Here is a 71,071-nt window from a genome sequence, read left to right as displayed (position 1 = left end):
AATCAGTGCCCAGACACTGGATGTGAAAATAATGGAGCCCACGGCACTGCGGCACAGCAGGTTAAAGCCATGGCCTGAAGCTCTGGCATCCCATAGGGTGCCGGTTCAAGTCTCAGCTGCTCCTCTTTTGATGCCGTTCTGCTATGGCCTAGGATAGCAATAGAAGATGGCCCAAGTCTCTGGGCCCCTGCACCAAGTGTGAGACCCAGAAAATCTCCTGGCTCTTGGTTTCGGATCCACGCAGCACCGCTGTTGCGGCCATTTAGGGAGTGAACCAGCAGATGGAAGACCTCTCTCTGTCTCTACCTTTCTCTGTAACTCTTTCAAATAAATGAAATAAATCTTAAAAAAAGAGCCCAGTTTTAGCAGGTTGTTTTGTACTGTGGTGAATACTTATTTCTAATAAATATAATTTAGATAATTTCCGTAAAAGTTAACATTTTACATTTTTCAAAATATTTATTTATTCACTTGCAAGTCTGAGCATTGGAGAGAGGCAATGATGCGGGGGTGTCTGTAAGTGGTCTCTCCACAAATGGCTGTAACAGTGAGGACTTGGCCAAGCAGACCCCAGAGCCAGAACTACCCCTGGTCTCCCCTGTGGGGCAGGAATCCACGAACTTAGGGCATTTCCTGCTGCCTCCCAGGGTGTGCATTAGCAGGAAATGGGATCAGAAGTGGAGCAGTGGGGATTCAAACCAGTCTCTGGTATAGGCTGCTGGCATTGCAAGTGGCAGCCTTACCCACTGTGCCATGATGCCAGCCTTCCCTCCTCTCCGGATTTCTTTCTTTCTTTCTTTCTTTCTTTCTTTCTTTCTTTCTTTCTTTCTTTCTTTCTTTCTTTCTTTCTTTCTTCTCTCTCTCTCTCTCTCTCTCTCTCTCTCTCTCTCTCTTTCTTTCTTTCTTTCTTTCTTTCTTTCTTTCTTTCTTTCTTTCTAAAGACAAATTTACAGTGAGAGGCAGAGAAAGAGAGAGGTCTCCCATCCTCTGGTTCACTCTCCAAGTGGCTGCAATCCTCAGAGCTGTGCTGATCTGAAGCCAGGAGCCAGGAGCTTTTCCGGATCTCCCAATGGGTGTAATGCCCAAGGTCTTGGGCCATCTTCTACTGCTATCCCCAGCCATAGAGGAGTGCTGGATCAGAAGAGGAGCAGGCGGGACTAGAAACAGTGCCTATATGGGAAGCCAGCGCATCAGGCAAGTGCATTAACACTCTGTGCCAAAGCTCCGCCCCCTTCTCTGGATTTCTTAAGAAAGTGTGGACATTTCTGGACAGGGGAGGGAGGAAGTGCTTCTCAGACCTCTGGTGACTCCTTGAAGCTCGCACTTCTGGCTTCCTCCTGCATCCTTGACTCAGAACTCTGGTTGCAGGTGGGAGAGCCCACATGTGTGATCTCTCATCTAAGCACCTGCCTTCTCCTTCTGAGTCCTGGTCTCTCTTTGGCAGTCGCTTGTTCTGAGGATGTTTACTCTGAGTCAGTACAGAGGTGAGTGTGGGCAGAAGTCTCATCTCTCAGAGACCATCTCCCTGGTGCAGTGGTCTGCCATGAGGGGACAATGTGAGGGCATCAGAGGAAAAGCAAGAAATGACAATGACCTCAGTTTTAAGGTGTAACTAAGTATTCCCTAGAAAATGGACTTTCTCCTGAAGAATCGCAACATAACCATGAATACATTACACCAGCAGGTCGTTCAGTTCACCAAACGTTTTTGCAATTGTCCCTCAGTGACTTTAGGATGTTGCGTCTCCTGGTAGAAACATGTGCACAGCAGGTAAACGTGTGCAGCCCTGGTCTGAGCTGGGGCAGTGGAGACACAGCCCCTGGGCTGAGTTCTGAGCTGCCCTGGGCCCTTCAGCTGGGCACAGCCCTGCCCCGCCCCTGCTCATTTGCATGTCCCCAGAGCACCGCCCACCTCTCTGGGCATTTAGGAGCAGGCTGCTCCCACCCCATGCAGGAGGCAGTGCCAGGCAGGACCCAGCATGGACACGAGGGCCCCCACTCAGCTGCTGGGGCTCCTGCTGCTCTGGCTCCCAGGTAAGGAAGGCCAGCAGCAGGAACGGCTTCGGGCAGTGTGGCCAGGGCTGCCCGTCTCTGCAGGAGCGTCCTCTTAGAACGTGAGGATGAGTGTGGTCTCTGTGTTTCTGTTTCCCTCCTCAGGTGCCAGATGTGCCGACGTCGTGATGACCCAGACTCCATCCTCCGTGTCTGCAGCTGTGGGAGGCACAGTCACCATCAAGTGCCAGGCCAGTCAGAGCATTGGTAGTAGCTTAGCCTGGTATCAGCAGAAACCAGGGCAGCGTCCCAAGCTCCTGATCTATTATGCATCCACTCTGGCATCTGGGGTCCCATCGCGGTTCAGCGGCAGTGGATCTGGGACAGAGTTCACTCTCACCATCAGTGGCGTGCAGTGTGACGATGCTGCCACTTACTACTGTCAGCAGACTTATAGTTATAGTAATGGTGATACCATAGTGTTCCAAGCCATTTGGGAGGTGAACCAGTGGAAGGAAGACCTTTCTCTCTCTCTCTCTCTCTCTCAATGTCTAACTCTATCCATCAAATAATTTTTTTTTTTACTTGCAATATCTTGTTTTCTCTTTTGCGCAGAGAATCCCAACTGATGCTCCAGCCTAAATACTTGTAAAGAGTAATTGCTTTTCTCTAAAGCAAGTAGGGTCATGGTCGTGTCAGTACTACAGCTGCAAGAGGGAGCCTCAGAGGAGTCAGCCTGGCCCCTTCCACCCGACCCTGCAGGACCTTCAAGCATGGCTGCTCTGAGAATCACTCTCAGCAGATGGGGCCCAGGACAAGCAGCGGGGGCAGCCCAGCCTCACACTTCTGCTTTCCTGGGGGGATTTTGTTAGGTCTTGGAACACTGTGGTACTAACTAATATGCCTTGACAGTAGTAAGTGGCAGCATCGGCACACTCCAGGTCGCTGATGGTGAGAGTGAACTCTGTCCCAGATCCACTGCCGCTGAACCGCGATGGGACCCCAGAGGCCAGTTTGGATGCTTCATAGATCAGGAGCTTGGGAGGCTGCCCTGGTTTCTGCTGATACCAGGATAAGTAGCTGTAAATGCTCTGACTGGCCTGGCACTTGATGGTGACTGTGCCTCCCACAGGTTCAGACACGGAGGATGGAGTCTGGGTCATCTCGAATGCACACCTGGCACCTGAGGAGGGAAACAGAAACACAGAGACCACACTCATCCTCACGTTCTAAGAGGACGCTCCTGCAGAGACGGGCAGCCCTGGTCACACTGCCCGAGGCCGTTCCTGCTGCTGGCCTTCCTTACCTGGGAGCCAGAGCAGCAGGAGCCCCAGCAGCTGAGTGGGGGCCCTCGTGTCCATGCTGGGTCCTGCCTGGCACTGCCTCCTGCATGGGGCGGGAGCAGCCTGCTCCTAAATGCCCAGAGAGGTGGGCGGTGCTCTGGGGACATGCAAATGAGCAGGGGCGGGGCAGGGCTGTGCCCAGCTGAAGGGCCCAGGGCAGCTCAGAACTCAGCCCAGGGGCTGTGTCTCCACTGCCCCAGCTCAGACCAGGGCTGCACAAGTTTACCTGCAGTGCACGTGTTTCTACTAGCAAATGTCAAACCCAAAAGTCCCTGAGGGACATTTGTCAACACTTTAAGTGAACTGGAGGCCAAGATGGTGTAATGTATTCATGGTTATGTTGGCATCTGTAGGAGAAAGTCCATTTTTCTGGAGAGTGTGTGGTAACATCCTAGAATTAGCAACCTCACTTGCTCATCATTCAACTTTGGGTAACCCTCCCTGCCTGCTGAGATGCAGTCAGATAGAATTCTATCCAACCCCTCAGCACCTGCACACAGGTGCAGTGCCACCAGGTGTCCACAGCAGACCCAGGTTGCACAGGTCTCCTACAGAGAATGTCTCTCTGGGGTCTCAGCAGAGAGAGGACCAGTGTGGGTAGAGGTCCACGCTCTCCTCACGGCTCAGCCCGGCTTTGCTGCTGCTGCTCCACCTGTGACAGGGGCTGCAGGGCTTGCACAGCCCAGAACCTGGAGAAGCTGAGCAGCTCCTCAGTGTGGTTCTGGTGGACGTCACTGAGGTGCAGGGAGGCTTCCCCTGTCTTGTATTCCTTAATGGCCTTGGTGTGACATAAAAGAGCCATGAATTGAAAACATGGCGATGGCTATGATTTATAAAAATGACTGTGCTTGGATCCTGCCACACACTGGGAGTCCTACATGGAGTCCTGTGCTCTGGACTGTGGCCTGACCCTGCCTCAGCTGGCAGGGTCATCCGGGAAACTACCAGCATATGGAGGATTCTCCCTCTCTTTCTCTTTCTCTCTCTCTTAGTCTCTCTCACTTTGCCTCTCACCAATGCTCAGTCTTTCAAGTAAATAACTAAATAAGTATTTTGAAAAATGGGAAATATTACATTTAAGAAAATAAATGGGGGTCACATGTGCAATCGTGTCAGTTTTCAATCTGTGCTGCAATAATTCTTCATTTAATCCAAAATCAAATAGAACATTCTCATCGAATTGCACCATAGCAGCTTCATTGTTGGTACATAATGGCACACAAGGAATAGTATCATAATCTCTTATGCATGGAACAATTTGAACAAGTCGAACAAAGACCTGTATATCATAGATCTTTCATTTAGTGGGCTAAGAAGATGAGAAACAAACCTATGACGTTCCAACTGTGCTCCCACTGTGCTCGGTGTGATGTGCCTCCCATGGAGCAGGGCCAGTGCTCAGGACAATGGGGCTGTGGGTGTGCAGGTGCACGTGTGCCTCCTTCTGTCTCCACCTAGACAGGGGCAGAGGCAGAGGCAGAGGAGAGGGAATGGATCGGGCAACTCCACATCTGTGTTTCCTGAAAAATAAACTCATTGTACTCTCGGTGATGATCGGGTAGACAAACTGTCCTGACAAAAGCTTTTAAATATTCTCCTGTCCCTGTAGCATGACGTCAGTGAGCACACAGGTCAGAGGCAATCAGTGCCCAGACACTGGAGAGAAAAAAAAATGGAGCCCAGTTGAATGTACATTAGCAGGAAATAGGATCAGAAGTGGAGCAGTCGGGATTGAAACCAGTCTCTGATGTGGGCTGCTGGCATTGCACATGACAGCCTTATCCACTGTGCCATGATGCCAGTCTACCCTCCTCCCTAGCTTTTCTTAGAAATACAGTGAAGGTTTCAGGAAGAGGGGAGAGGGAAGTTATTTTCTTGATGTTCCTCAGACCTATGGTGACATCTTGAAAGTTTCACTCATTGTTTCCTCTTGCGTCCTTGACTCAGAACTCTGTCTGCAGATGGGAGAGAGTTTATTGGGGGAAACCCCACAGATGAGAGGGTAGAGTGAAGAAGGAAAAGGGAGTGAAGAGACAGAGAGCGAGACAGACAGAGACAGAGATCAGGAGATGGAGAGAAAGAGATGCGTCAGGAACAGGTCCTTTTAAACTTTGCCAGGGGTCAGTTAGGGAAGTAGGAGCAAGAATTCCCATTAGGATGGGGGTGTGGCTGACACCGGTGGTTGGACCATGTGACCACCTTGCTTCCAGTAATGGGGTAGGGGGGAGGCTACAGCCTAGGATGATGTCAGGGTGTAGATTGTGCCATAGACTGCGTCATTTTGCCATATAGCTAATTTTCTCCCCTTTTGTTTTTTATAAAGCAAGAGTTGTATCAGATTACATTAGTCCCAAAAGTCCAGGAGAGGTAGAGGGATGGTGATCTGTCTTTAGAGCTACTTCCTGCTGCCAGGACAGTCAGAGCATTGGTAGTAGCTTAGCCTGGTACTAGCGGAAACCAGGGCAGCCTCCCAAGCTCCTGATCTATGGTGCATCCAATCTGGCATCTGGGGTCCCATCACGGTTCAGCGGCAGTGGATCTGGGACACAGTTCACTCTTACCATCAGCAGAGTGCAGTGTGACGATGCTGCCACTTACTACTGTCAAAGCTATTATTATAGTGGTAGTGCTGGTACCACAGTGTCCCAAGCCCTAACAAAACCCCCCCAGGAAAGCAGAAGTGTGAGGCTGGCTGCCCCAGCTGCTCCTCCTGGGCCCCATCTGCTGAGAGTGATTCTCAGAACAGCCAGGCTTGAAGGTCCTGCAGGGTCGGGTGGAAGGGGCCAGGGTGACTCCTCTGAGGCTCCCTCCTTCCTCCTCCTTGGAAGCAGCAGCACAGACATGACCATGTCCCTACTGTTTTAAGCAGGGCAATATTCTTTCTGAGTGTTCTAATCTAGAGCATCATTTGAGATTCACAGAGAAAAGAGAAACCTTTATAGATATTACAAGGAAAAATATTTTAAATACTGGTAATTAGAAAATTTTATAAAGGATACCAATTTCAAACATACAGTTTTTGTTTTTTTTTTATATACACACTTTTTTAAAAAAGATTTATTTGCTTTTTGAAACCCTGCGCTTTACACACACATGCACACACACACACAGTGTGACAGGGTGTCTTTAAGTTTAAGGTTTCCCCATGGGACGTAGCCTGCCCGAGTGGTTGTAGGTTATCTTGGTGGTTTCAGAGCAGGGACTGTTCCTCTGAGGGAAACAAGTTATAGACATCAGGCTGCTCCTCCAGCTGTAACCGGCATATTTCTGGCTTCTGTATGTCTGCTTGCTTGATAATGGTCAAGGCCACCAAATGTAGTTTCTGCCTTTAAACCCCCAGCACTGCTACTCGGGGCTGTGTTCTCTGGACTTGCTCTGTGACAGGGCAGTGGCCAGCTGGCTAATAAAGACTCCTAATTTGACTTCAAAGGTCTCGCTGTGTTTTCATCAGTGTGCTCCACAACATTAGTGACACAGAGAGAGTTCTCGTCCATCTGCTGGTTCACTCCTCAATGGCTGCACCTGCTGAGGCTGTGCCTGGCAGAGCTGGGACATGGAACTTCTTTCAGGTCTCCTACATGGGTGCCAGGGTGCTTTCCCAGGGCATTAACAGGGAGCTCGTTTGGAAGTGCAGCAGCAGGACTCCACCGGTGCCCATGTGGATGCTGGCGCTGCATGTGGCGGCTTCACCCACTGCACAAGGCCTGCCCATGGTATCCACAGTTGTGAGAGCATAATGCCACTTCCTACCTTGTCCTCCCTTCTGCCTCACTCCCAACCCTCTCCTCTTCTGTTTCATTTAAGTTCTACTCTGACATACTTTCACTTTATAATCACCAGTTTCACCCTCCACTAAACAAAGAATTCAACACGGAGTAGCAGCAAAACCACTGTTCCTCAAGAGTCTAGTCAAGGTGTGAGTCTCTTCTCCCAATCCCTCTGTCACTACCAGACCTGAGGTGCACTGGTGTCCCCTGGCGGTTAGAGGTGGAATCGCGTCTGCTTTCAATCCCTGCTTGAGCAGTTCTTCATTCAATCCAAATCAACTAGAAAATTATCATCTTTTGGAACGAACAATAGCTTAATTGTTTGCACACAGTAGCTCACAACTAACAGTATCACAATCTCCTAGGCAACGAATAACTAAAAAATCGAACAGAGCCCTTCATCTCATAGATCTTTCATTTTAGCGGGCAGGGCAGATAAGAAACAAATATCACCTGCTCCCCCTCTGGGCCATGGGAGAGGCCTCCCCTGCAGCACTGCCATTGCTCAGGGCAGGTGGGCATTGTGTGTCCTGGTCCACTTAGTGCATCCTCCTGTGTTGGGGCAGAAGCAGAGGGAAAGGATCAGGCAGTTCAACTTTTGTGTTTCCTGAAAAAGTAAATTGTACTCTGAGTAACGGTCAGATGGAAACTTTGTCCTTTGATTGGGGAAGAAGATTTTTCAGTTTCTCAAATTGCTGAGGCATGAAACCAGCCAACACACAGGTCAGTGGAAGTATCAGTTACCAGACACTGCAGATAAAAAAGAGGAACCCAGTTTAGCAAGGGTGTCTTGTCCTGTGGTTAATATTTATTTCTAGTGAAGATAATTTTCTTAAGTGTTAACCTTTTCCATTTTTGATATATTTATTCATTTACTGAAAAGACTGAGCATCAGTGAGAGGCAAAGACAGAGAGAGAGAGAGAGAGAGAGAGAGGGAGAGAGAGAGAGAGATCTCCCATGTGCTCATCCTTCCCCAGATGGGGCTGCACAAGGCCAAGCCCAGAGCCGAGAACTCCACCTTGGACTCCCGGTGTGTGGCAGGGATCCGTGTACAGCTGTTCCCCTCAAAGTCTGTTCTATCTATTGCTCTTTTACGTCACACCAAGGCCATTAGGGGATAAGAGAAAGCAGAAGCTGCCCTGGCCCCAGTGACGTCCACCAGGACCACACTGAGGAGCTGCTCAGCTTCTCCAGGTTCTGGGCTGTGCAAGCCCTGCAGCCCCTGTCACAGGTGGAGCAGCAGCAGCAAAGCTGGGCTGAGCCGTGAGGAGAGTGTGGACCTCTACACGCACTGGTCCTCTCTCTGCTGAGACCCCAGAGAGACATTCTCTGTAGGAGACCTGTGCAACCTGGGTCTGATTGGACACCTGGTGGCACTGCACCTGTGTGCAGGTGCTGAGGGATTGGAGAGAACTCTCCTAACTGATTGTGCATCTTAGCAGGCAAGGGGGATTACCCGTAGTCCCATGGTGAGCAGGTGCGGGTGCTGGGATTTGGGTTCAGGTCTCCATAATTTTGAACCTACTCATTCCACATGGCCGAGTTCATTCCAATGGCTGAGACCAGAGTATAAATAACACAGGAGATAGCCCAGGATGGGGTGACACACAGCTCCTCACTGTCTCTGCCTCACTCCACGGGGACACAAATCTGCCATCAGTCCCTCCTGGGTGGCAGCTGTGTTCCCGACTGCCATTCTCTCAGAGCCTCCTCAACCCCAGGGGACTGCATGTCAGTGAGGGGCAGGGCCTCCTCTGCATCCCAGACTCTTTCCTCTCCTCCTCCATCCCTTCTCATCCCTCCACTCAGTCCTACCTCTCATGTCCCTGCAACACAAATTTCTCCCCTCTGTGTGGACACAGATCAACAAAGCGAAGCCTCCTCTCCACTCTTGTCCTTTGATAGCTAACACTGCGGATGTCACATACCTACACTGACAGGAGGTCATCAAGATACTTACCCAACAGATTCTCTCTCAGAGGCACTGTGTGCTCGCTCAGCTTACAGTCAGCTGTTCTCTGTGTGCTGTAGAATGGACCCCACGTGAGAACACAGTGCCATTGGGAGGATATCAGAGCCCAGCCACTCACTCAAAAAGGGAAAAGACACTGACTTCACCTTCCAAGGTGTGACCAGGTATTCTCTAGAGAAAGGACTTTCTCCTACAGATCCCAACCTAACCGTGAATAGATTATACCATCAGTCGTTCAGTCCACTTAAAGTGTTGGCAAATGTCCCTCAGTGTCTTTGGGATGTGTTATCTTCCAGTAGAAGCACACTCACTGCAGGTACACTTGTGCAACTAAGGTCTGAGCTGGGGCAGTGGAGACACAGCCCCTGAGTTGAGTTCTGAGCTGCCCTGGGCCCTTCAGCTGGGCACAGCCCTGCCCCGCCCCTGCTCATTTGCATGTCCCCAGAGCACCGCCCACCTCTCTGGGCATTTAGGAGCAGGGTGCTCCCACCCCATGCAGGAGGCAGTGCCAGGCAGGACCCAGCATGGACACGAGGGCCCCCACTCAGCTGCTGGGGCTCCTGCTGCTCTGGCTCCCAGGTAAGGAAGGCCAGCAGCAGGAACGGCTTCGGGCAGTGTGGCCAGGGCTGCCCGTCTCTGCAGGAGAGTCCTCTTAGAACGTGAGGATGAGTGTGGTCTCTGTGTTTCTGTTTCCCTTCTCAGGTGCCAGATGTGCCCTTGTGATGACCCAGACTCCAGCCTCCGTGGAGGCAGCTGTGGGAGGCACAGTCACCATCAATTGCCAGGCCAGTCAGAGCATTAGCAACCTCTTAGCCTGGTATCAGCAGAAACCAGGGCAGCGTCCCAAGCTCCTGATCTATTATGCATCCAATCTGGCATCTGGGGTCTCATCAAGGTTCAAAGGCAGTGGATCTGGGACAGAGTACACTCTCACCATCAGCGGCGTGCAGTGTGCCGATGCTGCCACTTACTACTGTCAAGGCTATTATTATAGTAGTAGTGCTGATACCACAGTGTTCCAAGCCCTAACAAAAACCCCCCAGGACAGCAGAAGTGTGAGGCTGGGCTGCCCCAGCTGCTCCTCCTGGGCCCCATCTGCTGAGAGTGATTCTCAGAGCAGCCAGGCTTGAAGGTCCTGCAGGGTCGGGTGGAAGGGGCCAGGCTGACTCCTCTGAGGTTCCCTCCTTTCCTCCTCCTTGGTGGCAGTCTCAGACTCAGTAATGGCTCTAATATATTAAGGAGAGCAATTATTTTACTGGGGTCTTTGAGTGTATAGTGTCATTTGAGATTCATAGAGTAAAAGAGAAAATATTATATGTATGGCAAGCAAAAATAGTTTAAATCAGGGTGAGTGGAGTCTTCCATGCCCTCCATGTCCTGGGAGAACGGCTGTCAGAGAAGGAGATCGTGGACACAGAGACTCTCAGATTCTCCTAGAGGCCAAGCAGCTCTGGGGCAGAAGGCACAGGTGCTGCCCGCGTGTCCTCAGCCCTGTGCAGGAAGCCCTGGAGTGGGGGTGCTGGTGCTCTCTCTGCCTGCAGCACTCACAGGGGTTCTCCCCCGCCCCACTGTTCCTGGCTCTGCCTGCATGAGCTGATTGACAGATGAGAATTCTGATTGTCTTGTGGTCAACTATTTTATGGTTTGTCTTGAGTGCAAAAGTGCCCAAATATGCCATCTTGATCCAACCCAGGTCTCTACATCTCTCTGTGTTTTCTCTCCACGTGGCAATATTCCCTCTATAGAGGAGGCCCTGGCTTCCACAGCAGGACCAGAGGCACAACCAGGATGGTGTGAGATGCACCGTTCACTGCACCCCTGCTTCAGTCCATGTTGACCCACACCTGTCATGCAGCTCCTTCTGCAGTTTGGCCACCAAACACAGTTCTCTCACAGGCATTTCACACCGCAGTTGACGTTGTTTCAGATTCTGGGAAGGTAAGAGAAGTCATGTTTCCTCCCCTTCCTCATCTCCTCAGTCCCTTCTCATCCTGGGTCAGTGCTGCCCCTCACAGTCACCGTGTTCTAATCCCTACCCCTGGTATGGAAGCAGATACACAGATCCTAAGCTCTTCTTCTCTTAGGTTCCTGCTTGGGAGCCCCCTACCGTCACATACCGAGACTGAAGAGAGATCATCCAAGTGTTTCACCCAGCAGAGTTGTATCTAAGAGGAATGCTGTGCCAATTCCCCTCACAATAAACTGCTGTTTGCCTCTTGTCAAGACACCCAATGGGAGCAAAGTGAACACTTTGGGATGTCAGAGCAGGACCAGGGAGGAGGTGAAAGGCGTTATCTTCCTTGGTGTTTGCTTGGTGCATTGTTGCTGTAATGAATTGTTCCATTCTCTTTGGCTCAGACAGCTCCAGGTGTATTCTTGAGGTCAGGAGCTCAGCGCTCTCCTGGAAGAAGCCCTGGAGGCAACAGGGTTGTGCTGGAAACCACAGGGCATGGGATTCCATTCCAGGTTTGTCCAGTGTCAGGATGGCCACATTTCCTGCTCTGTGGCCCATTCCCCCTTTCACTCCACGGCCTGTTTCCCTGTCACAGCCTTTGGATCCTGCCCCTCCCCCAACTTCAGGACCACTGTGATAGTATCGCTCCCACAAGGTCCTTCTGCGTCATCTCCCCATCACAGTCCTTAATCATCCAACCTGCCCAGCTCCTTAGATGACAGACCTGGCGAGCAGGCAGTAGGCTGCGGATGGCTTCTGTGTTGGAGATGATTTGCATCCCATCTTACACTCTTACCATCTCTGCCACTGTCTCCCTTGAGACAGAATTAGAGCTGATAGGGCAGATCTCGGAGCAACAGAGTTGGAGGAGATCTAGACCGAGGTGCAGTGACATTGACCTGTGTGTGGGAGGGGGCAGGGAATTTTAATGCCGCCTCTAAGTGGACTTCATGGAGCACAGCCGCTTGGCAGAGTTTGATAAATGCGGTGTGGTTTTAGAACTCAGAATTTGATGAGCGCCCTAGCAAAGAGTGGCTGTTCTCCAGGCTCGTTCCTATTGTTGTGAGATGGGACGCAAAGTTCAGTAGGTTATTTTCCTTGGTTGCTTTAGAGCAAGGCCTGTTCCTCATAAACTTCAATGTTAGTTTGTAGCTGGCCCATTTCTAGTTTCTGTATCTCTGCTTGCTTGATAATGGCCAAGGCCACTAGACTGTGGTTTCTCCTGTCTCCTCTCGGCTGCAGACTTGGAATAGCTCAGGAGCCGTCAAAGTTACAAAAAAAACCTGGCTAATTAGCTAACTGCTTCTCCCTTCTGTACACCTGCTTTCTGCTCACACAAGCTCACACACAGGTTCAAATGTCTCATAAAAAGTGGGTTCTGCCTTTGAAAAGCCCCCACCGCCGCAACTCAGGGCTGTCTTCTCCGGACTTGCTCTGTAACGGGGCCGTTGCCAGCCTGCTCATAAAGACTCTTGATTTGAGTTCAAAATCTCTCTGTGTCTTAATCCATGCGCCCCACTACATTGTAACCAGTTGGATGATGCTCAGTGTGTTGTGTAAGCTTCATTTTGGGCATGTCTATTCTTCTGCTTTGCTCATTAACACAGACCCAGTGCCTAGAGACTGGAACTTGGTGTATAGTAGTAGACAGGAAATATTTGTCAAATGAGTAAGTGATTGCACACATTTACATGTGTTTGCACAGTTTAACTGAGACAGGACAATTGCTGTCCCTACAACAAAGCCCCCGAGAGTTTCGGAGTCGTGAATTCATCAGCTTCTTGGAGCCTCCACAGTGAAGATCTCCCAGGCAGCTGCACTCCAGATGTGCAGAGCTCTCTCCCTGACTCGTAGTCAGCTCCCTGTAGGAGTGGCCGGCAGCCTTCAGTTGGATAAAACTTACATCTCCCAGGGTCTCTGCTCCTTCCTCTTTTCTTACCCAGGAGCTAGTTCTGTATTCTAAGGACACATTGGTTTGGTTTCATCCACCATGTCACAGGATCCATGAAGAGATGCATGGCTCTGTGGCTTCCTTTGCTTTGTCTTCCATAGTATTTTCTCTCTCTCTTTCTCTCTCTTTCTCTCTCTTTCTCTCTCTTTCTCTCTTTCTTTCTTTCTTTCTTTCTTTCTTTCTTTCTTTCTTTCTTTCTCTCTCTCTTTCTCTCTTTCTCTCTTTCTCTCTTTCTCTCTTTCTCTCTTTCTCTTTCTTTCTTTCTTTCTTTCTTTCTTTCTTTCTTTCTTTCTTTCTTTCTTTCTTTCTTTCTTTCTTTCTTTCTTTCTTTCTTTCTTTCTTTCTTTCTTTCTTTCTTTCTTTCTTCTAGTTATTTGAGAGGGAGAGTTACAGACAGAGAGAGGGATAGACAGAGATAATAAAGTTTTCCATCTGCTGGATCAGCTCCCTAATGTTCCCAATGGCCAATGCCTGACTGATCCGAAGCCAGGAGCCAGGTGTTTCTTCTTTGTCTCCCATGTAGGTGAAGGGACCCAAGTGCTTGGGCCCTCTTCCACTGCTTTCTCAGATCATAGCAGAGAGCTGGAATGGAAGAAGAGCAGCCAGGGTACAAATCAGTGTCCAGATGGGATGCCGGTCCTGTAGGCAGAGGATTAATGAACTTCACCATAGTGCCTTCCCCTCAACTGACCCTTACTCATCAGCTACAATTTGTAACCCTAGATGCCTTGTCACAGAATCCAGGGGATTGTGAGCAGTTAATTTAGATACTTAATTCAACCTCCTGGATACTTCAGAAAGTGCATGGAGAGAATGAGGAGAGAAGCTTGTTTTTCTGCAAGAAATGTTGAAACCATGCATAATTTTTCATAATACGGATTTTTCCTGTCTTTTGAAGACCGCTTGTGAATGTGGCATCAGTACACAGAAGGTGTGAGTGCTGCTGGGTAGAATAAGGACGGTGCATGCACACCGCTGTCTCTCAGAGTCTCTGATCTCTGTGTGGACCCCGCTCCTCTGGGACAAGCGAAGCAGCCTCGTGTCACCCACAGCTGCCCTCTGTGGTTTCTCTGCACAAACCCATCTCGGAGCACGAGGCCCCGCACACTGGTCAATCCCTCTTGTCACTGTCTGTAGGGCTGTCTCTTTGTGCTTAAAAAAATTCAAATTGCTTTTAAAGCTGTTTATGCGACAACTAATTTGGAGGTGAGGGCAGTGAAAATGGCAGACAAGTAGGTGGGAGAGGAGAAGCCCGAGAGCCAAAGTGAGCTGGAACTGCTGGAGTTACAGAGGGGGAAGTTCCAGGCGCAGCACTGGGAAGCCATCAGCTGAGAGGACGCTGAGCCCTCCCAACAAGCCTACAGAGATCTGCAGGTCTGCATTGGCCACAGGTGGGCAGACGTCCAAGACAGCATCAGCCACATGTGCCAGCTGGGTCAATAAGCTGCAGAGACTGCTGCACCTCTGGCTGCAAACGCCCTCTCAGTAGCAGGGCTTGTAATGGAGATGAAGATGGGGAACCGGAGCAGAGGCCTCCAGGAGCCAAGGTGAGGATAAGGAGTACTGGAAGGATTCGCCAGCATCAGCCAACACATCCCTGCAGGAGGGAAAGCACGGGTTTTCTGAGGAGCAGAGGCTCTGGGAGCCAGATATCAAACCTCATCCTGGAAATGGCCGTGACCAAGACAACTGAATGACGCGTTTTGTAACTGGGGTTGGGTGTGGGGTGGGCGTCAAGTTGAAAGGAACAGGTTCCCTTTTTGAAGAATGGTATAAGGCAGTCTCTGAAGCTGTTTTGTTTTCTTCTTTTTCATATTTTTTAAAGGGTGTCAAAAGGGAACAATTTCCCTTTTGAAAGAATGGTATTGTTGTACCAGCTCGTCAGCTGAAATAGAGTATTACAATACCAGTGACAGTCACACAGGAATTTTATTGAAAATGAGAAGCAACTGAGAGACACATGAGAGGCAAGGTAACCGATCAGGACCGGCCACTAATTGGGACCAACACTCCTTACCAGAGTGCGGCCCCCACCAGCGGCTTACACAGCTTTTTATAGTATTCTGTCCACCAGGGCTCACAATTTCAAACCGGACCCCTGGAATGCAGTGAACAATAAAAAGGATAACCAGAATATGGTTGTAAGATAACAGTTATCAATAACAAACTCAGGAACAGACCCAAGATATGGTTGTAAGATAACAGTGAGGGACACATTTCAGTCAACCTAGTTCCTGGGAATTTGGGCCCACATAGTTGCATAAGATGCACCCTTAGCCGTTAGCAAGCAAAGCTAATATGTGCAGAAGCAAGAGATCTGCAATAGGCTTTTAGCCACACTCACTGCATTTGGATTCTGATTCTACAATATAAGGCTGTCTTTGGAACCACTTTTTAATTTTTTTTAAGATTGAGTGTTACACTGTAGGAGTTGGAGTCCCTAGCTTGCTAAATGCTGGTTTCTCACTCTGGCTTGCTTGCTTGACAGCTGTAAGGCCATGACAGGCCTCATTCTGGACTGGGAAGGAGGCAGGCCGGGTCCTTGAGAACAAAGAAAGTAAGCTCCTCTGGGATTTATGGCCCAATGCTTCCCGCCAGTTCCTCCCTGTGCCATCTCCTTTGTGTGGCGTTCCCACCACATAATGTATGAACCAATGGACATGTTAGTTCCCAATACCTTGCCATATAGAGAATAAGAAGGTAACCTATGTGAGATGATGTGCACCCTTGTAAGTGTGAGGCTACAAAAACCTCTTTTATGCAAACGACAGGGCCTTTTGCCTGTGCACTGCCGAAGGCTGTGTGCGGATTGGGGGTCCCAGACGGCTGGTAACAAATAAACCTCTTCGTTTGCATCTTCGACTGTGCCTTGTGCATTGATTGGGAAATTTGGACACTACAACACTAACAAATGAGAGCTTGAAATTCGAGGTCATTTTTGTCTATACACAGATTTCAGATATTTGCTGAGTTTGTAGCTTTGTGTGATCAGTTTGCAAAGGTAAGAGATAATATAGAAGTCAGAATGGCACCTGTTAAAGAATTGCAGATCTTTAGACATTACTGTTAGCACATCCAGAGGGAAGCGCAACTTTATTGTCTCTTTAGAGCTGTGAGTAGTTAACTCTCCTAACTCCCTCCTTCCCTGGACTGACAGCCAACCAGAGCAGCTTTCTACAGAGAAGGGGGTATTGTACTGAGAAAAAGAGTTACTATTGACTGAATCTAAATTGAGATAAAATGAAATACAGCCTTTTCTATATGGGCATTTGTTGGGTTTGAAGTCACCATAAACTCAGTGTTGTATTGCTGTCAGTGGATACCACAGCTTAGCTCTTTTAAAAAAACAAAATTTTAGGTAAACTATGGAGTATTTGAAATAGCCTACTTCCCTTAAGGGGTCTTGTCTTCCTTAATTTGTCTTCCAAGACAACCGTTTGCTACCAAGTGAATCAGTATTTCCAATGTGCTTCTCTTGGTTTTTGTTTCGTAGCTAGTTCTTGTAGGCATTTCTACCGGAACTTGAGGCAAATCAGAAGGAAGTTGATTCTTTTAAAATAGAAACCACCACCAAAAATGTCTATGTACATATTGCTGAAAGTATTTGGCTATTTTAAAAAATTTTTAAATGATATAAACACCAAAAAATTAACAACGTATAAAGATGGAAAATGGAAGATTCACTGTCTGTAACTTTGCACATTTAAGTTACTAAGTTGTAATCATATTTGGATTAAACACACTACATTGGCTTTTTTTTTATTTGACAGTTAGAGTTATAGAAGTGAGAGGGAGAGACAGAGAGAAAGGTCTTCCTTCTGTTGGTTCACTCCCCAAATGGCCGCTACGGCTGGCAGTGTGCCAATCCGAAGCCAGGAGCCAGGCGCTTCTTCCAGGTCTCCCATGCAGGTGCAGGCGCAAAAGCACTTGGGCCATCCTCCACTGCCCTCCTGGGCCACAGCAGAGAGCCGGACTTGAAGAGGAGCAACCGGGACTAGAACTCGGTCCCTATATGGGATGCTGGCGCCGCAGGTGGAGGATTAACCTAGTGAACCATTGTGCCGGCCCCAACTTATTTTTTTAAGATGTATTTATTTACTTTAAAATCAGAGGTGCACAGAGAGAAGGAGAGGCAGAGAGAGAGAGAGAAAAAGAGAGAGAGAGAGAGAGAGAGAGAGGTCTTCCATCCCCTGGTTTACTCCCCAATGGGCCACAATGGATGGAGCTGCACCAATCTGAGGCCAGGAGCCAGGAGCTTCTTTCAGGTCTCCCATGGGGGTGCAGAGGTCCAAGGACTCAGGCCATCTTCTACTGCTTTCCCAGGCCATAGCAGAGAGCTGGATGGGAAGTGGAGCAGCCATGTCGAACTGGTGCCCATATCGAATGCAGGCATTGCAGGCAGTGGCTTTACCCACTGCATCACAGCACTGGCCCCCTCCAGGTCATCTTATTAGCACAGTTATATCATTTAATTTAAGAGCATACATACTGACCAGTGTCCTCTCCAAGGCACACTTTAGGCACTGATATATAGAGAAAACGCATCTGCAAACATATTGTACGGAGTTCTCACCACATAGACTCTATCGAATTTTTTTTTTTTTTTTTTGACAGGCAGAGTGGACAGTGAGAGAGAGAGACAGAGAGGAAGGTCTTCCTTTGCCGTTGGTTCACCCTCCAATGGCTGCCACGGCCGGTGCGCTGGCGCTGATCTGATGGCAGGAGCCAGGTGCTTATCCTGGTCCCCCATGGGGTGCGGGGCCCAAGCACTTGGGCCATCCTCCACTGTACTCCCTGGCCACAGCAGAGAGCTGGCCTGGAAGAGAGGCAACCGGGACAGAATCCGGCACCCCGACCGGGACTAGAACCCGGTATGCCGGCGCTGCAAGGCGGAGGATTAGCCTATTGAGCCGCGGTGCCGGTCAAATATGACCTCTTTTTTTAATGTGATGGTTAAACTCATTTCAAAATATAGGTCTCAGCAAAAAAAAAAAAAAAAAAAAAAAAAAAAAAAAAAAAAAAGGATTTCGCGAAAACTCCTGGGATGTTGAACGTGGAGGCAGCTCCAGACTCTGACTGGGGTCACCACTCCTTGAGCTCTTCTCTAGGTGATAGCTCCAGAGAAGCAGCCTGTGGGTGTTCCTAACGCGTCGTGCACTGACCTCTAAGTCTAGAGTAAGCCCCAGTGAAACACTGGAAATGCATATAGAACTGTTAGCTCTTCCATGGTTTTATCATACCAAGATACATGAATTTAACTTAATTAAATGCAGGCAAAGTATCTGAATTTTGTCCATTTAACTTCTTAAAATAACATCCCTCTCCTACACACTGATTTCTTGATCCAATGGAAATACTTAACCTTAGGTCAAGATGGGAGAGACATGAATACAATGAATGCTTTTACTAAAATACTAATAAATTTCTCAAACAACAAAAAAAGACAATTTCATATTTCAATATCTACATTTTTTAAAAAAAGATTTATTTGCTTATATGTAAATCAATGATACACACACACACACACAAATACCGAGAAAGAGAGAGAGAGAGAGAGAGTTTTCTTCCAAATGCTCTTACACTCTACAAATGGCTGCAATGGCCAGGTCTCCCATGTGGGTTTCAGAGCCCAATCACTTGGGACATCTTCAGCTGATTTTCCAGGACATTCATATGTTGGAACAGGATTTGAAGTGGAGCAGCCAGGATTCCAACCGGTGCCCATGTGGGATGCTGGCATTGCAGGGGTGGCTTTACCCACTGCACCACAGAGCTGCCCTGTCGTGTGCATGTTTTAAGAGCATCATGATAGTTCACCATATGCTCCACCCTGCCTCACTCCCACCCTCAGTGCTCTTCCTTTTTTAATTTTTATTTATGTTATTTTTAAAAAGGATTTATTTATTTATTTGAAAGTCAGAATTACACATGGGAGGAGAGGCAGAGAGAGAGAGAGAGAGAGCGCGAGTGAGGTTCACTCCCCAGTTGGCCACAATGGCACCAATCAGATACCAGGAGCCAGGAGGTTCTTCTGGGCCTCCCACCCGGGTGTAGGGGCCCAAGGACTTGGGCCATCTTCTACTGCTTTCTCAGGTCATTGCAAGGAGCTGGATTGGAAGTGGAGCAGCCGGAACTCAAACCATTGCCCACATGGGATGCCGGTGCTTCAGGCCAGAGCTTTAATCACTGCGTCACAGTGCTGGCCCCTATTTTAACTTTTGAAATGACATACTTTCAATGTACTTTATAAACACTAGCTCAGCCTTCCATATATACAGAATTCCCCCTATCCCTCTGTCATTACCAGACCTGAGGTGCACTGGCTCCCCCTGGGGGTCACAGGTGGAATCGCGTCAGCTTTCAATCCCTGATAGAGCAGTTCTTCATTTAATCTGAAATCAAATAGAGAATTCTCATGGAACTGAACCAATAGTAACTTCATTGTTTGCATGCAATGGCACACAACTAAAGGATTCACAATCTTTGTAGACGTAGATTAAATGGGAAACTCGAACAGAGCCCTTTATCTCATAGATCTTCCATTGTAGTGTGAGGGCTGATAACATTCAAACCAATAATGTTCTACCTCTGCTCCTGATATTGGAATTTGACCCCCCCTAGATATAATTTAGGGTGCCATAAGATATCACCATGTGCTTATTAATAAGTTCCCCATATTAATAAGCCCATGTGGGTTCTTGCCTAGTATTCAGAGAAGAATTCTGAATACAAGCAAAAATGAGTGAGGCAGCATGGTACATTTTAAACTTTTATTCAGTGAGAAAGATGCATAGGAGATGAGGGCCCCGTCTAAAGGAGAGAGGTAGAGCTGGGTTCACACCAAGTACCAGGAACCAGCCATGTGGAGGAGCATCTAGGACCAGCGCCATGGGGCAGATGGCCCAAAGGCCACATGCCATGGAGGCACAGGGCTGCAGCCAGCCCCCTACTGGCAAGAAGCCAGAGAAAGAAGGGAGGGAAAAAGGCCAGACACACCTTGTCTCAGGCTTTTAATCCACTTCCAAAGGGGAGTGGTTAATTCACCTGATTGGCCAGTGGGCACTCAGGTGTGGCCAGGTAGGGGCATGAGGTCACACAGGGGCGTGGTGAAGGTGTGGTCTTCCAGCTCACAAACCTAATCAATCTTAACCTGTGTGCCTGCTTCCTTCACTCCCACTCTGCTCCATGTGAGAGGCCTCCCTTGGAGCAATGATATTGCTCAGGACAGGTGAGCAGTGGGTATACAAGTCCACTTAGTGCAACCCCCTGTCTCAGCCTAGGCAGGGGCAGAGGCAGAGGCAGAGGGAATAAAGTAGGCAGTTCAACACTTGTGTTTCCTGGAAAAACAAACTAATTGGAGTCTCATTAATGGTGAAAGCCAAATTGTCCTTTAATGGAGGAAAAAGTGTTTAAAATTTATCATGTTCATGTAGCACGAAACCAGGCAACACACAGGTCAGTGGTAAGAGTCAGTGCTCTGACACTGGAGATAACAAAAAGTGGAGCCCAGTTTTAAGAGTGTCTTTTATCGTGTCAACAGTTATTTCTAGTATGTTAATTTTCTGTAATGTTACCATTCTCTACTTTTCCAAAATATTTATTTATTTACTTGAAACCTGAGCATGGGAGGGAGGTAAAGACAGAGAAAGATTAGGAGGGAGAGAGGAGAGGAAGAGGAGAGGAGAGGAGAGGAGAGGAGAGGAGAGGAGAGAAGAGAAGAGAAGAGAAGAGAAGAGAAGAGAAGAGAAGAGAAGAGAAGAGAAGAGAAGAGAAGAGAAGGGGAGGGGAGGGGAGGGCAAGGGAGGGGAGGAGACGGGAGGGAAAGTAGGGAAGTTCTATAATCTGGTCTCTCCACAAATGGCTGTAACAGTGAGTTCCTGGCCAAGCAGAAGCCCAGAGCCAGAACTGCCCCTGGTCTCCCCTGTGGGGCAGGAATCCAAGAACTTGGGCCATTTTCTGGTGCCTCCCAGGGTGTGCATTTGCAGGAAATGGGATCAGAAGTGGAACAGTGGGGATTCTAACCTGACTCTGACATAGGCTGCTGGCATTGCAAGTGGCAGCTTAGTCCACTGTGCCATGATGCCAGTCTATCCTCCTCTCTAGCTTTTCTTAAGAATAAAGTGAAGGTTTTAGGACAGAGGAGAGAGGGAAGTTAGTTTGCTTGATGTTCCTCAGACCTATGGTGACTCCTTGAAACTTGCACTTATCTCTTCCTGTTGTATCCTTGACTCAGAACTCTGGCTGCAGGTGGGGAGCCGCACATGTGTGATCTCTCATCTAAGCACCTGCGTTCTCCTTCTGAGTCCTGGTCTCTCGCGGCCGCTTGTTCTGAGGATGTTTATTCTGAGTCAGTACAGAGGTGAGTGTGGGACAGAAGTCTCGTCTCTCAGAGACCATCTCCCTGGTGCAGCCGTCTGCTAAAGGTGACAACGTGAGGCCATCAGAGGACAAGAAGGTAAAATCAATGATCTGAGCTTTAATTTGTAACTGATATTCCCTAGAAATTTCTTTCTCCTACAGAATCCAAACATAACCATGAATATATTATGCCATCTTGGCCTCCAGTTCACTTAAAGTTTTGGAAAATGTCCCTCAGTGACTTTGGGAGGTGACGTCCTCTGGTAGAAACATGCACACTGCAGGTAAACTTGTGCAGCCCTGGTCTGAGCTGGGGCAGCTGGAGACACAGCCCCTGGGCTGAGCTCTGAGCTGCCCTGGGCCCTTCAGCTGGGCACAGCCCTGTCCCGCCCCTACTGATTTGCATGTCCCCAGAGCACCGCCCACCTCTCTGGGCATTTAGGGGCAGGCTGCTCCTGCCCCATGCAGGAGGCAGTGCCAGGCAGGACCCAGCATGGACATGAGGGCCCCCACTCAGCTGCTGGGGCTCCTGCTGCTCTGGCTCCCAGGTAAGGAAGGCCAGCAGCAGGAACGGCCTCGGGCAGTGTTGCCAGGGCTGCCCGTCTCTGCAGGAGCGTCCTCTTAGAACGTGAGGATGAGTGTGGTCTCTGTGTTTCTGTTTCCCTTCTCAGGTGCCAGATGTGCCCTTGTGATGACCCAGACTCCATCCTCCGTGTCTGCAGCTGTGGGAGGCACAGTCACCATCAATTGCCAGGCCAGTCAGAACATTTACAGCAATTTAGCCTGGTATCAGCAGAAACCAGGGCAGCGTCCCAAGCTCCTGATCTATGGTGCATCCAATCTGGAATCTGGGGTCCCATCGCGGTTCAAAGGCAGTGGATCTGGGACAGAGTACACTCTCACCATCAGCGACCTGGAGTGTGACGATGCTGCCACTTACTACTGTCAAAGTGCTTATTATAGTAGTAGTGCTGATACCACAGTGTTACAAGCCCTAACAAAAACCCCCCAGGAAAGCAGAAGTGTGAGGCTGGGCTGCCCCAGCTGCCCCTCCTGGCCCCATCTGCTGAGAGTGATTCTCAGAGCAGCCAGGCTTGAAGGTCCTGCAGGGTCGGGTGGCAGGGGCCAGGCTGACTCCTCTGAGGCTCCCTCCTTTCCTCCTCCTTGGTGGCAGCAGCACAGACATGACCATGACCCTACTGTTCTAAAGTAAAACAGTTATTCTTTCTGAGTATGGAAGCTAGAGCATTATTTGAGATTCATAGAGCAAAAGAGAAAACATTATAGATATTACAAGGAAAAATATTTTAAATACAGGTAATTTTTTATAAAGGATACAAATTTCACATGTACAGTTTTTTATATGTAGAGTTGAATACATTTATTAGCTTATGAAAGCCCATGCTTTAACAGACACACACAAACACACACAGTGGAGAGAGAGTTCTCTTTCATCTGCTGGTTCTCTTCTCCAATGGCTACACCGGCTGAGACTGTGCCTGCCAAAAGCTGGGAGATGGAAATTTTTTTTTTTTTTTAAGATTTATTTTATTGATTTGAACGACAGAGTTACAGAGAGACATGCAGTAAAAGAAGTCTTCTATATGCTGGTTCACTCCCCAGGTTGCTGCATAGCCAGAGCTATGCCGATCCAAAGCCAGCAGCCAGGAGCTTCTACCAAGTTTCCCATGTTGGTGCAGGGGCCCAAACATTTGGGCCATTTTCCACTGCTATACCAGGACATAGCAAAGAGCTGGATCAGAAGAGGATCAGCCGGGACTAGAACCACCGCCCATATGGGATGCTGGCGCTTCAGGCCAGGGCTTTAACCCTCTGTGCCACAGCACCAGGCCCGGGAGATGGAATGTCTTTCAGGTCTCCTATGTGGGTGCCAAGGCTGAAACACTTGTTCCTGCTCCCTGCTGTGGCCTGAGAAAGCAGTAGAAGATGGCCCAAGCGGCTGGACCCCTGCACCCACATGGGAGAACTGGAAGAAGCTCCTGGCTCCTGGCTTTGGTTTGGCGCAGTTCCAGCCAATGTGGCCAGTTGAGGAGTGAACCAGCAGATGGAAGACCTCTCTCTCTCTCTCTCTCTCCCTCTTTCTCTCTCTCTCTCTCTCTCTCTCTCTGCCTCTCCATCACTCTCTGTGTAACTCTGACTTTCAGATAAATAAATAAATCTAAAAAAAAAAAGGTGCAGGGAAGAAGAAGGTATGTATTAACTTTCCTTTGTGGGCTTGAGAACAATGAGCCCCTATCACAGCCTCCTAATGGAGTGCAGCTGGAGTGCTCACAACAGTCAAGTCACACAGAGATTCTGTGCAGCCGCTGTGCTGGGCTTTGCACGGAGAGAGCAGAGTGAGAAGAGGAAAAGAGCTCAGATTAGGAGCTGAAGAGCCTGGTTTAGTCTCAGTGCTGCTGAGCGGGAGAAGACCAGGTGCTCTGGCCTCCTGTTCCCTGAGTCTAGGTGGGAGGGACAGAGGGCTTCCCAGGTTCCTTTTGCTGTCAGGCTCTGTGTTATGGGGGTGGAAAAGGTGGAGGAGCAGTGTTGCTGGGAGCTGCAGAGCATCCGAGTGGACAGCAGCGGGCGGGGACCCCGTGGTTCAGAAGAAAGCCCATCTTCAGTTTCCCACCAGGTGCCCACTGTCTTTTTTCCCATCCACTAACAGCAAATGTTCACAACAGGAAAGCTGGGTGTCGTTTACCGATTGTGATGAACGCATCGATGTGAGCTGTCAGCTGGGTGTTCAGTGGAAAGGCACTGTGTGTACTGCTTCACAATTTTTTGATTTGTAAATTTAAAGCTATTCTGAAACGGAAAGTTTCTTTACACAACAACAACAATAACAACAAACTGAGTATCACAGCGAACTGTGAAAAAGAAAAAAATTTACCTCTGGCGTGATATTAGTGTTCATATTGTCCTGCTGATTGTCTGCCAGAGGCTGACGGGCATCTGCAAATCAGAAATCAGCCCTGGAAAGAGTCTTTTAAAATTGTGTATGTATTTATTTTTATTTGAGCAGGAGAGAGAGAGAAAGAGAGAGAGACAGAGATCTTCTGTCCATTGGTTTACTCCCCCCAAAGGCCAGGCTGAAGCCAGTAGCCCAGGACTCCGCCCAGGCCTCCCACGTAGATGGCAGGGACCCAGGCCCTGAGTCCTCACTCTCAGGGTGCACATGAGCAGGAAGCTGGCGTGGAGAAGATTGGGATTAGACCAGGCACTCAGTGTGGGATGTGAGCAACCCAAGGGCCAGGCTGATGCCAGGGGTCAGGGACTCCATCTGGGCCTATGTGGGTGGCAGCAGCCAAAGTACTTGGGCCACCATCTGCCGCTTCCGAGGTGCATGAGCAGGAAGATGCATCAGAAGCGGAGCTGAGACTCAATCCCAGGCACTCAAATGTGGGCTGTGGGTGTTCCAAGTGGCAGCTGAAGACTCTGCCACAGCATCCACTCTGCCTAATTTCTATTATTTATTTCCTTCCAGTGACTTTTGGTTTGGTTTTTCTATGTCTTGAGATCACTGTCACATTTTTAATTTGATGTCTTTCAGGTTTTTTTTGGATGTGAGTACATATTGCATTAAACTTCCCTGGCACCTGGCTTTGGCCTGGCCCAGCCCTGGCCATTGTAGGCCATTTGGGGAGTGATTTCTCCCTCTCTGTGCCTCTGTCTCTCCCTCTCTGTAACTCTACCTTTCACATAAATAAATTAACAAATCCTTGAATAAAGAAAAGGTCTGAGGATGCAGTTTCCCTGCAGCCACTTGCTCAGGGGATACTCCCCCCTCCCTCAGCTTGGAGAATCCCAGTTCAAGTTTATCCAGCTCCTCAGACCAGGAGTCAAACACAGAGCAGTCTGGATGGGCTGCCTCACAAGCAACTGCCCGCTTCCAGTTTTCACACGTTTCTTACAGGGTGGGTGCATGCACTCGTCAGGTTTAAACAGCACGGATTTCAGTGTTGTCAATCACGTCGAGAATCCAGCAGGATACTAGAATAGTTAGGATCTTGGTCATGGATTACGCAGGTGCACTGCGTTCCCACACTTGATGTTACCTATGTGCACAAACAGTGAGGTCGCTCATCATTTTCCCACGATGGCCCTGGGCTGTGAAGCTTCCTCCCCTTAGGGCGCAGCAGTCCCCCAGGTCACAGAGTTTGCTGAGAAGCTGTGCTCCTTTGGGGACTGACTGAAAGCAAGAGTGTATCAGATTACATTAGTCCCAAAAGTCCAGGAGGGGTAGAGGGCTGATGATCTGTCTTTAGAGCTACTTCCTGCTGACATGGGGTGATGAGGTGCTCTCTGCTGGCATGGGGCGATGTCTCAAGCCGCTGTCTCCTGGGTGGAGAGCTGAGTATATCCCTGTAGCAGCATTTGGTTGACCACCTGGTTGCTGATGGCCTTGGTTCGTTCCATTATCAACTCCTGTAAAGACTTAAACAGACGCGGTAGTATAAAAGACAGAGTGAGAATAGGAACCAATGATCCTAAGAGTGGCATTAACCAGGTAATGAGAGGTTTCACAGAGGAGAGGAAATGGGGGAGGGGGCTCTGGACCCTTGTGAGACCTGTTTGATGGACATGGTTCAAAGCTGATCCCAAGCAACCGGGAGAAAGGCCACTCAACTTTTGCAGGTAGAGGGGTTTGTCTGTAGGGAAATTCTGAACAATCATACAACATCAGGTGGGGGAGAGGCCCATCAATACACACAGGTCAGGAGCAAATCCATTGATGTTAGAGCAGAGACTATGATTATAAAGGAATGAGGCCCCAAGTGGGCTAGATATGGTCTAGAACAAAGGACAGAGTCATTACTAGAGGACCCAAGAGAGCTGCTGTCTAAACCATGACTGAGTTTCTGATTGAGAGGCAAATAGAAACTGACAGAAGAGGCTTGATAATAATCAGGTGGGCTTTAAGGCCTTGTCAGTTATGAGGCCCAGACCTATCTATCTCTTCACATGGGTTACATCCTAAGGGAGGTGTGAACCTCTTGGGGAAGACACCCTGTTGACTTCCATTACCTAGCTGGCCTGGGAGGAGAGCTGGCCGGGTAAAGGCAGGTGGCATCCCTAACAGGAAACTTACAGTTCTGCCTGCAATGTTGTGACCCTACTTGGCCGTCCCCTCAGCAGTGGTGGTCACTTTGGAAACTGGGCTGAGTGAAGGGCTCTTCAGCTTGGAGCCAGCAAGATCTGTGGCTCTGACCTGGGCGTCCTTCGACTCCAGGGCAGGTCCATTTCCAGAGATCCAACTCTTGGCTGGCAGAGCTGACAGGGCTCTTCCTAGCTGACTTCTGCTGAACCTAGGCTTACCACACTGAAAGCCACTCAGCGCACTGGCCTGTTGGGTCTCTTTGAGGGCAGATCACTGTGCAGAGCTGACCCCTCTCTTTGCATTGCTTCTGATGCCTAGCTTCCTTTTCCTCCTGGTTTTTGTCAAAGCAGACCAGAGGATGCAGGTGAAGGAGGTGCTCATGTCCCATCTCTAATCTTCGGTGACCTCAACTAGAAGCCTAAAGTACAGGCATGTTCTGATAGTGGTTTTCCCTGAGGTAGACAATGCACATGAGGAAAGCTATGTACTCACTTTCAAACTTTCTCTCCCTCTGTTTGGTTTGAAAGGGACGTTTTGCCTGTTTACTGTGCCCATGGCGAAGTAAATCCAGCTGTGAAATTATAATTTAAGCTTTCCTTTTGGTTATGCTATTACAGAAATCTGTTAGCCATCTTTTTACAAGGTATAAAAATCAAATTGTGCATCTAGGAGAGTCCTTTGGAATGGAGTTAGTTTCCTACCTTGAAGAGAATAGAGAAATGAGAGGACAAGTTGGGCTTAGAATAGAGAGATGAGGGAGCAAGTCCCAGATTGCTTACTGACCATAGCATTATCAAATGAAAACTTAGCAAAGAATTTCAACCATTAAATGACAACTTAGGACAACATTTACCAGAAGGTCCAATGCCTTCTATAAATTTTAAGAACACATGTATTTGGAAACATCTCTTAAATATCTAACATGGTGTAGCTTGTTTAACCAGCAAATTCAAGCACAAACATATAGAAACCTTTTTAGTTTCTTTCTACAAACCAAGTTAAAACATCTGATACAGAGATTCAGGTCACATGGATCAAATGTATCTTTGATTAATTTTATCAGTTTAAATTTATGGGCAATCTTTTATCTATAAGCCAAAAAATAAAGTTCTTAATGAATTTTCCCATGTAGACATACAATATGTATACACATATAACAAAAGAGATAGAACAGTAAAACCATTTCCACAATAGCTTTTTAAACTCTTCAACTGTTTTTTAGGTTACCATTGATTTGGATTACTTCCTGCTCTTAGTTACCTGAATTAACCCTGCTTTCTTCCAGGTGGAACCTGTAGTGCATTATTGGCTTCATCTGTTTACAGAGCCATCCCAAAGTACTGAATACAGTAGAAGTGGCTGGGAAAAGTCCATCAGAACCTATACAAAACTGTGAATGACAGAAGCCTTTATATAGCCATGTTTAAAATTAGAAACCATGAACCAACAAGAGGCAGTTGTGTCCTTCACACAGTAGTTTTGAAAGCACCTGTAGGGTTTTACAGAACATTTAACTGTTTAGGCCTTTGGGTTTTTCTCATTAAGATAATCATCATGTCTAGTAACACAAGATCATTAGACTTTTTAACTTTAGGACTTTTTTTTTTTTTTTGACAGGCAGAGTGGACAGTGAGAGAGAGACAGAGAGAAAGGTCCTTCTTTTGCCGTTGGTCACCCTCCAATGGCCGCCGCGGCCGGCGCGCTGTGGCCAGCACATCGCGCTGATCCGAAGGCAGGAGCCAGGTGCTTCTCCTGGTCTCCCATGGGGTGTAGGGCCCAAGTACTTGGGCCATCCTCCACTGCACCCCCTGGCCACAGCAGAGAGCTGGCTTGGAAGAGGGGCAACCGGGACAGAATCCGGAGCCCCAACCGGGACTAGAACCCAGTGTGCCGGCGCTGCTAGGCAGAGGATTAGCCTATTGAGCCATGGCGCTGGCCAGGACATTTTTATCAGTAGCATTTTATATGATAAAACTTATAATTTAGTACCACTTCACATCTTGACAGTACTTCTAGTATAATCCAAATAGCCTGATTAGTTGGTGTCTCTTCAAGATGAGAGACATATATCCTTTGATTTTTCTAGTTGGTTGGGCCCAAACTGGAAAAATAAAAGTCCACTTTACTGGAAATTTCAGAGTCCAAATTCTTTGTAACTTTGATTTTTGATTTTTTGGAATGCCTGTCAAGGATGCCAAGAAAGCTTAAAGTATCTGCTTGAAATAAGATCCTTCACCATCAGGACATAATATAGACCAAATTTGATCATTGTTAGAAGACGATTATTCAAATGTTTTAGAATAAGCATTTATTTAAATAAACCAAAGCTCTTAATAAAAAACTCAGCTGTTTCTAAACTTTTAGAATTTAACAGTGGCATCAAGAGAACATAATAGATTACTTTTGATGGAACAAGGACATAAGCCTCAGCCATTCTCCCTCACTGCCCAAAGGAGATAAACTTTGGGATGTATTCCTTGCCCTTGAATCTCAATTGGGTCTTACACCCTATTGCCTTCATACCCCACCCTGCATTCTTTTCCAGGTTCAAAAAGCATCCCCCCACCTCCAGTTCCTGGAATTCCCTTCCCTGCTGCCTCCTACCCCCACCCCAGCCCTAGCCCTCCTGGCCTGGCATCTGGGAGTCAAGGCCTTCTGCCACAGGCTCCATCTTGTACACACAAGCAGTTGGTCACCCACCTCTGCGGATTTATTTTCTCTGAATAAATTCGGTCTGTCTGTAAATTCATGCATTGCCTCTTCTCTAATATGCAATGGAGGAATAACCAAATGAGTCATGGCACTGGCCCCTTAAACCCATCTTTAAAACAGATGTCTCAGACAAAAAAAATAGTGTAAGGATTTCATGAAGACTCCTGAGATGTTGAATGTGGAGGCAGCTCCAGACTCTGACTGGGGTCACCACTCCTTGAGCTCTTCTCTAGGTGACAGCTCCAGAGAAGCAGCCTGCGGGTGTTCCTAACGCGTCGTGCACTGACCTCTAAGTCTAGAGTAAGCCCCAGTGAAACATGGAAATGCATATAGAACTGTTAGCTCTTCCATGGTTTTATCATACCAAGATACATGAATTTAACTTACTTTAATGCAGGCAAAGCATCCAATTTCTGTCCATTTACCTTGTTAAAATAACATTCCTCTCATACATACTGATTTCTTGACCCAAATGGAAATACTTAACCTTAGGTCAAGATGGGAGAGAGATGACTACAATGAATGTCTTTACTAAAATACCACACACACGCACACAAATGCAGAGAGAGAGAGAGAGAGGGAGAGAGAGAGAGAGTTTTCTTCCATCTGCTGTTACACTCTACAAATGGCTGCAATGGCCAGGTCTCCCATATGGGTACCAGGGCCCAATCACTTGGTACATCTTCAGCTAATTTTCCAGGCCATTAGTATGGAGCTGGATTCGAAGCCAGCACTCCAACTGGTGCCCATGTGCGATGTTGGCATTGCAGGGGTGGCCTTATTCACAACACCACAATGCTGGCCCGTCATGTATATGTTTTAAAAGCATCATAATAGTTCACCATGTGCTCCATCCTGCCTCAGTCACAGTGCTCTTCTTTTTTTAATTTTGATTTATTTTAAAAGGATTTATTTGTTTATTTGAAATTCAGAGTTACACAGAGAGGAGAGGCAGAGAGAGAGAGGTCTTCTATCTGATGATTCACTCCCCAGTTGGCCACAATGGCTGGAGCTGTGCCAATCTGAGCCAGGAGCCAGGAGCTTCCATTTCTCCCACCTGGGTGCAGGGCCCCAAGGATTTGGGCCATCTTCTACTGCTTTCGCAGGCCATAGCAGGGAGGCTGGAACAGAAGTGGAGCAGCCGGGACTCAAACCATCACCCACATGGGATGCCGGCACATCAGGCCAGGGCATTAACCCGCTGCACCACAGCTGGCCCCTGTTTTAACTTTTGAAAGACATACTTTCAATGTACTTTATAAACACTAGCTCAGCCCTCCATATATACAAAATTCAACATGTAGTAAGCAGAAAACCACTGTTCCTCATCCCAAAGACAAGGCTGTGAGTCTCAATCCCCCCAATACCTCTGTCACTACCAGACCTGAGGTGCACTTGTGCCCCCTGGGGGTCTCAGGTGGAATCATGTCAGCTTTCAATCCCTGATAGAGCAGTTCTTCATTTAATCTGAAATCAAATAGAAAATTCTCATGGAATTGAACCAATAGTAACTTCATTGTTTGCACGCAATGGCACACAACTAATGGATTCACATCTCTTGTAGATGTAGACTAAGTGGAAACATCGAACAGAGCCCTTCATCTCACAGATCTTCCATGGTAGTGGGCAGGGCTGATGGTACTCAAACCAACAATGTTCTACCTATGCTCCTGATATTGCAATTTGACCTTCAAAAAATATAATTTGGGGTGCCATATGATATCACCATATGCTTACTAATAAGTTCCCCATATTAATAATCCCATGTGGGTTCTTGCCTAATATTCAGAGAATTCTAAATACTGGCATAGGTGAACGAGGCAGCATGGTACATTTTAAGCATTTATTCAGTGAGAAAGATGCATAGGAGAGTGAGGGCCCCATCTAAAGCAGAGAGGTAAATGTGGGTTCATACCAAGTACCAGGAACCAGCCACGTGGAGGAACATCTAGGCCAGGAAGCGTGGGGCGGGTAGCCAAAGGCAACACACCATGGAGGCACAGGGCTGCAGCCAGCCCCCTACTGGCAAGAAGCCAGGGAAAGAAGGGAGGGAAAAAGGCCAGACACACCATATCCCAGGCTTTTAATCCACTTCCAAAGGGGAGTGGTTAATTCACCTGATTGACCGGTGGCCACTCAGGTGTGGCCAGCAGTGGAGCAGTGGGGAATCAAAGCAGTCTCTGATGTAGGCTGCTGGCTTTGCAAGTGGCAGCTAATCCACTGTGCCACGATGCCAGCCTTCCCTCCTCTCTGGATTTTCTTAAGACAAACGTGAACGTTTCTGAAGAGGGGAGAGAGGGAAGTTAATTTCCTTGATGTTCCCGAGACCTATGATGAAGCCTTGAACTTTCACTTCTTTTTTTGTTATGCAACCTGATCAGAACTCAGGCTGCAGGTGGGAGAGCGCACCTGTGTGATCTCTCCTCTAAGCACCTGCGTTCTTCTGAGTCCTGATCTCTCTCTGGCAGCCGCTTGTTCTGAGGATGTTTATTCTGAACAGTTTCAGAGGTGAGTGTGGACAAAAGTCTCCTGTCTCAGAGACCATCTCCCTGGTGCAGCGGTCTGCCGTGAGGGGACAACGTGAGGGCATCAGAACACAAGTAAAGAAATGGCCTTAGGCAAAATTAGTTTACTATCTATTTTAAAGAAAAGGAAATTTCTAGGCAAAAATTAGTTTACTACCTATTTTAAAGAAAAGGAACTTTCTCCTACAGATCCCAGATAACCATGAATTTATTACACCATCTTGTCCGATAAACTCACAATTTTGGCAAATGCCCCTCAGAAAGTTTGGGAGGTGACGTCTCATGGTGGAAGGATGCACACATCAGGTAAACTTGTGCAGCCCTGGTCTGAGCTGGGGCAGCTGGAGACACAGCCCCTGGGCTGAGCTCTGAGCTGCCCTGGGCCCTTCAGCTGGGCACAGCCCTGCCCCGCCCCTGCTCATTTGCATGTCCCCAGAGCACCGCCCACCTCTCTGGGCATTTAGGAGCAGGCTGCTCCCACCCCATGCAGGAGGCAGTGCCAGGCAGGACCCAGCATGGACATGAGGGCCCCCACTCAGCTGCTGGGGCTCCTGCTGCTCTGGCTCCCAGGTAAGGAAGGCCAGCAGCAGGAACGGCCTCGGGCAGTGTTGCCAGGGCTGCCCGTCTCTGCAGGAGCGTCCTCTTAGAACGTGAGGATGAGTGTGGTCTCTGTGTTTCTGTTTCCCTCCTCAGGTGCCAGATGTGCTGACATTGTGATGACCCAGACTCCAGCCTCCGTGTCTGAACCTGTGGGAGGCACAGTCACCATCAAGTGCCAGGCCAGTCAGAGCATTAGTAGTTACTTATCCTGGTATCAGCAGAAACCAGGGCAGCCTCCCAAGCGCCTGATCTACAAGGCATCCACTCTGGCATCTGGGGTCCCATCGCGGTTCAAAGGCAGTGGATCTGGGACAGATTTCACTCTCACCATCAGCGACCTGGAGTGTGCCGATGCTGCCACTTACTACTGTCAAAGCAATTATGGTAGTAGTAGTAGTAGTTATGGTGCCACAGTGATACAAGCCCTAACAAAAACCCCCCAGGAAAGCAGAAGTGTGAGGCTGGGCTGCCCCAGCTGGTCCTCCTGGGCCCCATCTGCTGAGAGTGATTCTCAGAGCAGCCAGGCTTGAAGGTCCTGCAGGGTCGGGTGGAAGGGGCCAGGGTGACTCCTCTGAGGCTCCCTCCTTTCCTCCTTTTTGGCGGCTGCAGTACACACTTTGGGTAACCTTCCGTGCCTGCTGAGATGCAGTCCAATAGGAGAATTCTCTGATCCATCAGCACCTGCACACAGGGGCAGTGTCCCCAGGGGTCCACATCAGACCCAGGTTGCACAGGTTTCCTCCAGAGATTGTCTCTCTGGTGTCTCAGCAGAGAGAGGACCAGTGTGGGTAGAGGTCCACGCTCTCCTCACGGCTCAGCCCAGCTTTGCTGCTACTGTCCCACCTGTGACAGGGGCTGCAGGGCTTGCACAGCCCAGAACCTGGAGAAGCTGAGCAGCTCCTCAGTGTGGTTCTGGTGGACGTCACTGAGGCCAGGGCGGCTTCTCCTTTCTCTTATTTCCTAATGGCCTTTGTGACATAAAAGAGCAATAAATAGAAAACATGGCGAGGGCTATGATTTATAAAATGGCTGTGCTTGGATCCTGCCACACACTGGGAGTCCTACATGGAGTTCTGTGCTCTGGACTGTGGCCAACCCAGCCTCAGCTGGCAGGGTCATCCGGGAAACTACCAGCACATGGAGGATTCTCTCTCTCTCTCTTTTTCTCTCTCACTTTGTCCTTCACCAATGCTCAGTCTTTCAAGTAAATAAGTAAATAAATATTTTTAAAAATGGGGAATATTACATTTAAGAAAATAAATGGGGGTCACATGTGCAATCGTGTCATTTTTCAATCTCTGATGGAGTAGTTCTTGATTCAATGCAAAATCAAATAGAACATTCTCATCCAATTGCATCATAGCAGCTTCACTGTTGGCACATAAAGGCACACAATGAATAGTAGCACAAATTCTTAGCCCTAAAATAATTGGAAGAAGTCGAACAGAGCCCTTTATGTCATAGATCTTTCATTTTAGTGGGCCGGCAGATGAGAAACAAACCAATGACGTTCCAACTGTGCTCCCACTGTGTCCATGTGATGTGCCTCCCATGGAGCAGGGCCAGTGCTCAGGACAATGGGGCTGTGGGTGTGCAGGTGCATGTGTGCCTCCTTCTGTCTCCACCTAGACAGGGCAGAGGCAGAGGCAGAGGAGAGGGAATGTATCGGGCAACTCCCCACTGTGTTTCCTGAAAAATAAACTCATTGTACTCTCGGTGATGGTCGGGTAGACAAACTGTCCCTGACAAAAGATTTTAAGATTTCTCATGTCCCTGTAGCATAAAGTCATTCAGCACACAGGTCAGAGGGAATAATCAGTGCCCACACACTGGATATAAAAAAAATGGAGCCCAGTTTTAGTGTGCATTAGCAGGAAATGCGATCAGAAGTGGAGCAGTGGGGTTCAATCCAGTCTCTGATGTAGTCTGCTGGCTTTGCAAGTGGTAACTTAATCCATGTGCCATGATGCCAGTCTACCCTCTTCTGTAGATTTTCTTAGAGATAAAGTGAAGTTTTCAGGAGAGAGGAGAGAAGGAAGTTATTTTTCTTGATATCTTCAGACCTATGGTGAGGTCTTGAACTTTCACTTTTCTTTCCTCCTGTATCCTTGCCTCAGAACTCTGGCTGCAGGTGGGAGAGCACACATGTGTGATCTCTCCTCTAAGCACCTGCGTTCTCCTTCTGAGTCCTGGTCTCTGGCAGCCGCTTGTTCTGAGGATGTTTATTCTGATCAGTACAGAGGTGAGTGTGGGCAGAAGTCTCGTCTCTCAGAGACCATCTCCCTGGTGCAGCGGTCTGCCATGAGGGGACAAGATGAGGGATCAAAGGACAAACAGGTGAAAGACATGGACCTCAGCTTTAAGGTGTAACTAAGTATTCCCTAGAAAATGCACTTTCTACTAAAGAATTCCACCATAACCATGAACAAATTACACCTTCTTGTCCTCCAGTTCAATTATAGGGTTGGCAAATGCCCTCAGGGAATTCGGGAGGTGATGTCTCCTGGTGGAAGGATGCACACATCAGGTAAACTTGTGGAGCCCTGGTCTGAGCTGGGGCAGCTGGAGACACAGCCCCTGGGCTGAGTTCTGAGCTGCCCTGGGCCCTTCAGCTGGGCACAGCCCTGCCCCACCCCTGCTCATTTGCATGTCCCCAGAGCACCACCCACCTCTCTGGGCATTTAGGAGCAGGCTGCTCCCGCCCCATGCAGGAGGCAGTGCCAGGCAGGACCCAGCATGGACACGAGGGCCCCCACTCAGCTGCTGGGGCTCCTGCTGCTCTGGCTCCCAGGTAAGGAAGGCCAGCAGCAGGAATGGCCTCGGGCAGTGTGGCCAGGGCTGCCTGTCTCTGCAGGAGCGTCCTCTTAGAATGTGAGGATGAGTGTGGTCTCTGTGTTTCTGTTTCCCTCCTCAGGTGCCATATGTGACCCTGTGCTGACCCAGACTCCACCTTCCGCGTCTGAACCTGTGGGAGGCACAGTCACCATCAAGTGCCAGGCCAGTGAGGACATTTATAGCTTATTGGCCTGGTATCAGCAGAAACCAGGGCAGCCTCCCAAGCTCCTGATCTATTCTGCATCCACTCTGGCATCTGGGGTCCCATCGCGGTTCAAAGGCAGTGGATCTGGGACACAGTTCACTCTCACCATCAGCGACCTGGAGTGTGCCGATGCTGCCACTTACTACTGTCAAAACAATAATGGTGGTAGTGGTAGTACTGGTTCCACAGTGTTACAAGCCCTAAGAAAAACCAGCAGGAAAGCAGAAGTGTGAGGCTGGGCTGCCCCCGCTGCTGCTCCTGGGCCCCATCTTCTGAGAGTGATTCACAGAGCAGCCAGGCTTGAAGGTCCTGCAGGGTCGGGTGGAAGGGGCCAGGCTGACTCCTCTGAGGCTCCCTCCTTTCCTCCTCCTTGGTGGCAGCAGCACTGACATGACCATGTCCCTACTGTTCTAAAGGAAATCAACTATTCTTTCTGAATATGGAAGCTAGAGCATCATTCGGGATTCATGGAGTAAAAGAGAAAGCATTATAGATATTACAAGGAAAAATATTTTAAATACAGGTGATTATTACATTTTATAAAGGATACAAATTTCATATGTACAGTTTTTTATATGTAGAGCTTTTTAAAAGATTTTTGCTTATGAAAGCCCATGCTTTAACAGACACACACACACACACACACACACAAAGTGGAGAGAGAGTTCTCTTTCATCTGCTGGTTTTCTCCTCCAATGGCTCACCAGCTGAGGCTGGGCCTGCCAAAAGCTGGGCGACGGAATTTCTTTTCTTTTCTTCTTTTTAAGATTTACTTTATTGATTTGAAAGACAGAGTTACAGAGAGATGTGCAGAGAAAGATGTCTTCTATCCGCTGGTTCACTCCCCAGATGGCTGCAAAAGCCAAGCTGTGCTGATCCGAAGCCAGGAGCTTCTTCTGGTCTCACATGCTGGTGCAGGGGCCCAAACATTTGGGCCATTTTCCACTGCTATACCAGGCCATAGGGGAGAGCTGGATTGGAAGAGGAGCAGCTGGGACTAGAACCGGCACCCATATGGGATGCTGGCGCTTCAGGCCAGGTCTTTAACCCTCTGTGCCACAGCACCAGGCCCGGGAGATGGAATGTCTTTCAGGTCTCCTATATGGGTGCCAAGGCTGAAACACTTGTTTCTGCTCCCTGCTGTGGCCTGGGAAAGCAGTAGAAGATGGCCCAAGCGGCTGGACCCCTGCACCCACATGGGAGAACTGGAAGAAGCTCCTGGCTCCTGTCTTCAGATTGGCGCAGTTCCAGCCATTGTGGCCAGTTGCGGAGTGTACCAGTGGATGGAATATCTTTCCCTGTCTCTCTCTCTCTCTCTCTGTGTCTCAATCTCTGCCTCTCCTTCACTCTCTGTGTAACTCTGACTTTCAAATAAACAAATCTTTAAAAAAAAGTAGCAGAGAAGAAGGTATTTATTTACTTTCCTTTGTGGGCTTGAGAACAATGAGCCCCTATCACAGCCTCCTAATGGAGTGCAGCTGGAGTGCTCACAACAGTCAAGTCACACAGAGATTCTGTGCAGCCTGCTGTGCTGGGCTTTGCACGGAGAGAGCAGAGTGAGAAGAGGAAAAGAGCTCAGATTAGGAGCTGAAGAGCCTGGTTTAGTCTCAGTGCTGCTGAGCGGGAGAAGACCCGGTGCTCTGGCCTCCTGTTCCCTGAGTCTAGGTGGGAGGGACAGAGGGCTTCCCAGGTTCCTTTTGCTGTCAGGCTCTGTGTTATGGGGGTGGAAAAGGTGGAGGAGCAGTGTTGCTGGGAGCTGCAGAGCATCCGAGTGGACAGCAGCGGGCGGGGACCCCGTGGTTCAGAAGAAAGCCCATCTTCAGTTTCCCACCAGGTGCCCACTGTCTTTTTTCCCATCCACTAACAGCAAATGTTCACAACAGGAAAGCTGGGTGTCGTTTACCGATTGTGACGAACGCATGGATGTGAGCTGTCAGCTGGGTGTGCAGTGGAAAGGCACTGTGTGTACTGCTTCACAATTTTTTGATTTGTAAATTTAAAGCTATTCTGAAATGGAAAATTTCTTTACACAACAACACAACAACAACAATAACAACAAACTGAGTACCACAGCGAACTGTGAAAAAGAAAAAAAATTTCCCCCGGTGTGGATTTAGTGTTCATACTGTCCTGCTGATTGTCTGCCAGAGGCTGATGGGCATCTGCAAATAAGAAATCAGCCCTGGAAAGAGTTTTTTAAAATTGTGTATGTATTTATTTTTATTTGAGTGGGAGAGAGAGAGGGAGGGGTTCAATCCAGTCTCTGATGTAGGCTGCTGGCTTTGCAAGTGGCAACTTAATCCACTGTGCCACGATGCCAGTCTACCCTCCTCTCTAGATTTTCTTAGAGATAAAGTGAAGGTTTCAGGAGAGAGGAGTGAGGGAAATTATTTTTCTTGATGTCTTCAGACCTATAGTGAGGCCTTGAACTTTCACTTTTCTTTCCTCTTGCATCCTTGACTCAGCACTCTGGCTGCAGGTGGGAGAGCACACATGTGTGATCTCTCCTCTAAGCACCTGCGTTCTCCTGAGTCCTGGTCTCTGGCAGTCGCTTTTTCTGAGGATGTTTATTCTGATCAGTACAGAGGTGAGTGTGGGCAGAAGTCTCGAATCTCAGGGACCATCTCCCTGGTGCAGGGGTCTGCTGTGAGGGGACAAGATGAGGGATCAAAGGACAAACAGGTAAAGACATGGACCTCAGCTTTAAGGTGTAACTAAGTATTCCCTAGAAAATCGACTTTCTACTAAAGAATTCCACCATAACCATGAACAAATTACACCTTCTTGTCCTCCAGTTCAATTACAGGGTTGGCAAATGTCCCTCAGGGAATTTGGGAGGTGATGTCTCCTGGTGGAAGGATGCACACATCAGGTAAACTTGTGGAGCCCTGGTCTGAGCTGGGGCAGCTGGAGACACAGTCCCTGGGCTGAGTTCTGAGCTGCCCTGGGCCCTTCAGCTGGCACAGCCCTGCCCCACCCCTGCTCATTTGCATGTCCCCAGGGCACCGCCCACCTCTCTGGGCATTTAGGAGCAGGCTGCTCCCGCCCCATGCAGGAGGCAGTGCCAGGCAGGACCCAGCATGGACACGAGGGCCCCCACTCAGCTGCTGGGGCTCCTGCTGCTCTGGCTCCCAGGTAAGGAAGGCCAGCAGCAGGAACGGCCTCGGGCAGTGTGGCCAGGGCTGCCTGTCTCTGCAGGAGCGTCCTCTTAGAACGTGAGGATGAGTGTGGTCTCTGTGTTTCTGTTTCCCTTCTCAGGTGCCAGATGTGCCAACATCGTGATGACCCAGACTCCATCCCCCGTGTCTGGAGCTGTGGGAGGCACAGTCACCATCAATTGCCAGGCCAGTCAGAGCATTAGCAATGAATTATCCTGGTATCAGCAGAAATCAGGGCAGCCTCCCAAGCTCCTGATCTATCTGGCATCTACTCTGGCATCTGGGGTCCCATCGCGGTTCAAAGGCAGTGGATCTGGGACAGAGTTCACTCTCACCATCAGCGACCTGGAGTGTGCCGATGCTGCCACTTACTACTGTCAAAACTATTATGGTAGTAGTGCTGGTGCTACAGTGTTACAAGCCCTAACAAAACCCCCCAGGAAAGCAGAAGTGTGAGGCTGGGCTGCCCCAGCTGCTCGTCCTGGGCCCCATCTGCTGAGAGTGATTCTCAGAGCAGCCAGGCTTGAAGGTCCTGCAGGGTCGGGTGGAAGGGGCCAGGCTGACTCCTCTGAGGCTCCCTCCTTCCTCCTCCTTGGTGGCAGCAGCACAGACATGACCATGTCCCTGCTGTTCTAAAGGAAAGCAATTATTCTTTCTGATTATCAAAGCTGGAGCCTCATTAACGATTCATAGAGCAAAAGAGAAATCAGTATATGTATTCCAAGCCAAATGAGTTTAACTGCAAGTGATAATATAAATTCTATAAAGAGTATCAATTTCATAGCTACAGTTTTTTAAAAAGATTTATTTGCTTATCCAAAGTCTCTGCTACACACATACACACACATACACACAGACTCGGGGGGGGGGGGGGAGAGGAAGGCAGGAGAGAGAGAGAGAGAGAGAGAGAGAATGAAACTTTGAGGGAGAGATAGACGATAGACTTATCTTCCGTCCTCTGGTTACTCCCCAAATGGCTGCAATGGCCGAGCAGTGCCTGGCAGAGCTAGGAGAGAGAACTCCTTTCATTCTCCCACATGGTGCCGGAGCTCAAACACGTGGGCCAGCTCCAGGTGCTTTCCAGGCCAAGCAGGGAGCTGGATTGGAAGATGAGAAGCCAGGACTCCCACCGGTGCCCATGTGGGATGCTGGTACTGTGTGAGGTGGCTTTACCCACTACAGAGGTTCGGCCCATCCTATCCACAGTGGTGAGAGCATAATGCCACTTCCCACCATGTCCTCCCTCCTGTGCGGTCCAGCCACACCAGTCGAACGGAACCTAAGGGAGGGAGAGGGACCGAAAATAGGGACAGGAGATCGCAGAGAATGCAGCCAAGACAACAAGCTTGATCAAGTCTCCTTTATTCCTATGTCTCAGTGGTATTTATACATAACCAGCACAAAGAAGCACAAAAGATAACAACATATGTAAGCAACTTATCGGGGCTCTGGTAACGCAGATACTGTTAACAGAGCGTTCTTGATTATCATCGTCCTTCAGGATGGGAGCATGTGACTTTCTTATCCCAAGAACTGCATAAGCCAAGACTGGCCTTGATTTGTCCAAAGGCTGCCTGCACCTCCTTCCACCCGCCCCCCCCCCCACTCCTCTTCTGTTTCGTTTAAGTTCTACACTGACGTACTTTCACTCTATAATCACCAGCTTCACCCTCCACTAGACAAAGAATTCAACACGGAGTAGCAGCAAAACCACTGTTCCTCAAGAGTCTAGTCAAGGTGTGAGTCTCTTCCTCCCAATCCCTCTGTCACTACCAGACCTGAGGCTCACTGCTGCCCCCGGGGGGTCACAGGTGGAATCGCGTCAGATTTCAATCTGCTTGAGCAGTTCTTCATTCAATGCAAAACCAACTAGAACATTCTCATCAAATTGAACAATAGTGGCTTCATCATTAGCACACAGTGGCACACAAATAACAGTATCACAATCTCCTAGGCGTAGGATTACTGTAAAAATTTGGACAGAGCCCTTCATCTCATAGAGCTTAAATTTTAGTGGGCAGGGAGATAATGCACACACATAGAAGGTTCTCCACCTGCTCCCACTGTGCTGTGTGTGAGATTCCTCCCTGGAGCACTGCCATTGCTCGGTACAAGTAGGCAGAGTGTGTCCAGGTCCACTTAGTGCATCCTCCTGTCTCAGGGGCAGAGGCAGAGGGAACGTATCGGGCAGTTCAACATTTGTGTTTCCTGAAAAATAAAATAACTGTAGTCTCAGTAAGGGTCAGACAGGGAAATTGTCCTTTGATTCAGGAAAAAGCTTTTTAAATTTCTTAAATCACTGAAGCCTGAAACCAGGAGCACACAGGCCAGTGGAAGAATCAGTGCCCAGACACTGGAGATAAAAAAGAGGAACCCAGTTTAGCAAGGGTGTCTTGTCCTATAATTAATCTTTATTTCTAGTGAAGATAATTCTCTTAAATGTTCACTCTTTCCATTTTCCATAAAGTTTGTTTATTTACTTGAAAATCTGAGCATTGATGAGGTACAAAATGAGAAAGACTGAGTGGGGGGAGGGGAGCAAGAGCGAGAGCTAGAAAGAGAGAGACATAGAGAATCTTCCATGTGCTGCTACTTCCTAGGAGATCCTGTCAGCTGAGGTTGAGTCGGGCTGAAGAAAAGAGCACAGAACTCCAGATGACTCCCAGTGTGTGGCAGGACCCACGCACAGCCACTTCTTGAAAAATCATAGCCCTCGCCATGTTTCGATTCATGGCTCTTTTACGTCACACCAAGGCCATTAGGGAAATAGAGAAAACAGAAGCCGCCCTGGCCTCAGTGACGTCCACCAGAACCACACTGAGGAGCTGCTCAGCTTCTCCAGGTTCTGGGCTGTGCAAGCCCTGCAGCCCCTGTCACAGGTGGAGCAGCAGCAGCAAAGCTGGGCTGAGCCTTGAGGAGAGCGTGGACCTCTACCCACACTGGTCCCCTCTCTGGTGAGACCCCAGAGAGACATTCTCTGTAGGAAACCTGTGCAACCTGGGTCTGCTGTGGACACCTGGGGACATGGCACCTGTGTGCAGGTGCTGAGGGGTTGTAGAGAATTCTGCTAACTGATTTGTGCATCTCAGCAAGCAGGATGGTTTACCCAAACTCGAATGGTGAGCAGGTGCTGGTTGCATATTCTAAGAAGTTAGCACAATCTCCCCAGAATAAAGGACTTTCTCCTCCAGTATCTGCTCCAAATTTAGGAGCAGGCTGCTCCCGCCCCATGCAGGAGGCAGTGCCAGCCAGGACCCAGCATGGACACGAGGGCCCCCACTCAGCTGCTGGGGCTCCTGCTGCTCTGGCTCCCAGGTAAGGAAGGCCAGCAGCAGGAACGGCCTCGGGCAGTGTGGCCAGGGCTGCTGTCTCTGCAGGAGCATCCTCTTAGAACGTGAGGATGAGTGTGGTCTCTGTGTTTCTGTTTCCCTCCTCAGGTGCCACATTTGCCCAAATTGTGATGACCCAGACTCCAGCCTCGGTGTCTGCAGCTGTGGGAGGCACAGTCACCATCAATTGCCAGGCCAGTCAGAGCATTAATAGTTGGTTATCCTGGTATCAGCAGAAACCAGGGCAGCGTCCCAAGCTCCTGATTTACCAGGCATCGAAACTGGCATCTGGGGTCCCATCGTGGTTCAAAGGCAGTGGATCTGGGACAGAGTTCACTCTCACCATCAGCGACCTGGAGTGTGACGATGCTGCCATTTACTACTGTCAAAGCACTTATGGTAGTAGTAGTTCTGGTGCCACAGTGTTCCAAGCCCTAACAAAATCCCCCAGGAAAGCAGAAGTGTGAGGCTGGGCTGCCCTAGCTGCTCCTGGGCCCCATCTGCTGAGAGTGATTCTCAGAGCAGCCAGGCTTGAAGGTCCTGCAGGGTCGGGTGGAAGGGGCCAGGCTGACTCCTCTGAGGCTCCCTCCTTTCCTCCTCCTTGGCGGCAGCAGCACAGACATGACCATGTCCCTACTGTTTTAAAGGAAAGCAACTATTCTTTCTGAGTATTCAAAGCTAGAGCATCATTGAGATTCATAGAGCAAATGAGAAAATATTATAGATATTACAAGGAAAAATATTTTAAATACAGGTGATTATAAAATTTTATAAAGGATACCAATTTACAAATTTCATGTATACAGTCTTTTAAAAAGATTTATTTGCTTATTGAAAGCACAAGCTTTACACACACACACACACACACACACACACACCCCACCCGCCACCCCCACCCCCCACACACACAGTGACAGGGAGAGAGAGAGTTCTCTTTCATCTGTTGGTACACTCCTCCAATGGCTGCACTGGGGCATGCAACTTCTTTCAGGTCCCCTACATCTTCTGTAACCTGTGCACTCTACAAATGGCTGTTACAGTGAGTTCTGGCAAAGCAGAAGCCCAGAGCAAAGCTGCCCCTGGGTCTCCCATGTGGGGCAGGAATCCAAGAACTTGGGCCATTTTCTGCTGCCTCCCGGGGTGTGTGTTAGCAGGAAATGGGATCAGAAGTGGAGAAGTGGGATTCAAAGCAGTCTCTGATGTAGGCTGCTGGCTTTGCAAGTGACAGCCTTATGCACTGTGCCACGATTCCAGCCTTAACTCCTCTCCTGCATTTCCTAAGAAAAGTATGAACATTTCAGGACAGGGGAGAGAGGGAAGTTATTTTTCTTGGAGTTTCTGAGACCTGTGGTGACTCCTTGAAATTGACTTACCTCTTCCTCTTGTATCCCTGACTCAGAACTCTGGCTGCATGGGAGGGCACACACTTGCGTTCTCTCCTCTAAGCACCTGCGTTCTCCTTCTGAGTCCTGGTCTCAAACTGGCAGTTGCTTGATTCAGAGGTGAGTGTGGACAGAAGTCTCGTCTCTCAGAGACCATCTCCCTGGTGCAGCGGTCTGCCGTGAGGGGACAATGAGAGGGCATCAGAGGAAAAGCAGGTTAAATCCATGGTCTTAGCTTTAAGGTGTAACTTAATATTCCCTGGGAAAGGGACTTTCTCCTATAGAATCCCAAGGTAATCTTGAACAGATTACGTTATCTTGTCTTCTAGTTCATTTAAAGTGATGGCAAATGTCCCTCAATGACTTTGGGATGTGACATCTCCCGGTAGAAGCATGTGCACTACAGGTAAACTTGTGCAGCCCTGGTCTGAGCTGGGCAGCTGGAGACACAGCCCCTGGGTGAGTTCTGAGCTGCCCTGGGCCCTTCACCTGGGCACACCCTGCCCCGCCCCTGTGGATTTGCATGTCCCCAGAGCACCGCCCACCTCTCTGGGCATTTAGGAGCAGGCTGCTCCCGCCCCATGCAGGAGGCAGTGCCAGGCAGGACCCAGCATGGACATGAGGGCCCCCACTCAGCTGCTGGGGCTCCTGCTGCTCTGGCTCCCAGGTAAGGAAGGCCAGCAGCAGGAACGGCCTCGGGCAGTGTGGCCAGGGCTGCCTGTCTCTGCAGGAGCGTCCTCTTAGAACGTGAGGATGAGTGTGGTCTCTGTGTTTCTGTTTCCTCCTCAGGTGCCAGATGTGCTGACATCGTGATGACCCAGACTCCAGCCTCCGTGTCTGCAGCTGTGGGAGGCACAGTTACCATCAAGTGCCAGGCCAGTGAGGACATTTATAGCTTATTGGCCTGGTATCAGCAGAAACCAGGGCAGCCTCCCAAGCTCCTGATCTATGATGCATCCGATCTGGCATCTGGGGTCCCATCGCGGTTCAGCGGCAGTGGATCTGGGACAGAGTACACTCTCACCATCAGCGACCTGGAGTGTGACGATGCTGCCACTTACTACTGTCAAGGCGGTTATTATAGTGGTAGTGGTACTGATACCACAGTGTTCCAAGCCCTAACAAAAACCTCCCAGGAAAGCAGAAGTGTGAGGCTGGACTGTCCCAGCTGCCCCTCCTGGGCCCCATCTGCTGAGAGTGATTCTCAGAGCAGCCAGGCTTGAAGGTCCTGCAGGGTCGGGTGGAAGGGGCCAGGGTGACTCCTCTGAGGCTCCCTCCTTCCTCCTCCTTGGCAGCATCAGCACAGTCATGGTCATGAAATACTATTTTAAGGAGAGCAATTATTTTACTGGAGACTTGAGTGTATAGCATCATTTTGGTATTGCATGTAAAGGAGAAAATAATATAGGTATGGCTAGCAAAAATAGTTTTAATCAAGGTGAGTGCAGTCTTGCATGCCCTCCATGTCCTGGGAGAACGGCCTTCAGAGAGGGAGATCATAGACACAGAGACTCTCAGATCTCTCCTAGAGGCCAAGCACCTCTGGGGCAGAAGGCACAAGTGCTGCCCCGCGTGTCCTCAGCCCTGTCCAGGAAGCCCTGGAGTGGGGTCATTGGTGCTCTCTCTGCCTGCAGCACTCACAGGGGATTCTCCCCCGCCCCTCTGTTCCTGGCTCTGCCTGCAGGAGCTGATTGACAGGTGGGAATTCTGCTTGTCTCATAGTGAAATCTCAGAGTCTGGATGGTTTCTCTAGAGTGCAAAGGTGCCCAATTATGTGGACTTGATCCAACCCAATTCTGTGCATCTTTCTGTATTTTCCTTCCACGTAGCAATGTTCCCTCTATAGAGGAGGCCCTGGCTTGCACAGCAGGGCCAGAGGCACAACCAGGATGGTGTGAGATGCCCCGTTCACTGCACCCCTGCTTCAGTCCATGCTGACCCACACCTGTCATGCAGCCCCTTCTGCAGTATGGTCACCAAACACAGTTCTCTCACAAGCATTTCACACCGCTGGTGACGTTGTTTCAGATTCTGGGAAAGTAAGAGAAGTCGTGTTTCCTATCCTTCCTCATCTCCTCTTTCCCTTCTCATCCTGAGGTCAGTGCTGCCCTCTCACGGTCACCGTGTTCTAATCCCTGCCCCCGGTATGGAAACAGATACACAGATCCTAAGCTCTTCTTCTCTCAGGTTCCTGCTTGCGAGCCCCCTGCCGTCACATACCGAGACTGAAGAGAGATCATCCAAGTGTTTCACCCAGCAGATTTGTATCTAAGAGGAATGCTGTGCCAACTCCCCTCACAATAAACTGCTGTTTGTCTCTTGTCAAGACACCCAATGGGAGCAAAGTGAACACTTTGAAATGTCAGAGCAGTTTAGGGAGGAGGTGAAAGGCGTTATCTTCCTTGGTGTTTGCTTGGTGAATTGTTGCTGTAATGAATTATTCCATTCTCTTTGGCTCAGACAACTCCAGGTATGTTGTGTGGTCAGGAGCTCAGGTCTCCCTGGAGTTAACCCTGGAGGCAGCAGGGCTGTGGTGTTCTGGAAGCTCTGAGCATGCGATTCCATTTATCCCCCTTTTAAAAGGTATAAACACAAAAAAACCAGCGTTACATAAGGATGGAAAAGGAGAAAATATGCTTGCTGTAACTTTGTCTTCCCATTTAAGTTACCCAGTTGTGAAGTCTTATTTGAATGGTCACCACAGACCATTTTTTTAGCTCAATTATTTCATTTAATCTAATAGCACACATGTTTCCAGAGGCCTCTTCCAAGCACATTTTAGGCACAGAAATGCAGAGAGTATCTCCAAAAATACTGTATGGAGTTCTCACCACATAGACTCTGTTAGATTTGCATAATGTAGGCTGTTTCTTTGTATTTGTGTATTGCATATGACCTCTTTTTTTTTTTTTTGACAGCTAAACCCATCTTTGAAAACAAGTCACAGACAGAAAAAAAAAAGTATAAGTCCTTGAAGACTCCTGAGATGTTGAATGTGGAGGCAGCTCCAGACTCTGACTGGGGTCACCACTCCTTGAGCTCTTCTCTAGGTGACAGCTCCAGAGAAGCAGCCTGCGGGTGTTCCTAACGCTTCGTGCACTTACCTCTAAGTCTAGAGTAAGCCCCAGTGAGACATGGAAATGCATATAGAACTGTTAGCTCTTACATGGATTTATTAATCAAGTTACATGAGTTTACTTACTTTAACAGAGGCAAAATATCCATTTTTTGTCCCTTTAATTTAAAAGATTCATTTATTTATTTGAAAGTTAAGAGTCACAGAGAGGCAGAGGTAGAGAAAGCGTGAGAGTAGTCTTCCATCTGCCGGTTCACTCCCCGATGGCTGTGACTGGGGGATCTGCCCCATCCAAAGCCTGGATCCAGGAGCTTCTTCCTGGTCTCCCACAAGGGTGCAGGGCCCCAAGGACTTGTGCCATCTTCCACTGCTTTCCCAGGCCATAGAGAGAGATCAATTGGAAGAGGAGCAGCTGGGTCTAGAACCAGAACCCATATGGGATGCCAGCAATGCAGGCAACGCCTTAACCCACCTCAACCCAGTGCCGGTCCATATCTTCATTTTTTAAGAGGTTTATTTTTTTATTTTAAGGTCAGTGTTACACACACATGCAAACACACAAACACAAAAACACATACACACGGGGTGGGAGAATCTTCCATCTGCTGTTACACTCTGTAAATGGCTGCAACGGCCAAGACTATGTCAGGCCAGGCTAAGAACCAGAACTTCTTTCAGGTCTCCCATGGGTGTCAGGGCCCAAACACTTGGGACATCTTCAGCTGATTTCCCAGGCCGTTAGTATGGAGCTGGATTGGAAGTGGAGACTCCAGGACCCCAACGGGTGCATATGTGGGATGCTGGCAGTGCAGGGGTGGCTTTATCCACTACACCACAGTGCTGCCTGTCATATACACATTTTGAGAATTCATGATACTTTGAGCCATACTCTCCTTCCTTCCTCACTCCCACCCTACTGCTCTTCTTTTTTTGTTTTTTAATATTTTCAATTTAGTTTGATGACATACTTTCAATGTACTTTTTAAATACTAGCTAAGCCTTCCACTAAACAAAGAATTCAGCGAGGAGTGAGCAGAAAAGCCACTGTTCCTCCAGAGTCTAGACAAGGCTGAGAGTCTCAGTCCTCCCAATCCCTCTGTCACTACCAGACCTGAGGAGCACTGGCGCCCCCGGGGGTCCATGATGGAATCGCATCAGCTTTCAATCCCTGATAGGGCAGTTTTTCATTCAATGCAAAATCAGATAGACAGTTCTCATGGAAATGAAACAATAGTGGCTTCATTGTTTGTACACAATGTTACAAAACTGACAGTATCACAATCTTTTCTAGATTTAGAAAAAAGGACAAGAAATCCAACAGAGCTCTTTAACCCATAGATCTTTTTATAGTGATCAGGGCAAATAAGCAAACATATATTTTATACCTTCTTCCACTATGCTTCAAGTGAGATCCTCCCTGGACACTGCCATTGCTGGGGGCACGTGGGCAGTGGGTGTCCAGGTCCACCTAGTGCATTCTCCTGTCTCGGGCACAGGCAGAGGGAGAGGCAGAGAGGACGAATCGGGCAGTTCCACACTGTGTTTCCTGAAAAGATACACTAATTGTAGTCTCAGTAATGGTCAGATGGCCAAATAGTTCTTCGATTGAGGGAAAAGCTTCTTAAATTTCTCAAATTGGTGAGGCATGAAACCAGCCAACACAGAGGTCAGTGGAAGAATCAGTGCCCAGACACTGGATGTGAAAATAATGGAGCCCATGGCACTGCGGCACAGCAGGTTAAAGCCATGGCCTGAAGCTCTGGCATCCCATAGGGTGCAGGTTCAAGTCTCAGCTGCTCCTCTTTTGATGCCGTTCTGCTATGGCCTAGGATAGCAATAGAAGATGGCCCAAGTCTCTGGGCCCCTGCACCAAGTGTGAGACCGAGAAAATCTCCTGGCTCTTGGTTTCGGATCCACGCAGCACCGCTGTTGCGGCCATTTAGGGAGTGAACCAGCAGATGGAAGACCTCTCTCTGTCTCTACCTTTCTCTGTAACTCTTTCAAATAAATGAAATAAATCTTTAAAAAAAGGAGCCCAGTTTTAGCAGGGTGTTTTGTACTGCGGTGAATACTTATTTCTAATAAATGTAATTTAGATAATTTTCATAAATGTTAACATTTTCCATGTTTCAAAATATTTATTTATTCACTTGTAAGTCTGAGCATTGGAGAGAGGCAAAGACCGGGCGGGGTGTCTGTAAGTGGTCTCTCCACAAATGACTGTAACAGTGAGTTCCTGGCCAAGTAGAAGCCCAGAGCCAGAACTGCCCCTGGTCTCCCCTGTGGGGCAGGAATCCACGAACTTGGTCCATTTCCTGCTGCCTCCCAGGGTGAGCATTAGCAGGAAATGGGATCAGAAGTGGAGCAGTAGGATTCAAACCAGTCTCTGATGTAGGCTGCTGGCATTGCAAGTGGCAGCCTTACCCACTGTGCCATGATGCCAGCCTTCCCTCCTCTCCGGATTTCTTTCTTTCTTTCTTTCTTTCTTTCTTTCTTTCTTTCTTTCTAGACAAATTTACAGTGAGAGGCAGAGAAAGAGAAAGGTCTCCCATCCTCTGGTTCACTCTCCAAGTGGCTGCAATCCTCAGAGCTGCGCTGATCCGAAGCCAGGAGCCAGGAGCTTTTCTGAATCTCCCAATGGGTGTAGTGCCCAAGGTCTTGGGCCATCTTCTACCTCTATCCCCGGCCATAGAGGAGCGCTGGATCAGAAGAGGAGCAGGCGGGACTAGAAACAGTGCCTATATGGGAAGCCAGCGCATCAGGCAAGTGCATTAACACTCTGCCATAGCACAGCCCCCCTCTCTGGATTTCTTAAGAAAGTGTGGACATTTCTGGACAGGGGAGGGAGGAAGTGTTTCTCAGATCTCTGGTGACTCCTTGAAACTCGCACTTCTGTTTTCCTCTTGCATCCTTGACTCAGAACTCTGGCTGCAGATGGGAGAGCGCACACGTGTGATCTCTCCTCTAAGCACCTGTGTTCTCCTTCTGAGTCCAGTCTCTGGCAGCCACTTGTTCTGAGGATGTTTATTCTGAGTCAGTACAGAGGTGAGTGTGGACAGAAGTCTCGTCTCTCAGAGACCATCTCCCTGGTGCAGCGGTCTGCCGTGAGGGGACAATGTGAGGGCATCAGAGGAAAAACAAGAAAAGACAATGACCTCAGTTTTAAGATGTAACTAAGTATTCCCTAGAAAATGGACTTTCTCCTAAAGAATCCCAACATAAGCATGAATACATTACACCAGCAGGTCGTTCAGTTCACCAAAAGTTTTTGAAATTATCTCTCAGTGACTTTAGGATGTGGCGTCTCCTGGTAGAAACATGCGCACTGTAGGTAAACTTGTGCAGCCCTGGTCTGAGCTGGGGCAGTGGAGACACAGCCCCTGGGTTGAGTTCTGAGCTGCCCTGGGCCCTTCACCTGGGCACAGCCCTGCCCCGCCCCTGCTCATTTGCATGTCCCCAGAGCACCGCCCACCTCTCTGGGCATTTAGGAGCAGGCTGCTTCACCCCATGCAGGAGGCAGTGCCAGGCAGGACCCAGCATGGACATGAGGGCCCCCACTCAGCTGCTGGGGCTCCTGCTGCTCTGGCTCCCAGGTAAGGAAGGCCAGCAGCAGGAACGGCCTCGGGCAGTGTGGCCAGGGCTGCCCGTCTCTGCAGGAGCGTCCTCTTAGAACGTGAGGATGAGTGTGGTCTCTGTGTTTCTGTTTCCCTTCTCAGGTGCCAGATGTGCCGACGTCGTGATGACCCAGACTCCAGCCTCCGTGTCTGAACCTGTGGGAGGCACAGTCACCATCAAGTGCCAGGCCAGTCAGAGCATTGGTAGTAATTTAGCCTGGCAGAAACCAGGGCAGCGTCCCAAGCTCCTGATCTATGCTGCAGCCAATCTGGCATCTGGGGTCCCATCGCGGTTCAAAGGCAGTAGATCTGGGACAGAGTTCACTCTCACCATCAGCGACCTGGAGTGTGCCGATGCTGCCACTTACTACTGTCAATGCACTTATAGTAGTAGTACTGGTTCCACAGTGATACAATCCCTAACAAAAACCCCCCAGGAAAGCAGAAGTGTGAGGCTGGGCTGCCCCAGCTGCTCCTCTTGGGCCCCATCTGCTGAGAGTGATTCTCAGAGCAGCCAGGCTTGAAGGTCCCTGATGGGTCGGGTGGAAGGGGCCAGGGTGACTCCTCTGAGGCTCCCTCCTTTCCTCCTCCTTGGTGGCAGCAGCACAGACATGACCATGTCCCTACTGTTCTAAAGGAAAACAGTTATTCTTTCTGAATATGGAAGCTAGAGCATCATTTGGGATTCATAGAGCAAGAGAGAAACATTATAGATATTACAAGGATAAATATTTTAAATACAGGTGATTATTACATTTTTATAAAGTATATAAATTTCATATGTACAGTTTTTGTATGTGTAGAGTTTTTTAAAATATTTATTTGCTTATTAAAACCCGTGGTTTAACAGACACACACACACACACAGTGGAGAGAGAGTTCTCTTTGATCTGCTGGTTCTCTCCTCCAAAGGCTACACAGGCTGAGGCTCTGCCTGTCTAAAGCTGGGCGATGGAATTTCTTCTTTTTTTTTTTAAGATTTATTTTATTGATTTCAAAGACAGAGTTACAGAGAGATGTGCAGAGAAAGATGTCTTCTATCTGCTGGTTCACTCCCCAGATGGCTGTAATAGCCAAGCTGTGCTGATCCAAAGCCAGGAGCCAGGAGCTTCTTCTGGGTCTCACATGCTGGTGCAGGGGCCCAAACATTTGGGCCATTTTCCACTGCTATACCAGGCCATAGCAGAGAGCTGGATCAGAGGAAGAGCAGCTGGGACTAGAACCGGCACCCATATGGGATGCTGGCGCTACAGGCCAGGACTTTAACCCTTAGCGCCACAGTGCCGGGCCCGGGAGATGGAAAGTCTTTCAGGTCTCCTATGTGGGTGCCAAGACTGAAACACATGTTCCAGCTGCCTGCTTTGGCCTGGGAAAGCAGTAGAAGATGGCCCATGTGGTTGGTCCCCTGCACCCACGTGGGAGACCTGGAAGAAGCTCCTGGCTCCTGGCTTTGGATTGGCGCCATTCTGGAAATTGTGGCCAGTTGGGGAGTGAACCAGCGGATGGAAGACCTCTCTCTCTCTCTCTCTCTCTCTCTCTCTCTCTCTGCCTCTCCATCACTCTCTGTGTAACTCTGACTTTGAAATACATAAATAAATCTTTTTTTTTTTAAAGGTGCAGGGAAGAAGAAGGTATGTATTAACTTTCCTTTGTGGGCTTGAGAACAATGAGCCCCTATCACAGCCTCCTAATGGAGTGCAGCTGGAGTGCTCACAACAGTCAAGTCACATAGAGATTCTGTGCAGCCGCTGTGCTGGGCTTTGCACGGAGAGAGCAGAGTGAGAAGAGGAAAAGAGCTCAGATTAGGAGCTGAAGAGCCTGGTTTAGTCTCAGCGCTGCTGAGCGGGAGAAGACCTGGTGCTCTGGCCTCCTGTTCCCTGTGTCTAGGTGGGAGGGACAGAGGGCTTCCCAGGTTCCTTTTGCTGTCAGGCTCTGTGTTATGGGGGTGGAAAAGGTGGAGGAGCAGTGTTGCTGGGAGCTGCAGAGCATCCGAGTGGACAGCAGCGGGCGGGGACCCCGTGGTTCAGAAGAAAGCCCATCTTCAGTTTCCCACCAGGTGCCCACTGTCTTTTTTCCCATCCACTAACAGCAAATGTTCACAACAGGAAAGCTGGGTGTCGTTTACCGATTGTGACGAACGCATCGATGTGAGCTGTCAGCTGGATGTGCAGTGGAAAGGCACTGTGTGTACTGCTTCACAATTTTTTGATTTGTAAATTTAAAGCTATTCTGAAATGGAAAGTTTCTTTACACAACAACACAACAACCACAAACTAACTGAGTACCACAGCAAACAGTGAAAAAGAAAAAAAAATTCCCCCTGGCGTAATTTTAGTGTTCATATTTTCCTGCTGATTGTCTGCCAGAGGCTGACGGGCATCTGCAAATAAGAAATCAGCCCTGGAAAGAGTCTTTTAAAATTGTGTATGTATTTATTTTTATTTGAGTGGAAGAGAGAGAGGGAGAGAGATCTTCTGTCCATTGGTTTACTCCCCCAAAGGCCAGGCTGAAGCCAGTAGCCCAGGACTCCACCCAGGCCTCCCACGTAGATGGCAGGGACCCAGGCCCTGAGTCCTCACTCTCAGGGTGCACATGAGCAGGAAGCTGGCATCAGGAGCAGACTGGGATTAGACCAGGCACTCAGTGTGGGATGTGAGCAACCCAAGGGCCAGGCTGATGCCGGGGGTCAGGAACTCCATTTGGGTCTATGTGGGTGGCAGCAGCCAAAGTACTTGGGCCACCATCTGCCGCTTCCCAGGTGCATGAGCAGGAAGATGCATCAGAAGTGGAGCTGAGACTCAATCCCAGGCACTCAAATGTGGGCTGTGGGTGTTCCAAGTGGCAGCTGAAGACTCTGCCACAGCATCCACTCTGCCTAATTTCTATTATTTATTTCCTTTCAGTGTTCTTGAGATGCACTGTTACATTTTTAAGTTGATGTCTTTCTGGTTTTTTTTGGATGTGAGTACATATTGCATTAAACTTCCCTGGCACCTGGCTTTGGCCTGGCCCAGCCCTGGCCATTGTAGGCCATTTGGGGAGTGATTTCTCCCTCTCTCTGCCTTCTTCACTCCCTCTCTGTAACTCTACCTTTCAAATAAATAAATTAACAAATCCTTGAATGAAAAAAAGGTCTGAGGATGCAGTTTCCCTGCATTCACTTGCTCAGGGGATACTCCCCCCCCCCCCAGGTTGGAGAATCACAGTTCAAGTTTATCCAGCTCTTCAGACCAGGAGTCAAACGCAGAGCAGTCTGGATGGGCTGCCTCACAAGCGACTGCCCGCTTCCAGGTTTCACACGTTTCTTATGGGGTGGGTGCATGCACTCGTCAGGTTTAAACAGCACGGATTTCAGTGTTGTCAATCACGTCGAGAATCCAGCAGGATACTAGAATAGTTAGGATCTTGGTCATGGATTACGCAGGTGCACTGCGTTCCCACACTTGATGTTACCTATGTGCACAAACAGTGAGGTCGTGCATCATTTTCCCACGATGGCCCTGGGCTGTGAAGCTTCCTCCCCTTAGGGCGCAGCAGTCCCCTGGGTCACAGAGTTTGCTGAGAAGCTGTGCTCCTTGGGGGACTGACTGAAAGCAAGAGTGTATCAGATTACATTAGTCCCAAAAGTCCAGGAGGGGTAGAGGGATGATGATCTGTCTTTAGAGCTACTTCCTGCTGACATGGGGTGATGAGGTGCTCTCTGCTGGCATGGGGCGATGTCTCAAGCTGCTGTCTCCTGGGTGGAGAGCTGAGTATATCCCTGTAGCAGCATTTGGTTGACCACCTGGTTGCTGATGGCCTTGGTTCGTTCCCTTATCAACTCCTGTAAAGACTTAAACAGACACGGTAGTGTAAAAGACAGAGTGAGAATAGGAACCAATGATCCTAAGAGTGGCATTAACCAGGTAATGAGAGGTTTCACAGAGGAGAGGAAATGGGGAGGGGGCTCTGGACCCTTGTGAGACCTGTTTGATGGACATGGTTCAAAGCTGATCCCAAGCAACCGGGAGAAAGGCCACTCAACTTTTGCAGGTAGAGGGGTTTGTCTGTAGGGAAATTCTGAACAATCATACAACATCAGGTGGTGGAGAGGCCCATCAATACACACAGGTCAGGAGCAAATCCATTGATGTTAGAGCAGAGACTATGATTATAAAGGAATGAGGCCCCAAGTGGGCTAGATATGGTCTAGAACAAAGGACAGAGTCATTACTAGAGGACCCAAGAGAGCTGCTGTCTAAACCATGACTGAGTTTCTGATTGAGAGGCAAATAGAAACTGACAGAAGGGGCTTGAAAATAATCAGGTGGGCTTTAAGGCCTTGTCAGTTATGAGGCCCAGATTTATCTATCTCTTCACATGGGGTACATCCTAAGGGAGGTGTGAACCTCTTGGGGAATGCACCCTGTTGACTTCCATTACCTAGCTGGCCTGGGAGGAGAGCTGGCCGGGTAAAGGCAGGTGGCATCCCTAACAGGAAACTTACAGTTCTGCCTGCAATGTTGCTGACCTTACTTGGCTGTCCCCTCAGCAGTGGTGGTCACTTTGGAAGCTGGGCTGAGTGAAGGGCTCTTCAGCTTGGAGCCAGCAAGATCTGTGGCTCTGACCTGGGTGTCCTTCGACTCCAGGGCAGTTCCATTTCCAGAGATCCAACTCTTGGCTGGCAGAGCTGCCAGGGCTCTTCCTAGCTGACTTCTGCTGAACCCAGGCTTACCACACTGAAAGTCAGTGCAGTGGACTGGCCTGTTGGGTCTCCTTGAGGGCAGATCACTGTTCAGAGCTGCCACCTCTCTTTGCATTGCTTCTGATGCCTAGCTTTCTTTTCCTCCTGGTTTTTGTTACAGCAGACCAGAGGATGCAAGTCAAGGAGGTGCTCATGTCCCATCTCTAATCTTTGGAGGCCTAAACTGGAAATCTATGGTCACAGGCATGTTTTGATAGTGGTTTTCCCTGATGTAGACAATGCACATGAGGAAAGCTATGTCCTCACTTTCAAACTTTCTCTCCCTCTGTTTGGTCTGAAAGGGACGTTTTGCCTGTTTACTGTGCCCATAGCAAAGTAAATCTAGCTGTGAAATTATAATTTAAGCTTTCCTTTTGGCTATGCTATTATGGAAATTTGTTAGCCATCCCTTTTATAAGGTCTAAAAATCAAATTGTGCATCTAGGAGAGTCCTTTGGAATAGAATTAGTTTCCTACCTTGAAGAGAATAGAGAAAAGAGAGGACAAGTTGGGCTTAGAATAGAGAGATGAGGGAGCAAGTCCCAGATTGCTTACTGACCATAGCATTATCAAATGAAAACTTAGCAAAGAATTTCAACCATTAAATGACAACTTAGGACAACATTTACCAGAAGGTCCAATGCCTTCTATAAATTTTAAGAACACATGTATTTGGAAACATCTCTTAAATATCTAACATGGTGTAGCTTGTTTAACCAGCAAATTCAAGCACAAACATATAGAAACCTTCTTAGTTTCTTTCTACCAACTAAGTTAAAATATCTGATACAGAGATTCAGGTCACATGAATCAAAAGGTATCTTTGATTAATTTTAGCAGTTTAAATTTATGGACGATTTTTTATCTGTAAGCCAAAAAATAAAGTTCTTAATGAATTTTCCCATGTAGACATACAATATGTACACACATATAACAAAAGAGACAGAACAATAAAACAATTTTGACAATTCTTTTTAAACTCTTAATTGTTTTTTAGGTTACCAATTGATTCAGATTACTTTCTGCTGTTAGTTGCCTGAATTAACCCTGCTTTCTTCCAGGTGGGACCTGTAGTGCATTATTGGCTTCATCTGTTTACAAAGCCATCCCAAAGTACTGAATACAGCAGAGTGGCTGGGAAAAGTCCATCAGAACCTATACAAAACTGTGAATGACACAGGACTTTAAATAGCCACGTTTAAAATTAGAAACCATGAACCAACAAGAGGCAGTTGTGTCCTTCACACAGTAGTTTTGAAAGCACCTGTATGGTTTTACAGAACATTTAAGCTTTTAGGCCTCTGGGCCTTTCTCATTAATATAGCCATCATGTCTAGTAACACAAGATCATTGGACTTACTAGGACATTTATTAGGACATTTATATCAGTAGCATTTTATATGATAAAACTTAAAATTTAGCACCACTTCACATGTTGACAGTACTTCTAGCATAATCCAAATAGCCTGATTAGTTGGTCTCTCTACAAGATGAGAGACACATATCCTTTGATTTTTCCAGTTGGTTGGGCCCAAACTGGAAAAATCGAAGTCCAACTTTATTGGAAATTTCAGAGTCCACATTCTTTGGAACTTTGATTTTGGATTTTTGGAATGCCTGTCAAGGATGCCAAGAAGGCTTAAAGTATCTGGTTGAAATAAGATCCTTCACCATCAGGACATAATGTAGACCAAATTTGATTATTGATATAAGGCGATTATTCAAATATTTTAGAATAAGCATGTATTTAAATAACCCACAGCTCTTAATCAAAAACTCAGCTGTTTTCTAAACAATTAGAATTTAACAGAGGCATCGAGAGAACATAATAGATTACTTTTGATGGAACAAGGACATAAGCCTCAGCCATTCTCCCTCACTGCCCAAAGGAGATAAACTTTGGAATATAGTCCTTGCCCTTGAAACTCAATTGGGTCTCACACCCTATTGCCTTCATACCCCACCCTGCATTCTTTCCAGGTTCCCAAGACCCTTCCCCGCCTCCAGTTCCTGGAATTCCCCTCCCTGCTGCCTCCTACCTCCACCCCAGCCCTAGCCCTCCTGGCCTGGCATCTGGGAGTCAAGGCCTTCTGCCACATGCTTCATCTTGTACACGCAGGCAGTTGGTTACCCACCTCTGCGGATTTATTTTCTCTGAATAAATTTGGTCTGTCTGTAAATTTGTGCATTGCCTCTTCTCTAATCTGCAATGGAGGAATAACCAAGTGAGTCATGTCACTGGCCCCTTAAACCCATCTTTAAAACATAAGTCTCAGCCAAAAAAATAGTGTAAGGATTTCATGAAGACTCCTGAGATGTTGAATGTGGAGGCAGCTCCAGACTGTGACTGGGGTCACCACTCCTTGAGCTCTTCTCTAGGTGACAGCTCCAGAGAAGCAGCCTGCGGGTGTTCCTAACGCTTCCTGCACTTACCTCTAAGTCTAGAGTAAGCCCCAGTGAAACATGGAAATGCATATAGAACTGTTAGCTCTTCCATGGTTTTATCATACCAAGATACATGAATTTACTTAATTTAATGTAAGCAAAGTATACATTTGTTGTCCATTTTTAAAAATATTTATTTATTTATTTGAAAGTTAAGAGTCACAGAGAGGCAGAGGTAGAGAAAGAATGAGAGAGGTCTTCCATCCGCTGGTTCACTCCACAGATGGCTGCTGTTGGGAGCCACTGTGCTGATTTCCCTGTTTTGAGTATAGGCCTCTGTTTAGATTAACCTTTAGCTGTGTTCCTGTAAGGAGGAAGCACTAGAAAAATTCATTAGTACAGATCACTGATATGGTTGGCGCTTGGCCCTCTGGCTTCAGTGCTCTCCTGACCTCATGAATTCTTGTACCTTGATAAGCATGTCTGGTAGCTGTAAGACCCCGTGGTAACTCCCTTTGTCAAATTGATGCTGATTTAAGATTCCTGTAAAACTATTCCTTTGAACTATGTTGTAAGATGACCCCTGCTTGCCCTCGACGGTTACAATCCTTGCCTTGTAGTATATAAGCTACCTCCTTCTCCAATAAAGTGAGACCTTGATCAGAGTCATGTCTTGGTCTCCCTTCTCGTGTCTGGTTTGTCTCTCCATTCAGGTCTGCCCTCCTCATGTCCTAGTTGATTACCCCGTGGGCAGGGGCAGCTGCAACTGGGGGATCAGTCCCATCCAAAGCCAGAATCCAGGAGCTTCTTCCTGGTCTCTCACGAGGGTGCAGGGCCCCAAGGACTTGGGCCATCTTCCTCTGCTTTCCCAGGCCATAGCAGAGAGCTGAATCAGAAGAGGAGCAGCAGGGACCAGAACCTGCACACATATGGGATGCCGGCAATTCAGGCAATGGCTTAACCCACCACACCACAGTGCCGGCCCCAGCTTCATTTTTTTGAGATTTATTTGCTTATTTGAAAGTCAGTGTTACACACATGCACAAACACACACACACACACACACACACACACTGGTGAGTGAGAGGAGATATCTTCCATCAGCTGTTACACTCTGCAAATGCCTGCAATGGTCAAGACTATGTCAGGCCAGGCTAAGAGCCAGAACTTCTTTCAGGTCTCCCACGGGTGCCAGGGCCCAAACACTTGGGACATCTTCAGCTGATTTCCCAGGCCGTTAGTATGGAGCTGGATTGGAAGTGGAGACTCCAGGACCCCAACAGGTGCATATGTGGGATGCTGGCAGTGCAGGGGTGGCTTTATCCACTACACCACAGCGCTGGCTGTCATATACACATTTTGAGAATTCATGATACTTTGCACCATACTCTCCTTCCTTCCTTACTCTCACCCTACTACTCTTCTTCTTTTTTTAAATTTTTTGAATTAAGTTTTACGACATACTTTCAATGTACTTTATAAGCACTAGCTCAGCCTTCCACTAAACAAAGAATTCAGCGAGGAGTGAGCAGAAAAACCACTGTTCCTCCAGAGTCTAGACAAGGCTGAGAGTCTCAGTCCTCCCAACCCTCTGTCACTACCAGACCTGAGGTGCACTGGCGCCCCTGGTGGTTCCATGATGGAGTCGCATCAGCTTTCAATCCCTGATAGGGCAGTTTTTCATTCATTGCAAAATCAGACAGTTCTCATAGAAACGAAACAATAGTGGCTTCATTTTTTGTACACAATGGTGCATGACTGACAGTATCACAATCTTTTGTAGCTGTAGAATAAATGGAAAAAATCTAACAGAGCTCCTTATCTCATAGATCATTTTTAGTGATCAGGGCAAACAAGCAAACATATGTTTTACACCTGCTCCCATGTGCTTCAAGTGAGATCCTCCCTGGACTCTGCCATTGCTGGGGGCACGTGGTCAGTGGGTGTCCAGGTCCATGTAGTGCATCCTCCTGTGTCAGGGGCAGAGGCAGAGGCAGAGGGAGAGGCAGAGGGAACAAATCGGGCAGTTCCACACTGTGTCTCCTGAAAAGATATACTAATTGTAGTCTCAGTAATGCTCAGATGGCCAAATAGTCCTTCCACTGAGGAAAAAGTTTTTTAAATTTCTCCAATTGCTGTAGCATGAAACCAGCCAACACAGCCAACACACAGGTCAGTGCCCAGACACTGGATGTTAAAATAATAGATCCCATGGTGCTATGGCACAGTGGGTTAAATCCCTAACCAAAGCATCAGCATCCCATAGGGTGCCGGTTCTAGTCCCAGCTACCCCTCTTTTGACCCAGCTCTCTGCTCTGCCTGGGAAAGCAGTAGAAGATGTCGCAAGTCCTTGGGCCCCTGCACCCGTGTGTGAGACCCAGAAGAAGCTCCTGGCTTTTGGCTTCGGATCGGTGCAGCTCTGGCTGTTACGGACATCTGTGGAGTGAACCAGTGGATGGAAGACCTCTCTCTCTATCTCTACCTCTCTCTGTAACTCTGTCTTTCAAATAAATTAGATAAATTTTTAAAAAATAGAGCCTAGTTTGAGCAGGGTGTCTTGTACTATGATGAATACTTACTGCTAAGAAAGATAATTTTCATAAATGTTAACATTTTCCATTTTTCAAAATATTTATTTATTCACTTGTAAGTCTGAGCATTGAAGAGAGGCAAAGACAGAGGGGGTGGGGGGTTCCTGTAAGCTGGTACTCTCCACAAATGGCTGTAGCAGTGAGTTCTTGGCCAAGCAGAGGCCCAGAGCCAGAACTGCCCCTGGGTCTCCCCTGTGGGGCAGGAATCCAAGAACTTTGGCCATTTTCTGCTGCCTCCCAGGGTGTGCATTAGCAGGAAATGGGATCAGAAGTGGAGCAGTGTGGATTCAAACCAGTCTCTGGTATAGAGTGCTAGCATTGCAAGTGGCAGCTTAATTCACTGTGCCATGATGCCAGCTTTCTGTCCTCATCAGATTTCTTTCTTTTTAAATTTATTTTTAAGACAGAGTTACAGTGAGAAGTAGAGACAGAGAGAGAGAGGTCTTCCTTCCACTGTTTCATTCCCCAGATGGCTGCAATGCCTGGAGCTGGGGCGATCAGAAGTTAGGAGCCAAGAGCTTATTCCAGGTCTCCTACGTGGAGCAGGGGCCCAAGGACTTGGGGCATCTTCTACTGCTAACCCAGGCCATAGCAGAGAGCTGGATCAGAAGCGGAGTAGCTGGGTCTGGAACCGGAACCCATATGAAATGCCAGCACTCAGGCCAGGGTATTTACTGATTGCACCACAGCACTGGACCCTCTTTGGATATCTTAGGACAAGTGTGAAAATTTCTGCACAAGGGAAGAGGGAAGTTATTTTTCTTGATGTTCCTCAGACCTATGTTGACTCCTTGAAACTCACAGTTCTGTTTTCCTCCTGTATCCTTGACTCAGAACTCTGGCTGAAGATGGGAGAGCACACCTGTGTGATCTCTCCTCTAAGCACCTGCGTTCTCCTTCTGAGTCTTGGTCTCTGGCAGCCACTTGTTCTGAGGATGTTTATTCTGAGTCAGTACAGAGGTGAGTGTGGACAGAAGTCTCGTCTCTCAGAGACCATCTCCCTGGTGCAGCGGTCTGCCGTGAGGGGACAATGTGAGGGAATCAGAGGACAAGCAGGTAAATACATGGACCTCAGCTTTAAGGTGTAACTATTCCCTAGAAAATGGACTTTCTCTAACAGAATTCCAACATAACCATGACTGGATTACACCCTCTTGCCCACCAGTTCAGTTAAAGCGTTGGCAAGTGTTCCTCAAGGAATTTGGAAGGTGACGTCTCCTGATAGAAGCATGTGCACTGCAGGTAAATTGTGCAGCCCTGATCTGAGCTGGGGCAGCTGGAGACACAGCCCCTGGGATGAGTTCTGAGCTGCCCTGGGCCCTTCAGCTGGGCACAGCCCTGCCCCGCCCCTGCTCATTTGCATGTCCCCAGAGCACCGCCCACCTCTCTGGGCATTTAGGGGCAGGCTGCTCCTGCCCCATGCAGGAGGCAGTGCCAGGCAGGACCCAGCATGGACACGAGGGCCCCCACTCAGCTGCTGGGGCTCCTGCTGCTCTGGCTCCCAGGTAAGGAAGGCCAGCAGCAGGAACGGCCTCGGGCAGTGTGACCAGGGCTGCTGTCTCTGCAGGAGTGTCCTCTTAGAACGTGAGGATGAGTGTGGTCTCTGTATTTCTGTTTCCCTTCTCAGGTGCTACATTTGCTCAAGTGCTGACCCAGACTGCATCCCCCGTGTCTGCAGCTGTGGGAGGCACAGTCACCATCAATTGCCAGGCCAGTCAGAGCATTAGCACTGCATTAGCCTGGTATCAGCAGAAACCAGGGCAGCGTCCCAAGCTCCTGATCTACGATGCATCGAAACTGGCATCTGGGGTCCCATCGCGGTTCAGTGGCAGTGGATCTGGGACAGAGTTCACTCTCACCATCAGCGGTGTGCAGTGTGACGATGCTGCCACTTACTACTGTCAACAGGGTTATAGTAGTAGTAGTGCTGATACCACAGTGTTCCAAGCCCTAACGGAAACCCCCCAGGAAAGCAGAAGTGTGAGGCTGGGCTGCCCCAGCTGCTGCTCCTGGGCCCCATCTGCTGAGAGTGATTCTCAGAGCAGCCAGGCTTGAAGGTCCTGCAGGGTCGGGTGGAAGGTGCCAGGGTGACTCCTCTGAGGCTCCCTCCTTTCCTCCTCCTTGGCGGCAGCAGCACAGACATGACCATATCCCTACTGTTCTAAAGGAAAGCAATTATTCTTGCTGAGTATTCAATGTTGGAGCATCATTTGAGATTCATAGAGCAAAAGAGAAAACATTATATGTATTCCAATCAAAATGAGTTTAAATACAAGTTATTATATAAATTCTATAAAGGGTATCAATTTCATAGCTACAGTTTTTACAAAGTTTATTTGTTTATGAAAGTCTCTCCTAAACACACACACACACACACACATACTGAGAAGAGAGAGAGAGAAAGATAGAGAGAGTGAGAGACAGAAAGAGAGAGAGAGAGAGAGAGGGAATGAGACTTTGAGCTGGAAAGTTTTCTTCCGTCCTCTGGTTCACTCCCCAGATGGCTGCAGTGGCCGAGCAGCGCCTGGCAGAACTAGGATAGAACTCCTTTCATTCTCCCACATGGTGCCGGAGCTCAAACACGTGGGCCAGCTGCAGGTGCTTTCCAGGCCAAGCAGGGAGCTGGATTGGAAGATGAGAAGCCTGGACTCCCACCGGGGCCCATGTGGGATGCTGGCGCTGCATGAGGTTCTTCTCCCACTACAGAGGTTCGACCCAATCTATCCAAAGTTGTGAGAGCATAATGCCACTTCCCACCATGTCCTCCCTCATTCCTCACTCCCACCCCCACTCCTCTTCTTTTTCCTTTAAGTTTACACTGACATACTTTTGACTTACAATCACCAGCTTAACATTCCACTGAACAAAATTCAACAAGGGTTATCAGAGAAACCACTGTTTCTCTAGAGTCTAGACAAGGTTGTGAGTCCCCATCCTCCCGATGCCTCTGTCACTACCAGACCTAAGGTGCACTGCCGCCCCCTGGGGGTCATAGGTGGAATCACATCAGTTTTCAATCCCTGATTGAGCAGTTCTTCATTCAATGCAAAACCAACTGGAACATTCTCATCAAATCAAACCAATAGTGGTGTGAGAGGCCAGCGCCATGCCATTACAGGCTTCTCACAAGACAAAGGAACCAGCTAAGCCTAGGATGCACCTGTTGCGGGAAGATGAAACCTGACACTGGGCAGTCCTTGGTCCGGCAGGGTCAGGTGGGGGAAACCAATGAGGTGGGCTGTCCTTGGCCCAGCAGAGCCAGGTGGGGGCAACCAATGAAGTAGGTGGGCTTGATGTATGGTCATATGGGGAAAGAAGGAATACAGATATAATGCTTGTTTGTCTGGTAACTATAAAAACCCCGGGAACAAAGTAAGTGGGTCTTGGTCTCCCAGCCCTACACTGCATGGGAGGCCAGGCCCCAGCATTCTGGACCTGTAATAAAGTCCCTTTGTTCTTTGCATTTATGGTGAGTCTCGCTGGTTCTTTCTATCTGGGTGTCTGGGACACAACAGTGGCTTCATCATTCCTACACAGTGGCACATGACTAACAGTATCACAAACTCCTAGGCATAGAATTACTATAAACACTTGGACAGAGCCCTTCATGTCATAGATCTTTCATTTTAGTGGTCAGGGAGATAATACACACACATAGAAGGTTCTCCACCTGCTCCCCCTCTTCTGCATGTGAGAGGCCTCCCTGGGGCACTGCCGTTGCTCAGGGCAAGCGGGCAGTGTGTGTCCAGGTCCACTTAGTGCATCCTCGTCTCAGGGGCAGAGGCAGAGGGAACGTATCGGGTGGTTCAACATTTGTGTTTCCTGAAAAATAAAATAACTGTAGTCTCAGTAAGGGCCAGACAGGGAAATTGTCCTTTGATTCAGGAAATAGTTTTTTAAATTTCTTAAATCACTGAAACCTGAAACCAAGAGCACACACAGGTCAGTGGAAGAATCAGTGCCCAGACACTGGAGATAAAAAAGAGGAACCCAGTTTAGCAAGGGTGTCTTATACAGTGATTAATATTTATTTCTAGTGAAGATCATTTTCTTATGTGTTAACACTTTCCATTTTCCATAACATTCCTTTATTTACTAGAAAGACTGAGCATTGAAGAGCTGCAAAGTGAGAGAGACTGAGTGGGAGAGAGAGAGAGAGAGAGAGAGAGAGAGAGAGAGAGAGAGAGAATCTCTATGTGCTGCTATTTCCTAGGAGATCCCATCAGCCGAGGCTGAGTGAGGCTGAGGAAAAGAGCACAGAACTCCATGTAGGACTCCCAGTGTGTGGCAGGATCCAAGCACAGCCAGTTTTATAAATCATGGCCATCACCATGTTTTCTATTCATTGCTCTATTATGACAAACGAAGGCCATTAGGGGATAAGAGAAAGCAGAAGCTGCCCTGGCCTCAGTGACGTCCACCAGAACCACACTGAGCAGCTGCTCAGCTTCTCGAAGGTTCTGGGCTGTGCAAGCCCTGCAGCCCCTGTCACAGGTGGAGCAGCAGCAGCAAAGCTGGGCTGAGCCGTGAGGAGAGCGTGGACCTCTACCCACACTGGTCCCCTCTCTGCTGAGACCCCAGAGAGACATTCTCTGAGGAAATTCTGGGCAGCCTGGGTCTGATTGGACACCTGGTGGCACTGCACCTGTGTGCAGGTGCTGAGGGATTGGAGAGAATTCTCCTATCTGATTGTGCATCTCAGCAGGGAGGGTTGGTTGCCCAAAGTCCCACGGCGATCCGGTGCGGGTGCTGGGATTTGAGCTCAGGTCTCTATAACCTTAAATCCATTCCTAACACATGGCCGAGTTCATCCCATGGTTGAGGCCAGAGTTTAAAATAACACATGATACCAGCCCAGGATGGGGTAGAAAACACAGCTCCTCACTGTCTCTGCCTCACTCCACGGGGACCCACATCTTCCACCCAGTCCCTCCTGCAGCTGTGCCCCCGACTGCCATTCTCTCAGAGCCTCCTCAACCCCAGGGGACTGCATGTCAGTGTGGGGCAGGGCCTCCTCTGCATCCCAGACTCCTTCCTCTCCTCCTCCGTCCCTTCTCATCCCTTCTCTCATCCTACCTCTCATTTCTCTGCAACAACAATTTCTCACCTCCGTGCAGACAGAGATCAACCAATCAAAGCCTCCTCCTCCACTCTTGTCTTTTGATAGGTGACCCTGCGGCTGTCACATACCTACACTGACAGGAGGTCATCAAGATACTTACCCAACAGATTCTCAGAGGCACTGTGTGCTCGCTCAGCTTACAGTCAGCTGTACTCTGTGTGCTGTAGAATGGACCCCACGTGAGAACACAGTGCCATTGGGAGGATATCAGAGCCCAGCCACTCACTCAAAAGGGAAAAGACACTGACTTCAACTTCCAAGGTGTGACCAGGTGTTCTCTAGAGAAAAGGACTTTCTCCTACAGATCCCCACCTATCCATGAATACATTACACCATCAGTCGTTCAGTTCACTTAAAGTGCTGGCAAGTGTCCCACAGTGACTTTGGGAGGTGATGTCTTCAAAAGGAAACATGCACACTGCATCTAAACGTGTGCAGCCCTGGTCTGAGCTGGGGCAGCTGGAGACACAGCCCCTGGGATGAGTTCTGAGCTGCCCTGGGCCCTTCAGCTGGACATAGCCCTGCCCCACCCCTGCTCATTTGCATGTCCCCAGAGCACCGCCCACCTCTCTGGGCATTTAGGAGCAGGCTGCTCCCGCCCCATGCAGGAGGCAGTGCCAGGCAGGACCCAGCATGGACACGAGGGCCCCCACTCAGCTGCTGGGGCTCCTGCTGCTCTGGCTCCCAGGTAAGGAAGGCCAGCAGCAGGAACGGCCTCGGGCAGTGTGGCCAGGGCTGCCCGTCTCTGCAGGAGCGTCCTCTTAGAACGTGAGGATGAGTGTGGTCTTTGTGTTTCTCTTTCCCTTCTCAGGTTCCACATTTGCCATCAAAATGACCCAGACACCAGCCTCCGTGTCTGCAGCTGTGGGAGGCACAGTCAGCATCAATTGCCAGGCCAGTGAGGACATTGAAAGCTATTTAGCCTGGTATCAGCAGAAACCAGGGCAGCCTCCCAAGCTCCTGATCTATGATGCATCCGATCTGGCATCTGGGGTCCCATCGCGGTTCAAAGGCAGTGGATCTGGGAAACAGTTCACTCTCACCATCAGCGGCGTGCAGTGTGACGATGCTGCCACTTACTACTGTCAACATGGTTATTATACTAGTAGTAGTGATACCACAGTGATACAAGCCCTAGCAAAAACCCCCCAGGAAAGCAGAAGTGTGAGGCTGGGCTGCCCCAGCTGGTCCTCCTGGGCCCCATCTGCTGAGAGTGATTCTCAGAGCAGCCAGGCTTGAAGGTCCTGCAGGGTCGGGTGGAAGGGCCAGGGTGACTCCTCTGAGACCTTGGTGGCTGCTATACAACCAGGTCATGTCCAACTATTTAAAGGAAAGAAAATATTCTACTGGAGTATTTGGTGTATACTATCATTTTGGATTCATAGAGCAGAAGAGAAAAATATTATAGAAATGACAAGAAAAATATTTTAAATCAAGGTGAGTGGAGTCTTCACATGCCCTCAACGTCCTGGGAGAACGGCCGTCTGAGAGGGAGATCGTAGACACAGAGACTCTCAGATCTCTCCTAGAGGCCAAGCACCTCTGGGACAGAAGGCACAGGTGCTGCCCCGTGTGTCCTCAGCCCTGTCCAGGAAGCCCTGGGGTGGGGGCGCTGGTGCTCTCTCTGCCTGAAGCACTCACACGTGATTCTCCCCCGCCCCTCTGTTCCCAGTTTGTCTGCAGGAGCTGATTGACAGAGGAGAATTCTGCTTGTCTTATGGTCAAATCTCAGCGCCATGGATGGTGTGTGTGTAGTGTGCAATGGTGTCTGAATATGCAGGCGTGATTCTACCCAGGTCTGTACATCTTTCTGTATTTTCCTTCCACGCAGCAGTGTTTCCTCTATAGAGGAGGCCCTGGCTTGCACAGCAGGACCCGAGGCACAACCAGGATGGTGTGAGATGCACCGTTCACTGCACCCCTGCTTCAGTCCATGTTGGCTCAAACTGCCATGCAGCCCCTTCTGCAGTTTGGTCACCAAACACAGTTCTCTCACAATCATTTCACACCGCTGGTGACGTTGTTTCAGATTCTGGGAAAGTAAGAGAAGTTGTGTTTCCTAACCTTCCTCATCTCCTCTGTCCCTTCTCATCCTGGGTCAGTGCTGCCCCTCATGGTCACCGTGTTCTAATCCCTACCCCTGGTATGGAAACAGATACACAGATCCTAAGCTCTTCTTCTCTCAGGTTCCTGCTTGCGAGCCCCCTGCCATCACATACCGAAGAGAGATCATCCAAGTGTTTCACCCAGCAGAGTTGTATTTAAGAGGAATACTGTGCCAACTCCCCTCACAATAAACTGCTGTTTGTCTCTTGTCAAGACACCCAATGGGAGCAAAGAGAACACTTTGGGATGTCAGAGCAGGATCAGGGAGGAGGTGAAAGGCGTTATCTTCCTTGGTGTTTGCTTGGTGAATTGTTGCTGTAATGAATTATTCCATTCTCTTCGGCTCAGACAACTGCATGTACTGTTGTTGTGGTCAGGAGCTTAGTGCTGTCGCTGTAAGAAACTACGGGGGCAGCAGGGCTGTGGTGTTCTGGACGCTCCCGAGCATGGGATTCCATTCCAGGTTTGTCCAGCGTCAGGATGGCCACATTTCCTGCTCTGTGGCCCCTCCTCCCTTACTCCACAGCCTGCTGCCCTGTCACAGCCCCTGGACCCTGGCCCTCCTCCTGACTTCAGGACCATTGTGATAGTATGGATCCCACCAGGTCCTTCTGGGACATCTCCCCACCACAGTCCATTGCCTAAAATCTCCATTATGATGCGGCACCTGGGGGAAGTTCCAGGGGAGTGTCTGGCTGCCAGGGTTAAGCTACCTAAGATCAGACCACCAGCAGGGATAGGTCAGCTTTAGTTCAGGAAACGTGGACAGTGTGTGATCCCTATACTTTGCTTAAGGTTTGCTGTGGGTGCTCCACGCGCCTGCATGACCTTTCTGCTGATTGGCTCCCCTACCTCACATATCTTTTGTAAGCTTTATAAGCCTGCATTCTTCTTCAATAACGCAGTTCCTGCTTCGAGAGAACTCACAGGTGCTTCTGGTGTGTTCATCACCTGTCGACCTCACCTCTCCCGTTCGCCTTTTGGGGAGTGCCTGCGCTGCCCCTGCTGGTCAGGGCTAGCATCGGGCTTGAGACCCCGACACCCATCTTTAAAACATAAGTCTCAGATTAAAAAAATAGTGTAAGGTTTTCCTTGTGTGGGGAATCCCACAGGAGTCCCAAAGACGAGCCATGGATCACCGCTTACCCAACACCTAATAGGAGGTAGACCCTGGAGAAATTCATGGTAGTCCCAAATGAGTCACACAGCACTGCTAACCACAAATCAACTAAAACAAGAATGGAGTTACTGATGCCAAGCTAGGAGCTGACGACACCACGTGTGCTAAGTTTAGTGTCTGCCAAGAAAAGCCTCTCCTCATCAGACTGAACAGACGCCCCGGAGAGTCTGACAATGTGTGTGCTAAGACGGTAACCTGAAGTCCCCCAACAATAGCATGGTGACTGACAGCACCGGACACAGCTGATCCTCCCTGTCTTACACAGCAGATCGGCGGTGCCCCAGGAAATTCCAGAACGTGATTGATTGACACCCGGACCCCCACCAGGGGCCTTTCCCCCTGGAGTGGCAAGGATAAAAGGAGAGCTCTTTTCACTGCTCCCCACCCCCTCAGGGATCATGGCCCAGTACGTGGGAACCTCTGGATCTCCTAGTACGTGGAGCTGAAAAGCCAGCTCACTACTCTGTAGCGGCACAAGGTGACTACGGGACCAACCTCCATTGGAGCCGACACCTCGACACCTCTCATCAGCCTGCTGCTGGACCGGACAGCAGAGCTGGACCAGAACTCTCAGCAGGGGACCTCTCCAACTCCTCGCCTTGCCGGCCACCTGGGAACTTGGAGCCTACTGCCCAGAGAGACAGTCATCCCACGACTTCCTGCCTGTGACTGTTCTGAGATCTGTCTCTCTGAGTGCTAACGGAGACTTCGGACTTTGACTTCGTGACCGTGATACAAACCTTGAGAATGCAACATTTATAATGATATTAGCCACGTGGAATATGAAGGAATGTGCCTCGACCGCATGATTAAGAATACTGCCATATGCTTTGCTGTACTTACATCCCTATAGTTGGATTGCCTTAGAGACTGCCTTTATGATGTGTGTTAGGATCTGTGGATTAATGAATATAACTATATAGATTGGTATGCAGAGTGGTGAAGCCCTAGTGTGAATTGGTGTGAACAATAAAAACCTTTCATTGGAAAGACAGTCTTGTGTCCATGTGTTCCTTCTTCCCGGTACTCCGACACTTCGCCCTTAAGCCCTGTCGAGCGGCATGACAGTAGGTGCTCACGACACCTTGAAAACTCCTGTGCTGGTGCTGGTACTGTGGCTTGGCGGCAGCCACAGTGCTGGCATCTCATATGGGTGCTGGTTTGAGACCTGGCTGCTCAACTTCTAATCCAGCTCCCTAATATGACTTGAGAAAGCAGAGGAAGATGGCTCAAGTCCTTGGGCCCCTGCACCTGCATGGGAGACCTGGAATAAGCTCCTAGCTTCTCGCTTTGGATTGGCACAAATCTGGCTGTTGTGGCCAAATGGGGAATGAACCAGCAGTATAGGTGATAGCTCCAGAGAAGCAGCCTGCGGGCATTCCTAATGCTTTGTGCACTTGCCTCTAAGCAATTCTTCCACAATTTTATTAATCAAGTTACATGAATTTAACTTATTTTAATGCAGGCAAAGTATCCATTCTTTGTCTATTTTTAAACAGATTTATTTATTTAGCTGAAAGTTAAGAGTCACAGAGAGGCAGAGGTAGACAGGCAGAGATAGAGATAGAGAGACAGAGAGAGGTCTTCCATCCACTGGTTCACTCCCTGGATGGCTGCAACTGGGGGATCTGCCCCATCCAAAGCCAGGAGCCAGGAGATTCTTCCTGGTCTCCCATATGGGTGTAGGGGCCCAAACACTTGGGCCAACTTCCACTGCTTTCCCAGGCTTTAGCAGAGAGCTGAATCAGAAGAGGAGCAGCTGAGACTAGAACCGGCACCCATTTGGGATTAGACTGCAGACAGTGGCTTACCCCACCACACCACAGTGCTGGCCCCAGCTTCATTTTTTAAAATATATTTATTTGCTTATTTGAAAGCCAGTGTTACACATACATGCACAAACACACACACACACACACACACACACACAGAGGAGAGAGAGAGAGAAGAGAGAGATCTTCCATCAGCTGTTACACTCTGCAAATGGCTGAAATGGCCAAGACTATGTTAGGCCAAGGCTAAGAGCCAGAACTTCTTTCAGGTCTCCCACGGGTGCCAGGGCCCAAACACTTGGGACATCTTCAGCTGATTTCCCAGGCTATTAGTATGGAGCTGGATTGGAAGTGGAGAAGCCAGGACTCCAACAGGTGCACACATGGGATGTGGTTTTATCCACTACACCATAGCGCTGGCTGTCATATACACATTTTGAGAATTCATGATACTTTGAGCCATACTCTCCTTCCTTCCTCACTCCCACCCTACTGCTCTTCTTTTTTTTTTTTAAATATTTTCAATTAAGTTTTACGACATACTTTCAATGTACTTTATAAACACTATCTCAGCCTTCCACTAAACAAAGAATTCAATGAGGAGTGAGCAGAGAAACCACTGTTCCTCATCCTATAGACAAGGTGTGAGCCTCTTCCTCCCCATCCCTCTGTCACTATCAGACCTGAGGCCCACCGGCTCCCCCAGTGGGTAACAGGTGAAATCACGTCAGCTTTCCATCCCTGATGGAGCAGTTCTTCACTCAATACAAAATCAATAGAAAATTCTCATCGAATTGCACCAATAGCAGCCTCCTTGTTTGTACCCATCTGTACACAAATAACAGTAGCACAACTTTAGGCATAGAATAATTGGGGCAAGTCAGGCAGGGCAGATAATAAACCAATGACGTTCTACCTCTGCTCCCTCTCGGCTCCACGGTAGAGGCCTCCCCTGGGCAGCACGATTGCTCAGGACAAGGGGCCTGTGGGTGTCCAGGTGCATTTGTGCATCCTCAGTCTCAGCCTAGACAGGGACTGAGGCAGAGAAACGTGTCAGTCAGTTCTACACTTGTGTTTCCAGGAAAAAGCTAAGGTGTGGTCTCAGTAATGGTCACAGAGCCAAAGCATCCTATGATTGCTGAAAAAGTTTTTAAATGTTCACATTCCTGTAGCATGAAACCAGGCAACACACAGGTCTATGGCGAGAATCAGTGCCCTGACACTGGAGCTAACAACAACTGGATCCCAGTTTTGAGAGGGCGTCTTCCACTGTGGTTAACAGTTATTTAAGTGATGTTAACTTTCTTCCATGGTACCA

The 71,071-nt window shown here is 48.8% G+C and overlaps 2 long non-coding RNA genes and 1 gene segment (V, D, J or C); 2 read left to right on the top strand and 1 right to left on the bottom strand.

Moving 5' to 3' along the window:
- Positions 1-25,026: 25,026 nt before the first annotated feature.
- LOC149128025 (uncharacterized) lies at positions 25,027-31,206 on the bottom strand. 2 transcript variants are annotated; one of them, XR_016229223.1, is made up of 3 exons: positions 31,066-31,206; positions 30,535-30,617; positions 25,027-25,774 (listed from the first exon to the last, which is right to left on the bottom strand). It is a non-coding gene; the product is annotated as an uncharacterized LOC149128025 (long non-coding RNA). The 2 variants fall into 2 exon arrangements; XR_016229222.1 differs by lacking the exon at positions 25,027-25,774 and adding an exon at positions 30,088-30,271.
- Positions 31,207-43,774: 12,568 nt separating this feature from the next.
- LOC149128024 (Ig kappa chain V region BS-1-like) lies at positions 43,775-45,413 on the top strand. The segment is given in 3 exon segments: positions 43,775-43,851; positions 43,974-44,332; positions 45,372-45,413. Coding segments are annotated over 3 exon segments (456 nt in total).
- A 4,364-nt stretch (positions 45,414-49,777) lies between these two features.
- Positions 49,778-68,971, top strand: LOC149128023 (uncharacterized). Of its 2 annotated transcripts, none has more exons than XR_016229218.1 (2): positions 49,778-49,853; positions 65,507-68,971. It is a non-coding gene; the product is annotated as an uncharacterized LOC149128023 (long non-coding RNA). The 2 variants fall into 2 exon arrangements; XR_016229219.1 differs by lacking the exon at positions 49,778-49,853 and adding an exon at positions 65,302-65,383.
- Positions 68,972-71,071: the final 2,100 nt, after the last annotated feature.

The sequence above is a fragment of the Oryctolagus cuniculus genome, chromosome 2, assembly GCF_051225735.1.
Source record: "Oryctolagus cuniculus isolate XC-2025 breed Fujian yellow rabbit chromosome 2, ASM5122573v1, whole genome shotgun sequence".
NCBI classification, from domain to species: domain Eukaryota; kingdom Metazoa; phylum Chordata; class Mammalia; order Lagomorpha; family Leporidae; genus Oryctolagus; species Oryctolagus cuniculus.
The sequence above is the reverse complement of the archived record's forward strand: the minus strand, read 5'-3'. Positions and strand labels throughout refer to the sequence as shown.